The sequence below is a fragment of the Homarus americanus genome, unplaced genomic scaffold (genome assembly GCF_018991925.1).
Source record: "Homarus americanus isolate GMGI-L3 unplaced genomic scaffold, GMGI_Hamer_2.0 scaffold30535, whole genome shotgun sequence".
Lineage (NCBI taxonomy): Eukaryota > Metazoa > Arthropoda > Malacostraca > Decapoda > Nephropidae > Homarus > Homarus americanus.
The window spans coordinates 13,075,612-13,147,700 of NW_024732440.1; the positions used below are offsets into that span (position 1 = coordinate 13,075,612).

General features: G+C 41.3%; 4 protein-coding genes across 8 annotated transcripts; 3 read left to right on the forward strand and 1 right to left on the reverse strand.

Moving 5' to 3' along the window:
- The first annotated feature begins 3,677 nt into the window (after nucleotides 1-3,677).
- On the forward strand, nucleotides 3,678-19,265 carry LOC121868696 (angiopoietin-1-like). The gene is made up of 12 exons (XM_042369533.1): nucleotides 3,678-3,911; nucleotides 5,230-5,551; nucleotides 7,235-7,511; nucleotides 8,241-8,334; nucleotides 8,949-9,107; nucleotides 9,462-9,611; nucleotides 9,777-9,944; nucleotides 11,561-11,695; nucleotides 12,085-12,272; nucleotides 12,510-12,653; nucleotides 14,986-15,110; nucleotides 15,503-19,265. Exons 1-12 carry the CDS (start codon nucleotides 3,714-3,716, stop codon nucleotides 15,595-15,597), a joined length of 2,055 nt encoding a protein of 684 aa, XP_042225467.1. The 5' UTR covers nucleotides 3,678-3,713; the 3' UTR covers nucleotides 15,598-19,265.
- Nucleotides 19,266-19,930: 665 nt separating this feature from the next.
- LOC121868833 (2-oxoglutarate-Fe(II) type oxidoreductase ppzD-like) lies at nucleotides 19,931-27,966 on the reverse strand. 4 transcript variants are annotated; one of them, XM_042369805.1, is made up of 8 exons: nucleotides 27,764-27,966; nucleotides 25,698-25,775; nucleotides 25,096-25,211; nucleotides 24,439-24,554; nucleotides 24,148-24,314; nucleotides 23,222-23,409; nucleotides 22,743-22,853; nucleotides 19,931-21,885 (listed from the first exon to the last, which is right to left on the reverse strand). In XM_042369805.1, exons 2-8 carry the CDS (start codon nucleotides 25,765-25,767, stop codon nucleotides 21,706-21,708), a joined length of 948 nt encoding a protein of 315 aa, XP_042225739.1. In that variant the 5' UTR covers nucleotides 25,768-25,775; nucleotides 27,764-27,966; the 3' UTR covers nucleotides 19,931-21,705. The 4 variants fall into 4 exon arrangements, with proteins under 4 accessions (XP_042225739.1, XP_042225738.1, XP_042225737.1 ...); XM_042369804.1 differs by lacking the exon at nucleotides 27,764-27,966 and adding an exon at nucleotides 26,447-26,823; XM_042369803.1 differs by lacking the exon at nucleotides 27,764-27,966 and adding an exon at nucleotides 26,186-26,282.
- Nucleotides 26,478-35,013, forward strand: LOC121868832 (putative vacuolar protein sorting-associated protein TDA6). Its single transcript, XM_042369801.1, has 9 exons — nucleotides 26,478-27,041; nucleotides 27,509-27,606; nucleotides 28,437-28,542; nucleotides 30,084-30,245; nucleotides 30,749-30,837; nucleotides 31,762-31,855; nucleotides 32,294-32,419; nucleotides 33,607-33,718; nucleotides 34,295-35,013. The coding sequence occupies exons 1-9, from the start codon at nucleotides 26,948-26,950 to the stop codon at nucleotides 34,458-34,460; spliced, it is 1,047 nt and encodes a 348-aa protein (XP_042225735.1). The 5' UTR covers nucleotides 26,478-26,947; the 3' UTR covers nucleotides 34,461-35,013.
- A 3,037-nt stretch (nucleotides 35,014-38,050) lies between these two features.
- LOC121868834 lies at nucleotides 38,051-44,182 on the forward strand. 2 transcript variants are annotated; one of them, XM_042369806.1, is made up of 5 exons: nucleotides 38,051-38,425; nucleotides 39,324-39,547; nucleotides 41,418-41,547; nucleotides 41,800-41,934; nucleotides 42,259-44,182. In XM_042369806.1, exons 1-5 carry the CDS (start codon nucleotides 38,359-38,361, stop codon nucleotides 42,450-42,452), a joined length of 750 nt encoding a protein of 249 aa, XP_042225740.1. In that variant the 5' UTR covers nucleotides 38,051-38,358; the 3' UTR covers nucleotides 42,453-44,182. The 2 variants fall into 2 exon arrangements, with proteins under 2 accessions (XP_042225740.1, XP_042225741.1); XM_042369807.1 differs by having other exon boundaries at nucleotides 38,057-38,174.
- Nucleotides 44,183-72,089: the final 27,907 nt, after the last annotated feature.

Here is a 72,089-nt window from a genome sequence, read left to right on the forward strand (position 1 = left end):
AATGTTGTTTGTTGCCACACACCTGTCTGTCCTGCCTCTTACCTAATTAGAATCTCTTTCTGTTTCATACCTGCATCACTGTCCTGCACTTCTGTTTCACGTCAATTACGCTGTTAATAACAAAACACACAAAAAAGGTAAAGGTTTTGCTACATAGGGATAATATTATAATTTGATTTTTTATAACTTAATGGAAATTAATTCGTATACAGTAAAATTTGCTCTGTTTCATGTCGCTTATTATCATAAGATAGCAAGATTATATCTAAAGTAAGTTGAGTAAAGTTAAGTTATGGTAAGTTAGGTTAGGTGACGTTACATTGGGTTAAGTTTTCTGTGAAACTATTCGCTTATATGTATCATGGTGATCTACATGATCGTCTATGGCCAGTAAAAAGGTTACAAAATAAAGGAAACATAGAAAGTACCGCTATTAGGCTATCATCCCAATTTAAATGTGTGTGTGTGCGAGTTTCCATGTCTGTTTTACTGCATGCATGTATGTCTAATAGGATGCACACACACACACACACACTCAGGTCAGCCGGGTGTAATCTTACTCCTTTGATCTTGATGTATAACAGTAAACCGTGACTCAAACCTCCACCTTACTACACGACTCTTGCTTGTTCCAGGAAATATTTTACAAAACACCTCTCTCTCTCTCTCTCTCTCTCTCTCTCTCTCTCTCTCTCTCTCTCTCTCTCTCTCTCTCTCTTTCTAAAATCATCATATTAACAGAATTAATCCAATAGTTTTACAGTTCTTTCCTTAATGCCATGTTATTACCTTTGCAGATATAACCAAAATATCGATAAAAGTGACAATTTTGTGGTTTGGAGGGTCTTTCACTCAATGATACATATACTATACATATACCATATACATATACCATATATATATTATTGAGCTTTATACTTAGTAGGGTGACAGATAGTTCAATGTAGAAAATAAATGTTTCTCTTTTTAGTAAAGTGATTTATAGTTTATTGGTGTGAGTCCTTCCAACACTTCCTTCTGAGTAGTCTTGTGGGGGGAGGGGGTGGCTGTCTACCTCCCTTCTCACCAGGCCCTCACCCCCTCCCTCCCCTCACCAGGCACCACCACCCCCCCCCCCACCACCACCTCACTGCCCCCTCACCAGGCACCCACCACCCCTCATATTAATCTTATTACGTTAATTTTGTTGAGCTCTTAACTGGTGAAGTGAGAATTTATATAAAACTGACTCATACATGTTATGGCTAGCTAAATGTCTTATGAGTCAGGTCATTCTTAAAGGGACTTTGTGAGTCAGGACAGTCTTGAATTGTCTCGGTGTTGGTGAGTTGGAGATTGATGAGTCAGACCATATTAATGATTTCTGAGGTAGTTTTGAGCCATCTGGTGAGTCAACGACTGTGAACTGACTAAACCTACTGGTCAGATCTGTGTCTGTCTGGCGATATTCTGTGAATTTTATAGATAAGAATCACGAGAAGGTGAGTGTAGTGGCCGCCGGAGACACGAAGGTCCTTATTTATGGAGCTAAAACATAACCCGGACGGAGATCCCCTGAAGACACGAGATCTTTGTAGGTTGACATGGATTTGCTTTCTGCTCTTGTGGATTATCACTCACAAGGAGTTACTTCATTCTCACCATCACCTTCATTCTCACCATCATCATTCTCACTATCACCATCATCACCATCATCACTCTTTTTATCACCATCACCTCACTGCCATCTTTACCCACCCTTCTTCACCACTATCACCGTCATCATGGGGAAATTTTGTTTAGATCTTCCTGTAGTTTTGCGGAGTCTTCGTCATATTTAATAACACGCCTTATTTCAGTGTCGTCAGTAAATTTACTTATGTTGCTGCCTACGCCTATATCTGTGTCGTATATGTATATAATCAATAGTTATGGTCCAAGTACCGAGCCTTGGGGTGCTCCACTAGTGACGTTATCCCAATCGGATTTAGTGTCATTAATGCTGACTCTCTGTTTCCTGTCCTGTAACCACGCCCTAATCCAGTTTAAAATATCGCCAATTCCATGAGCCTCCACTTTACGTATTAGTTTTTCGTGGGGGACCCTGTCGTAGGTATTGCTAAGGTGGAGGTAAACCACATAGAATGATAATAGATTAGTTAGACATGAACGCCCGCTTGTGAAGCCATGTTGGGAATCATTGATCAATTTGTGCTTCTCCAGGTGATTTCGAATAGAGTTTGAAATTATTGCTTCCAGTAATTTGCCTACAATTGGACTGTAGTTAGAGGATAGTGATCTATCTCCCTTCTTGAAAATCGGTATCACATTCGCTATCCTCCAGGATTCTGGTACTATACCGGTTTTTAATGACATGTTAAACAACTTTGCTAACTGCATACTAAGCTCTTCCTTACATTCCTTTAATACTCTGGCAAATATCTTGTAGAGACCTGGCAACTTATTTGGTTTAATTTATCTATTTGTTTACTTACTGTACATCATTAATAATCATTACTATCTTAATCTATGCCACCATCACTGCCACCATCACTGCCACCATCACCAAGGAGAGAGAGAGGTATAGATCCCGTTTACGGCAACATCGGGCTACCAGATGTAAGACGGGTGTTTTTGTGCGTGTGGTTTTTTTTAACATGTATGGGAGGCAGCGTCTAGCGGCAGTGGTCAGTAGTTGTTTCGTCTCCTGTTGATGTGTGCGTGTGGGGGGGGGGGATATCACATTGCAATATACCTGTAATACAAAAGTATACAGTAATGTGAGAGTGAAAAGTGTATTATAAGTGATGAAGTGAGAGCCAGAGATGTATTATAAGTGAATCATTAATAAGATCAATTAAATAATATATCTCGGGTGTAGACATGGTAGCGTCTCACTCTAGCAGCATAACACTGTGAGAAGATTAACACAAGTGGACAGACAGAAACACCTTGACAAGCGATGGCTCAGGGTGACCTATGGACAGGTCTGGGTGTCCATTTGGCTAACCCGGCTCACCTGCAGCCCACAAAGGTCATACAGGTAAGTGGGTGGTCAGGCCGCTGCCGTCACTCTCCGCCGGCCTCACCTCTCGTGTGCTCCTCTAGATAAGAACCAAATGAATTAACACTGAAGTCGAGTTTTTATTTATGATATAACTGTTCTGTGTGTGTGTGTGTGTGTGTGTGTGTGTGTGGTGAACTTACATGTGTGAATATGTATGAAGTATTTGTCTTTCACTTAAACAAGTATTTGCTATTCCGTTTTCAAGTGCTAAGGACAACACCGTCTATGGAATGTGACCTGTTATAGTTATTTATTTCAAGTCACTCTCCTGTCAACGTCTTGTAGAATGTCAACACTATTTTTTATTTGTATTTTTTGTAATATCAGAATCTTATCACTGTAGCTCACACTTATATATACCGAGGGATTGTGGGAAAAATACCTGAGTAATACCGCAGGTAACCAAATGTAGAAGAAATATGTGTTTCTCCACAACAGCTGATCTAGTGAGATACTTGTTACCGCCGTATTATTGACGCTGGCAACGCACATCTACTGATATTGCAATAATGCAGGCAAGGTTCAAGAGGAAACCTGTTATGGTTAATACATAAACAAACATTTAGTTACTGTTACTTTTATCAGTTTTTTTCTAAGTTTTATTTTTGCTTCACGACAGCAGTTTTACCTAAGTCTTATCGAACCATTAATCAACCTGTAAACATGTATGACAAGTCTGACCGTAGCCTCTCCTCCTCCCCCCTACAGAGACCCATACATCTTCAACCTGTTCGAGGTGCTGCTAACGACACTGGAGACGAAGCTACGTCGTGTTGAGAACATGGACCGGGCCCTTGAGAGACTGGTCCGCCGCCTCGACACTGTGGAGACCCGTCTGGCCATCAACCTCAACACTACTACGCAGGTAACGTGGCTTAAGGTGCTGTTGGTGCAGGAGCAAGGGGGGGGGGTGGTGGGGGTGGATTACACAGGGGCTCGTTGGTTCAGCAGCAGGGGGGGGGGGATCACAACACAGGAGGAGAGAGGAAATAAGAGAAAATTAATAAACACTACATGAAAGATAAAAGAAAAGTAAACAATACAGAAAGAGAAAGTAAACAGAACAAGTAAACAGCAAGAGAGAATAAAGAGGAGGATGAATATTAGCACCAAAGAGGAGGTCTGGCTACTGTAGGGAAGATAAGGCGAGAGTTTAGTTCTTAAGATTTCAAAAACTTAAGAAAATGTGAAAGTTCTTAATGTATCAATATTGAATAAATTTGAGAAAATATTCCACCTTCCTCCTGAAATTTTGTCGTGTTGCTCTGAGGAAACACCATCACGAAAATACTCTTTATAAATAATGATAATAATCCGCCTTTTTCTGATATTTTGGGGAATTATTGTTGTTTTTTTTTTACTCATATCACTGAGTGTGGAGGGAGGATAGAGGTAATCTTCCGTCCACTCAGCTACAACCATTGGCGGATTTATCAGCTTAAAAGATCATAATTGAACTTAAAATCAGATTTGTGATGTTTATCTAAATAAGATCAGATGCGTTTATGTTTGGAAACTTGTTGCTGTGACATAACTCGACCCTGCTGTCTGTCCTCCCGCGAGCTGATTGGTTGGCAAGATTTAATGACCCCTCAGCCTTAATGGTGATAATGCCAGGCACACGATCTTGCTTTTAGAGCAGACTTGAGTCATGTGTTGTTCACGTCATGTCGGGAGCTCTGACACAGATAGTGAACTTATCTGTTAGGAAAATGTCGCCAGTAGAGAAAGAAGCAGAGATAGAAACAGACAGATAAATAGAGACAGACAGACAGACAGTTAGACAGAAAGACAGACGCACGCACGCACACGTACAATAAAACCGGAATTAGTTGACCAGCTCTGGTTCTTGCATCAGTCTTAATGTAATGAGATGGAGATTGTCATTTCCTCTCCACAATCCCTTAACACGAAGCACCATAACATAACATAACATAACATAACATTAACAATAAGTGACTTACATTACACATACAACTCGGGTACTTCTCGCAGTAGAATATCTTTGACTTCAGTTCAGTTATTGATCTCTGTGTCAGTCTCGGTTATCTAGCTCACCAAGTTTGCTGAGGTACTAAGTGTTTTGCGGGTCGTTCCACATGATAACACACTGACATTTAGGAAGTAAAAATGTTCAAAGTATAGTTGAATGAAAGGTGATTCAACCCTGCCTGTGTTTACAGATGGTCCACCTGCTGGAGACAAGACTTATCGACCCCAACACCTACAGAGATAGCAGCAGTAGTAGCAGCAACAGTAGAAGTAGTAGTGGCAGCAGTAGCAGAAGACGAACCGAAGAGTCACGCAGCAGTAGCGACGGAAGAGGCTCAACGGAGGAGATCAAGACCATGAACAGTCTAATGGAACAGCGACTGTACCTTCTGACGGAGCATGTGGCCAGAATCGACAGTAAGTTGTCGAGTGTACAGAAGGCACTCGACACTAACAGTATTGTCATGCCGCAAGACGAACTGGTGGCCGCCGCCTCCGAGAGCTACCGCAGTAGTAGGTGGCTGTAGGCCTGGGTGAAAGGGAGTCTCTGCTACTCTGGATCTAACCACTCTACGGAACTCTGTCTACTGTATCTACCTGCCTAACCCTACCTGCCTCTCACTCTACCTACTGACCTGACTGTATCTACCTGAAACTCACTTGACTGCATCTTCACCTGCCTTCATTCACTCTAACTGCATCTACCCGCCCTCAATTCTCCTTAACTGCATCTACCTGCCCCACTCCCACCTAAACCTGTCCCCTCTACTGACTCACCCCCGCCTCCCCACTCTACCTCTAACTGTTTCTACCTGCCCCCTCACTCTACTCTAACTGCATCTACCTGCCTCACCTACCCCTCACTGCATCTACCTGCTCTGACTGTACTCCACCTGCCTCCACTCACCTCAACCTCTCTACCCTGCCCTCACTCTACTCTCTAACTGTATCTACCTGCCTCCTCTCTCTAACCATCTACCCGCCTCTCACTCTACTCTAACCTGTATCTACCTGCCTCCCTCACTCTACTCTAACCGTATCTACCTGCCTCCTCACTCTCTAACTGCATCTACCCGCTCTCTCTACTCTCACCTACTCTAACCGCATCTACCTGCCTCACCCCACCTCTAACTCTATCTACCTGCCTCTCACTCTACACTCTAACTGCATCTACCTGCCTCTCACTTCACTCTAACTGCATCTACCTGCTACCTGCTCACCACCTCTAACTCTCATTCACCTGCCTCTCACTCTACCTCTAACTGCATCTACCTGCCTCTCACTCTACCTAACTGTATCTACCTGCCTCACTCTACTCTAACCTGCCTCTAACTCACTCACTCTCTAACTGTATCTACCTGCCTCCTCACTCTCCTCAACTGCATCTACCTGCCTCTCACCCACTCTCTGTTTCCACCTGCCTCTCACTCTTACTCTCACTGCTGCCTCACTCATATCTACCTGCCTCTCACCTCTACTCTCTAACTGCCCACCTGCCTCCTCACCTACTCTAACTGCATCTACCTGCCTCTCACACTCTCTAACTGTATCTACCTGCCTCCTCTCTACTCTCTGACTGTTCTACCTGCCTCTCACTCACTCTAACTGTATCTACCTGCCTCACTCTACCTCTAACTGCATCTACCTGCCTCACTCTACTCTACTGTTCTACCTGCCTCCTCACTCTACGCTGACTCTACTCACTCTACTCCTGTCTCCACCTGCCTCACTCACTCTACCTCTGACCTGCCTCTCAATCTACTCTCTGCTATCACTCTACTCTCTACTCTCTCTGACTGCATCTACCTGTCTCTCCACTCTACTCTAACTGCATCACCTGCCTCTCACTATTCTCTAAATACTCCTGCCTCTCCTCCACTCTCTCTGACTGTATCTACCTGCCTCTCACTCGACTCTCTAACTGCTTTACCTGCCTCTCACTCTACGCTGACTGTATCTACCTGCCTCTCACTCTACTCTCTAACTGTATCTACCTGCCTCTCACTCTACTCTCTGACTGTATCTACCTGCCTCTCACTCTACTCTCTGACTGTATCTACCTGCCTCTCACTCTACTCTCTAACTGTGTCTACCTGCCTCTCACTTTACTCTGACTGTATCTACCTGTCTCTCACTCTACTCTCTGACTGTATCTACCTGCCTCTCACTCTACTCTCTAACTGTATCTACCTGCCTCTCACTCTACTCTCTCACTCTATCTGCCTGCCTTTAAAACTTGCCTCCACCCTCAACTCCCTCTCAACCTCCACCCACAGACGCCGGCCATGAATCAACTTCAAGAGTCTATAGAATCCGTGAGAGAGTCGGTGACGTCTATGGACCATCGTCTACAGTTTCATATGGCCTATGTGTCCGGGGACCTGGAGCAGCTGGCGGGCTCTGTGAGGAACATACACACAGCCATACTGGAAGATCAGACCTTTTCCATCGACACCACCACCCAGCCCACTAGGTAAGGGTCAGGGAGGGCCAGGAGAGGGTCAGGTAAGGACAGGGAAGGGTCGGGGAGGGATAGGGGAAGTCAGCCTGTGAGTTGAAGGCCAGGGGAATGTCGTGGGAGGGTCAGGTGAAGGTCAAGGGAAGGACAGAAAAAGAGTCAGGGAGGGTCGGGAAGGTCTAGAAGGATCAGCCGATGAGTTTAGTAACAGGGGAAGGACAGGGGAGAGTCAGGGCGGGTCAGGGAGGTCAAGGAGGATCAGCCTGTGAGGTGAGGGACAGGGTAAGGACAGGGGAGGGTCAGAGACGGCCAGGAAGAGACATGGGAGGTCAGATAATAAAAAAAAATACACATAAATCTGAAGTAGAGAACCAGCCGTTGAGTTTAGGGATGAAACACACGTAAACAGTTGTTGTGAAGGTAGTTGTTGGCTCAATTTTATACTTAAGAGGGAGAAACTGTGTAGGGTTGCTCGAAAAATTCCTGTGCACCTGTAATAATTAAAGAAGGTAGTTATTAACCTTTTTTTTGTACTTATAGTAAGTATTGGAAGTTGTATCCACTTTCAACATTTACTGTGACCATTTCTCATATTTACCGTAAGTAGAAAAAGGTTAATAAGTATATTGTTAATTACTGTAGGTGCACAGGGACTTTTCGAGCAACCTTACACAGTTTCAGCCTCTCATGTTTTCCTCTCGTGAGTTATTGAAGGCTGGTAGTAAGGTGTTGTCTCCCACTCAGCAGGAACATGACGAGGACGGCACCACGCACCAAGATCGACTCCTTGGTAGAAAAGATGTCACCCATGGAGACAGTCTGGGAGAAGATGGAAGAAGTGAGTATTAATGTCACTGGCTTTCTTCACTTGTTTAGGTGAATTTGCAAATGAGAAAAAAAATACGGTTCTTTAATGTCAAGCTATGTAGATGGCCTGCCATTTATTGACGGTAAAAAAAATGAGCGTTGTCATGCGCATGTGGTAATGTCAACAAGGGATTAGACAACATTTACAGCTTTTATTAACAATCTTGACACACGTATTAGTCAAGGTCTTCAATATTTGGGTTACGTCAGCCAAGTGGATACAGCGCTCGCCTCTTGCCTTAAGGTTCGCTTATTGGCACTAAGGGCACCCCCAGTTAACCCATCTGTAAATGGGTACCTGGCTTTACAATTAGGGAAGTTAAGGCAGTTAAGGCAGCACATTGCTTGATACACTTTCTTTTTTAACCAAAGACATATGATTCAGTGTACTGTATCCACACTGCCCTTATCGGACTGTCAGGTTTATGGAACTCACTTTCATCTGAAGTATAATTATAAGTAGTTGAACTATTTGAATTCCACTGAGTGATTACATCTCTCATAACACTCTTGCGTATAAGGAAGACTGACACTAAAACAGGTGGGTGTGAGGTAGGAGTGACACTAACCATGGTTCCCTGGCAGGTATGGGACGTGGTGGTGGGGACCAAGAGCTCAGTGGACGTGCTGGTGCCGAAGAGCGAGGCGCTGCTCAACACCAGCCAGAGACAAGAGCGAGCCATCTCTACCATACAGTCTGACCTCACCGAGAAGGCCAACCGGATTATTCAGAACCTCGACCAGGTGAGTCAAGGGTCACCATATTATGTTACTACTGTACTGGTGATATTTAATAATAATAATAATAATAATAATAATAATAATAATAATAATAATAATAATAATAATAATAATAATAATAAATATGATTTTGAAAAGCATAATACTTTATTCAATCATAGACTCATCAAAATAAAAATAAATTCATCTAAACGAACATAAGAAATCTAATGAAAACTAGGAGATGGACAGATGAAGTGGACACATTACATACTGTACCATATACTAAAATACATATATGATTAAGAATGTTATAATATATTGTAGTTTGTAATGTATCAGAAACGTCCATAGTTAATGATGTTTTTGTTCGTACAGGTAGAGCAGACGTTGAAGACCATGCCCCGAGAAGGGAACCTGCAGCGGGACCACATCAACCCTGTGTCCCTGTTGCACCGCTCTACTGCCCCCCATCAGGTTGAGGACGACACCCCCGCTGATGACCCCCCAGGCGACCTCGTTGACCAGGTACACACACACACACACACACACACGCACGTGTATATATTGTATGTGTGTTTATTGTGAATACGTGTCCATCATGTTCCTCGCTATAACTTCTTGACTGAGGAAGGTTAGGTCAGGTTAGGTTAGATTTGACAGCCGTTGTCCTCACGCTGTGTCTGCCAACAGAGCTTCTTGACGGAACACAACACCACCGACATCCTGACCACCACAGAGAGGCCTATATCCAGGAGCCCCGTCGGTCCCTCGGGCGTGGTGTTCCCCTCAGTACAAAGGAAACCGGTCACCGTCAACACCACCTTCATAGTCAACGAAATGAGTAACCAGAACATTAAGGTTAGTGACGATAGTTTATGGTACTTTTAGCGACGCATAACACATCGTATACACTAATAAGTCTACCATCATACTTAAGTTACAGGGACAAATGTCTTAGTGTTTCATTTTGCTTCAGAAGACGTTAATGGCCTCTGTATTCTGCCATGGAAAGCAATTACCCCAAAAATACAACATAAAGTATCAAAGAGATGAATCAAATATTCTTATAATACCCGATGTTTATGTTAGGTCATCTTCACCTCCCTGTTTATGTTAGGTCATCTTCACCACCATGTTTATGTTAGGTCATCTTCACCACCCTGTTTATGTTAGGTCATCTTCACCACCCTGTTTATGTTAGGTCATCTTCACCACCCTGTTTATGTTAGGTCATCTTCACTACCCTGTTTATGTTAGGTCATCTTCACCACCCTGTTTATGTTAGGTCATCTTCACCACCCTGTTTATGTTAGGTCATCTTCACTACCCTGTTTATGTTAGGTCATCTTCACCACCCTATTTATGTTAGGTCATCTTCACCACCCTGTTTATGTTAGGTCATCTTCACCACCCTGTTTATGGTAGGTCATCTTCACCACCCTGTTTATGTTAGGTCATCTTTACCACCCTGTTTATGTTAGGTCATCTTCACCACCCTGTTTATGGTAGGTCATCTTTACCACCCTGTTTATGTTAGGTCATCTTCACCACCCTGTTTATGTTAGGTCATCTTCACCACCCTGTTTATGTTAGGTCATCTTACCATCCCTGTTTATGGTAGGTCATCCCGTCTAGGTCATCTTCACCACCCTGTTTATGTTAGGTCATCTTCACCACCATGTTTATGTTAGGTCATCTTCACCACCATGTTTATGTTAGGTCATCTTCACCACCCTGTTTATGGTAGGTCATCTTCACCACCCTGTTTATGTTAGGTCATCTTCACCACCATGTTTATGTTAGGTCATCTTCACCACCCTGTTTATGTTAGGTCATCTTCACCACCCTGTTTATGTTAGGTCATCTTCACCACCCTGTTTATGTTAGGTCATCTTCACCCTGTTTATGTTAGGTCATCTTCACCACCCTGTTTATGTTAGGTCATCTTCACCACCCTGTTTATGTTGTCATTTATGTTAGGTCATCTTCACCACCCTGTTTATGTTAGGTCATCTTCACCACCCTGTTTATGTTAGGTCATCTTCACCACCCTGTTTATGGTAGGTCATCTTCACCACCCTGTTTATGTTAGGTCATCTTCACCACCCTGTTTATGTTAGGTCATCTTCACCACCCTGTTTATGGTAGGTCATCTTTACCACCCTGTTTATGTTAGGTCATCTTCACCACCCTGTTTATGTTAGGTCATCTTCACCACCCTGTTTATGGTAGGTCATCTTTACCACCCTGTTTATGGTAGGTCATCTTTACCACCCTGTTTATGTTAGGTCATCTTCACCACCCTGTTTATGGTAGGTCATCTTCACCACCCTGTTTATGTTAGGTCATCTTCACCACCCTGTTTATGTTAGGTCATCTTCACTACCCTGTTTATATTAGGTCATCTTCACCTCCCTTTTAATGTGTCACAATTCACTCCCAGTAAATGTACAAACTTGTTGTGACCCCAACAGCAAGGCTTCTCGTGCGGTGATATGAGCGAGAAGGGAATGAGAGACAGTGGCACTTACTACCTCAAGATCAGAGGCACAACTTACTGGTTCCTCAAGGTCTTCTGCGACATGGGTACTTCTGGAGGTGGCTGGACGGTAAGACCTCCTGCAGTCCCCTTAACCCTTTCTTAAGCCTCCTTCAGGTTTCCTTAAGTCCCCTCACCCTTGCTTATAATGCTATTCACTTTCATCATACAATGTACAATCAATATAATTCACTGTGTAATTGAATAAGACTTTGTAGAGAGATCAAGAAAAGGGTCGGAGAGAGATCAGGACAAGCGACACAGCATCGTGGTTGTGTTTATTATACCAGTATAATCTTCAAACTCCCCTCTAAACTTTAAACCTTTTCTGGCGTTTTATTTACTGTATATTTCGTTGCTGGTCTACTTCTCGTCCGGAACGCTCCCTCTCTTAGGAATTATTGCCTCAGAATCACTATTAATAGCAAAAGTTTTACCAAAGTTTATGGTCTCATTTAGGTAATCCAGCGACGTGATGATTATGGGGAGCCTCGCGAGACCTTCAACCGAGAATGGGATGATTACAAGCACGGATTTGGTAACCCCGAGGCGGAGTTCTGGTTGGGTAATGAAAACATCTATATGCTGACCAACACTGACGACTACATGCTGAGAGTCGAGCTGGAGGACTTTGACGGCAACAGAAGGTGAGACAAACAACAACACTCGTGAGATCTGTTTTAGTTTCGGCTTATAAGTGACTAACAGAGCAAATACGCCAAGGTTTAGATCAATAAGCTTATGAAGTGTAAAGACCTCAAGGTGTCTCAGAATAGCGTTGCTTTGTGCGGGAGAGACTTGCTGTTTATTTAGCCTCAAGATGTTTTAAACTGGAGTGAGTGAGTGGATGACTACGTGCTAACTACTTCACATCTGTCTCTCAGATACGCTGAGTACTCGACCTTCAAACTACACAGCGAGAAGGACGACTACAAGCTAGAGATCGGTGGATACTCGGGTAACGCTGGCGATTCTCTCAACGACCCTTGGTACGGCTCCAACCTCAGCCCCTTCTCCACCGTGAACAGGTAATACCCGGGAATGTTTTTTATTACCTGGCAATTTGCCAGTGGACCTAAAATATAGCCTTAGGTATCCCACATCTCTTTGGATATAGGGAGGCTTCTTGTTCCTCTTGAGGCTTGACTCACTAACTCTGGTGTACAAGTCCTTAATAGGTTGGGGACAGTAGTGTCTGGCCGCCTGTGACCAACAGCACTAACAGTTTTTGAATGATTGTCAAAAATAACTTTCATTATAACATGATGTCTATAATTTTTTTCAACTGTAAAAGACATAGACAGCTTCCCAAATCATACACGAATACCAGATCATATAACCTGCCATTGTTACCAAGACAGACACCTTCCCTCTACTCCTCTACGTGTCATTTAAAACATTCACTATTAACAGAGAAAACAAATGGCTTTTCAGTTCCCAGCCATGTACTACCACTATTTCGGCTTGGAGTTGTATGTTTCAGAGACGCGGACGATCTACTGACGAAGTGACGAAGGCACAACAGGACTTACTGAGGCTTACTGAAGGTGGTTAGCGAGACGAGACACCGACACAGCCTCATCTGCCACCAGGCGGGGACGTCACCCCTCACGATGATGACCTTATTATTGTTATTTATAGAAGAGAAACACTTAAACTTGTCCTCCTGTCCACCATGTTAGGTATTTGTTCTCACACTCTCTTGTCTACCTCAGTGAGGTGTACTGTGACAGGGAATACAACACAGTCGCCCTCTCGATGCTGTTAGTGAAGGGGAGGGAGACCTGTCGTGGTGCAGCAAAACACACACACACACACAACATATTTTCAGGCTAATACTACTGATGTACTTGACTATTTTAATTAAGTTATTGATACAATACCTCACACGTAGTTATTACTAGACGTTAACACTTACAGCTATAATTGTGACGACTGACACAATAGAAGAATAAACAAATAAGTAATTAGACAACGAAAATTGATTAAAACGGGGAACAAATATCCCTTTCGGTACTTTACTTCCATTACTTTTCAGTTTGTTTTGAAAAGAGTTCAAAACTCGAAACAACAAAGTATCATTCCAATCAGTTTTCATAAAAAGGAATATCATTGAAACAATACTGGAGACGCTTCATAACAGTTAGACAAAGTGTGTCTGTACAGACATTTTTTAAAAATATATGAGTCAATAGTGCATATATTAATAACAGTGATAATATTACAATATATACACGGTAACGTTATTGAAAACGGAATGCCGTACTGCTGGAAGACCGTTTGAGAGCTTTGTGGGTTCGAAAACCGCAAGACACCCACATTCATACCTACGGTTGACTATATATTTTGGTCATCTGTCGGTGTAATATCGGCAAGTCTGTCGATGTAATGTGATGGAATGTCGATTTATAATGAGATGGTGTCAAAGATTATGACGTAGTGGTATAATGCAAAATACTGTCTATTTTATGAATTTCCGTGTGAGTAAAGTCCAAAAAGGGGTAGTTGGTACTTTTTAACCTTACGAAAGAAAGAGTCGTGGACTGTTCCGCTGGATTCCGTTTCATCTCAATACGATAATTTTTTGGGAGGGGTCTTATTTCTCAGTCTGCCCAATGTCTGTCTATTCGTCTCTCAAAGCCTGGCGGAAAAAAATGATCGTAGGAAGGCGTCTCTTAGTTCTTGTTCCAGCCATAGGTTTGTTGTGAACGTTCTTTCTGTCTGTGTCACTGAATCATAACCCATCACTACCGACGTCAACCATCATCCGCCCTCCCACCCTCACCACCATCCAGACACCGTGTGAATTACTCCCTTACTCCACCACACACTTACTACTCAGACACGGCTTCACTATACAACTTCTATAATGTATGACTATGTTTCAACTCTTCCTTTTGACAGAAATAGACAGTTAGGAGTGTATTTTATCTCTATCTTCTTGGGCGACTTGTTGTGGAAATTTCCCTCATCTGGAAGGTCGTAACTTCGAATACTACTTCTCCCAAACTTATAACGTAACTTCAGGTGTTAGAGACTTGTGAGGGAAACATTGGAGAAATTTATTAAATACATTGATAATTTGACTTCGTTCTATGATAATTTTGTGTGAGTGTTTTATCTATGTGCGACGATGTGTTGTGTGAGCTGTGTCTGTGTTATGTGAGCTGTGTCTGTGTTGTGTGAGCTGTGTCTGTGTTGTGTGAGCTGTGTCTGTGTTGTGTGAGCTGTGTCTGTGTTATGTGAGCTGTGTCTGTGTTGTGTGAGCTGTGTCTGTGTTATGTGAGCTGTGTCTGTGTTATGTGAGCTGTGTCTGTGTTGTGTGAGCTGTACTAACGTGTGGTGGTTACCCCCCAACAGAGATAATGATCGCTCCAGCCTCAACTGCGCCTCTATGCTGAAGGGTGGGTGGTGGTGGCGCTCCTGTGGGCGAGGACTTAATGGCATCTACTTAACAGACCCCAACGATCTTACCGCCAGACAAGGTGAGGGATTCCTACCTCTAGTAAGCAACAGTCTCTCAGCCACAACCGAGAGACTTCTAGTTGTGTTTAGTTAATTTATTTAGCGTTGATAGTTACAACATTGCTCTAGATACTGAAGTTGTTATAGTTTTGTGTTATTAATACTTACAACCTAATTGTATGCATAGATTCATTCTTACTACATCGAGATAGAATTTAAAATCTAATTGTATACGCATTCATTCTTACCTAAAACCCAACTATGCACATTCATTCTCACTTAAGTGAGGTGTAGAGTCTTGGTAACTGTGTACTAAAAGTGGTGTGTGAGTTAGGTGTAGCGTATACTAGAGTATTTTATGCATGAGTCCTGTTATCATGTGTGTATTAAGTGAGGTATTTTGTCCCGGCAGGTATCGTGTGGTTCAGATGGAGGGGGTGGGACTATACCCTCAAGAAATCTGTACTTATGATCAGGCCGAAGAATAAGAACAGGAAATCTTCATAATAAGGAAAGTGCTGAAGAAAGGAGAAGGAGAGAACAATGAAAACAACACCGAAGGGAAGAAAAGGAAAAATCATAACGAAAGAAACGCCTTGAACGTGAATGAAGGAAGACGGTGAAGGATAATCTATGTATTGAAACTGAAAACTAAAAAAAAATATAACTTTGGGTTTTTACTCCATGACTTGGGTAGTATAGGCAGAGATTTTGAGTATAATTCGTAAGAACAATGTCGTCTGCTCTACTGGGAAAAAATTATACGATGTAAACATTATGAAGGTGATGGTGGGTGCTGGGAACGTTCATAGGCTGGCTCACTGAGAGGAGTGACACATTCGTTAGTTAAAACCAAAATATTACACCGAAATGTCGAAGGAAATTAACTGCTCTCTCCATTCGCTTTTGTTAAGCATTATATAATAAAAAAAAAGAATCCTTACGAGTACTTTAGGAAGAAAGCTATGTATATATTTTTTGATGATAGTTAAGTGCAATACTAAGATTCTTTTCTAAATATACTGTATTATTTTACGATAGTTAGAGAATAGTTATATAGCTTTACCTCCTACTTTATCAAGATGAATACTGGTTTTGGATTAAGTGCTTTAAAGAACACGACTTGAGTCATCTCACTTTAACTTGTACAGACTCGTGTAGTTTAGCTTGTGTGCTGTGAGGCCCTCAGCCTTGTGGGTCCTGCCGCGTCGCTAGCTTACTATAAGACTTGAACCAATACCATACAGACGAAACAGCGCCAGCACAAGCATACAGTAAGGATTGGCATTCCCCTCCAACTCGCAAACGCTCGAATGCTACGCCAGACAGTTGTTAGCTCGCTCTCTGGTTTATTATCACCACTGGAGCGAAGTCTTAGTTTGATGAGTTAAGAGTGAGCAGACTGTACCGTGTTGTATCAAGTATTACGGGACCTGCTCTGTTATGTGTCTATATGTGGTCTTCTGCATATACCTTCCACTAGGTTTAGATAGTATAGATTTATTTATTTTTTTGGGAATCTCTTTTACGAAAAAAATCAATCCCCTTACGAGTTCTTGTTCAGCTCCACACACACACACACACACACACGATTCGTCAAGACACCTTCACCCACCACCCCAGAGCTCAGGTGTGAACGTGCAGGTGAGACGTGATTGCCAGGTGTAAGAGTTAAATATTCTGTATGGTCATTCCTCACACTAAGAAGACCATGTATAGTGTATGATGGAACATTCCCCCTAGTGTATAAGGTGGTATGGTACAATCATACACCTGTTTGAATCAGGTGCCGCCCAGCCAAAGGTGTACAAGTCATCCCTGTGTTTATCGTCCATAACGCAGGTAGATAAAACTGTCGTCGCACGATACACATGTTATTCACACACACACACTGGTACTTGGGGTAGCGTAGACCGTCCTGTGAAGGTGACCTGTGTATATAACAGACCATGATTTAAGCTGTCTATTTCGAGGAACTGATATAGGAGGTGTGAAATGATCCTCTCAGCCTTCCAGCCAAACCAGTTGAGGTGAATTACTATTGCTAGATTAAACCTAACCAAATTGTCTTGGTGGTTGTGAAGAACGTGTGTGTTGTTATTGACTTTTTTTTTAATTTACATGCTGACTTGACGAATCCTTTATGTATGTTTATGTACAGCATTATATTTGCCTGGAGAATTTTGAGCATTCGTTGTATGCCCGGTGTATACAAGACCTAAAGCGTTGTATGTCTGAGTGAGTGTTTGTGTATTTAGAGTGGTGGCAGCTGGTCACAGAGGGAGATATGTTGCTCCCGACTTATATATTTTTATATATGTATCTTACCTGTATATTTTTTTGCTTGTGTAGTGCAGCAGTGTAATCCTTGTACATGAAGCTTCATATGACCCACTTCTTTTGTAAGTACGGTTTTCCTCCTCTTATTTTATACCACCACCTTCAGTCTCTATACCACTGACGCTAATGAAATTAGTATATTTTTTAGGCACATGTTTTCTTGTTAATTTTTGTTGAGACAAGATAAAGGAAAGAGTTTATTGAGGCCAACTTATATATACAGTACATGGTGAGGCTCTGCTTCGCTCACTCAAAGAGGCTATATCATAATTGTTTCGGGTTTAGAGCGATGTTTACAGGAGTTGTTCACTAAGCCATAGTTTACTGTCAGGTGACGAGAGAGACAGGTAGTGTTTACCTTCACTGTCTACCAAGGAGTTCCACATCACCATGAAGACCCAGAAAAAGGAACAAGTTCACAACCAACATTTTATCAAACAATTACAATAATATTATCAAAATCTCTTTTACAGTCGTGATCAAATAACATTGAAATAACCACAGAGGAGAAATTTATGTCATTTATGGTGATGGAATTTTCTATTACATGAGGTGACCAGAATAATTTACGACTCCCAGATAGGCCAGACGAGTGAATGACCAGAAACAAAAAATTAATAAGTTTTGGGAGAGAAGAGCATTAGTTCAAAACGGCTGTCATGTTACAACTGGATGGTAGAGACAGCACCGGGATGGTTCTTTTCTGTCCAGGAGTTAGATAAGCTCGTCTGTTTTCTCTCATATTCTGTTTAACTGGAATTACAGTACACAGAACGATCTTTGTAAAAACACTGTAGTCAGAACCTCTACTAGATAGAAGGTAGTAAGTATCCGGTGTTCGACTATGGTCACTTATCTGGTTAATTATAATGGTTGTCTGCTGTGTTCACAATAATGGTTCTGGATCATACTTTTTGTTCTAGTTCTTTATAATGGTATTCTGGTTTATTATAATGGATTCTGGTTCATTATAATAAACTACGGTTCATCATAATGGTTCTGGTTCATTATAATGGTGTTCTAGCTCATTACAATTGGTTCTGGTTCATTATAATGGTGTTGTAGCTCATTATAATGGTGTGAGACTCAGAGGCCGCTTCTCAGGTCATTCTCACTAAACTAGGTAACTCTCTATCCTGTCTGTTGATGTGGTATTAATACTTGAAGATGACATAAACTACAAAATTATCTAATACAAAAGTACTACGTGTTATTGATGTGTTATTGATACTTAAAGACGACATAAACTACAAAATTATCTAATACAAAAGTACTACGTGTTATTGATGTGTTATTGGTACTTAAAGACGACATAAACTACAAAATTATCTTATATTAAACTTCTTACTATGTGTTTGGTGGACGTTAACTCAGTCTTGCCTGAAGAAATATAATTATTATTACGATTGAATTTCTATTTAGTGACAAAATAAAAGGTTGTTCGCCTGTAAATGTAGTTTAAACAAGGTGATTCAACTGTTAGTCCTTATCAACAACATACAAACGGATCATCTGTTCCTGTATAAAATAAATCAAGTAATTATGGATGTAGGATGGGTAAATATCATGTGTGACGTCACGGCTCATAAGGCAAGCACCATCATGGATAGAAGTTGTACAGAGCCGGAAATGTGTGCTCACGGTCTATAGAGATCGTGTATGAAATAACAACAAAACATTCCTACATATATGTTGCCGAAGACTGGAGTGATTCACGGTATTTCTTTGTTTTATAACTACTGTAGACGACACTGTAGTTATCACCAAAGTCTGGACGAGACGCTGTCTCTCATGGCAGTTTTCAACCTTGTAATAATAAAAACAGTTATGAAGGATACAGTTGTTTGCTTACCCCCAAACGTGCTCTGTGAGGATTAGTGATGTTCACTGGTGATCAGTGATGATCAGTAATGGTCAGTGATGATCAGTGATGGTCAGTGATGTCCAATACACCATCACCCACCAGCTAGTTTGTGATTGATCAGACTGTAGGTCACCTCTTACGTATTTTGTAGAAGGTGACCATTTTAATATACTGTATGTTTAAGGAATATTCTGTGTTCTCACGCCTTCTGCACTTTATGTAGAAAATATATGTTGGCGAACATGATAACAACGTTACCCTTTAATATATTTTCGTTTTCTTTAATCGGTCAACAAAGAACATTGATAGGAGTAACTTTTGTAATATTTAACAAAACACAACATTTGTACTTCCTTTACTTATATCCTCTTCCACTACCCACCTGTACCACGCTCCCCTACATATGCTGTCAAAGCGATAACCAAACAGCCGACACGCCAGAAAGCTCGCCAGTGACTGCAAAGCTCCCCATTATTTAACAATATTATAAATTAATTTTATTGGAATTAGTTAATTTTACCGTCACACCACCCCGTTAAGTACTATACTGCGGTGTCCCTCAGGACTCAATTAGTTTAAAACTCGGGTTGAAACACGTCGACCCTCTTCAAGGGAAGATGTTTAATAATACAGGCGTTAGTTTCTTCTAGATATATTCGCTAAGCAAAGGGTCCTACGGGCATCACCTGAAAGGTATTTAGCCTTTCTATAGGAAATTTTGATTTTAGTATTACTTTTATCAATTATATTATCACGATTAATTCACAAGAGTCAAGAGTTAGTCCAAGGTATTTTACTGAGGTTACAGTTGAGATGGTTCATTCGTTTACCCTTTTCAGTTTTTCTTTTTATTCAGATAATATTGCTTCGGTCTTTGCAAAATGTCGGGGTAATTTGCTGTCTATGATCCAAATGATATAGTTAACGAGTTAACTATATCATTTGGATCTTTACCTCACATTTAAAGAGCACTGTCATGGGCATACAGCAAAAGTTTGCAATTAACACTAATGGACATGTTTACATAACACCGGTAGAGCAATAGACCTAAAATACTCACTTGTGGGACTCCACAGGCTATTGACATGAATGTTGACTCATTGTTATCAGCAACAACAATTTGTTTCAAGTTGCTTAAGATATGATATAAACCAGCCGACAGACCCAAAGCCAAGAGCCTGCAGTTTTTCACATAGTATAATGATCGACTGTGTCGAAGGCTTTATGCAATTTGTCACATGCAACCAATCAATCAACTTGTTCTTAAACTAAGGTTCACATAACATCAAACTTAAGGGTAACAAGGATACAGTATACTGAAGACTAAACCCTCGGAACACTTGGGGACAGCGTGACAGGCGCTGGTCTTTATCGCCTTTATTTCCCAGCTGTAAAGATACTGTATAGGTTTTTCTGCAGCTAAACCGTCACGGGATGCTTCCTTACATAGTAACTTGCTGCGGGACTCAAACTAGCTATCGATAGAACGGGAAGAGAATCCAAATATTCACCAGAGTACATGGACGGGAATCGCTAACAAAAATAAGTTTTTACAATATGATTGATGGTGATTTAAAAAGGTATAACCTTATTTTTGGGCGGAAATTAATAGTTATGGAGATTTGCGTTGCACAAAATGGGCAGGGCTTTAAATTCGAGGGAATTGTGGTGTAAAAACACTCAGAAAGTTGACTCAGCCAAACCTAAGGAAACTTGACTTTACCTTACCTTTGTTTTGACGATTTTGCATCTTCATCAAAACCAAACGTGTTTATATTTACGATAATGACAGCCTGGACCACACTTTGGGCACCTTAAGGAAGTAAACAATACACGATTGTCTTTGAAAATGTCAATAGCAACAGCGTTTTTGTACAGACCACGTTGGAATGTTTCCCATTCCGACGTAAAACAGCCGTGACACAAGAAAGACATAATGCGACTGAAGATTTCCCTTTGAAATACTTGGGGGTATGCGCAGATCACTCACATGACAGAGTGTCGTCCCCTGGTTGGTCGAGGCTGGTCATGTGAAGCAGTAAACACTAAATCCCGCGAAATTTACTTCAGCGAACTGAAAACCCACCAAAGATATAAGATTTTTTGTGACTTTACTGTATAATCAAAATGACTCCAATCTTTAAATTTCTACAAAACGCAATAAATAGTATTCGTATATTTTATGCTCTATCATCCTATATACAGTACAATTTAGTGTAGGTTGCCGTTCATGTACTCTACTGAATCTTAACCGAATAATACATCCACCTGTCAGCAACACTACTAATTCATTTATCTTTTCATAATACATATACATGTAAAATCTTGGACTGAAGTAAACCTCTAAAGGGCTAAACTGTAGCAGAAACATGCAATATTATGTATGTAGGTCTTAAGACAGTTAGCCATTTTCACTTTTGGGCATTCTTGATTGATGAGGTGATATACTCTTGGACAGTCATAGGTGTATCGGTGGAGGGGTTGCCCGGAGGCCTCATCGGGATGTGGTTATCAGGAGCAACAAAGTACAATATGGATACTCGGGCCGTCCCCCGTGCCTCCTCTCCAGCGGGGATCAAAACTTTGTGAGTCTGTGAACAAAAATAGTTTTAAAATGATAGTGCCGGTAATAATCACCGACATTTCTCGTCAAATTATAAATTTTATGAATTCAAATGACAAACCTGAACCAAATTTATCGTAATATTAAAATTTAAGTTCAACGCCTACAAGTTCCCGATAAGATTAAATCATTATAGAAGTAATCAATAGTAATTCATCATTATAGGACAATGTCACATCTGATATATCATCACGTTAAACATTCAGTAAGTAGAGTTGTGGAGCCTCCCTTCCTAAGGCTGTTATTCACACTCTCTCTGTGAGATCGATTTTCACTCGTCTTATGCAGCAAAACAGGTTAATAGTCTCTAAATATTCATGCAGTTATGGGCCAGGTGTGTTGCTCTTACCAATGATGTGTGTCAGCCAGGGTTTCTAAGTTTATGTGTTTGTCTAAACTCTAAAGAATTTTTTTTAAACAAAATAGACTTGGATGCTGGTGATGTAAAACAATAGACCAAACATGGACAGCATGGTGTTTTGTATAAAATGACAGAGCTTTGAGTGAGAGAGGATAAGATGAGATTGAATGGAAAATTAAAAGTTACTTTGAAGAAGAAAAATACATGCAGGGGTGAAGGATATCAGGAGAGGTGCTTCTCATAACGAGAAGAGGTTATGGCGGATGCTGCTGACGGAGAGATGATTTTAAAGTTAAGATGATGACGGATAAGACAGGACGATACATGAAACATTAAGAGAAACAGATGTACAGTAGAGAAGACCTAACTACAAGAGGAGTATGGTACTCAATAATGCACTTAAGAAATACTAGGTCAAGAAGCAAACTCTCGAAATGTGTAAATAAGCCAAGAATACAACTCACCGGAGCCAGGAACTTTTCTCCGGAGTGGAACTGGAGGAATTCTCCGGCTAAGAGAAAGATGGTGCCGGGGACGGGGGTGACATCAAACCAGGACCCCTCACTGTCTTGAACCTGAAGTGACGAAAGGTAAGTCAGAGAGACATAAAGAAGAAAATGGTACAGTAACTCAGTAAGTAAATAGAATTATTGCCACGATTTGAGAGGCGATGGTAACAGGTCACTCAACAATTAGGTCATGGCGTAAGAGGGAAGCCAGCTTTATTATTCAGGATACCACATTAACTAACATTAAGAATATAGCTGTAACTATAAAATATAATCATTATATTAATTCAATTATCTTAAGGATGAAGTTGTAATAAAAGTATATCCAACAAAATTACATTGTTCCGCTTAACTTTCCATGGGGGAGAAGATTACCCAAAGGAGAGTTGATCTAGGTGACAAGTTATTTACCCAGGGACAACACCCACACACACCTGTAGGCCACCACAGTCGTCCTGAAAGATGAATGTTATGGTACCGAAATCCCTATGGGCACCAAATCGAAAAGTGCCTTCAGGAATAGTGGAGGGGACGGGAGGGTAGTGGTTGAACCGTAAAGTTGTGATGTTCTTGTCGGTACCCCTCTCCTTGTGTATTGAGAGAAGATGTTCTGGGTCCTTACCTGACAACACAGAGAGAGTGTCAGATGAAGGAGGGACTAATGAACTAACAGAAAACACAAGTCAACTGAAGAAGAGCTCAACATGTATTAATGAGATGAACAACTTGAGTGTATAATTTTGTGTTTTCAGTTATGTGTGCGTGTACTTTTGCGTGTACGTGTGCGTGTGCAATAATAATAATAATAATAATAATAATAATAATAATAATAATAATAATAATAATAATAAACAGTTTATTGAAAGAAATTGGCAGCCAAGAGGCGGTAATTTGCCTGTACTGTAAGCTTTGATGTAAGGACTCTGCATGTGGCTGGTAGTGGGAGCTGGAGACCAGAACGCTGATAGGTGTGTACTACAGTACACCCGCTAGGAGGCATTGGTTGAGGTGGATGGTACTGGTCCGCTAAGCCAGTTAAGATAAGGTCAAGGGTATTTTGACCGTGTGTAGGGAATTTCACAGCTTGTGATAGTAACAGCGGTTCCTCGATGTCAGTGGTGTCAATTTCGTTAAAATCCCCACAGTGCGTGCGTGCGTGCTTGACTATACTGACCAGGGGTTATACCTGTATCTTTGTGTGAGTAATGTACGTGTTTGTACTGCTAGGGAGTACGTATGTGAGAGCGTTGGGAGCGTAGGTGAGTCTGCCTACTTTCCTCCATTTAACGATTATGAGATACACGTATCTGCCTAACCTCGAAATGGATGTCGGGCTCAGCTGCTATAAAGTCCTAGATACCCAGACTGAGGGATAAAGCTGCCATGATCCTTTCAGACAGCTCCTTGCAGGACTTGAGGAAGGACTCCGCGGCAGGTTTAAGGGATGGAATCTCCGGTTCATCAGGCAGCTGTTCTGTCCTTCTTGCGAGGAGGCCTTCACACAACTCACGGGTCGAACCGCTATAACTGAAAGTAAATAATATGTTCTTTTTTAATCAATTATAATAATTTTTTAAATATCGAAAATGATTTCCTTCATTTACATTCTTTTGGTATTTTAAAAACATGCGCAATATGTGATGGTACTCACCTCTCCGAACCCATTCCTATGTACCCACTAAGTTTGTCAGCATCAAACGCATATCGGTCCTTCTTCCCTTGTTCCAGGTTAAAGAAGGCGATCGTTGAGTCATAGAGGAGACGCCACTAAGAACAAGGAAAGTGAAATGAAATGTGTTTTGTTGATCAATATCAACTGACACAGTTATATGTAAACAAACGCATCTGTATGTAAACAAACACAGCTGTATGTAAAAAGTTGCTGTGCATAAACAGACGTCGCTGTATGGTCACTCACCTGGTCGTTAGGAACACCATGGTCACTCACCTGGTCATCAACAACACCCTGGTCACTCACCTGGTCGTCAGCAACACCCTGGCCACTCAACTGGTCATCAGGAACACCATGGTCACTCACCTGGTCGTCAGCAACACCATGGTCACTAACCTGGTCGTCTTTAACAACATGGTCACTCACCTGGTTGTCAGCAACACCATGGTTACTCAACTGGTCGTCAGAAACACCATGGTCACTCACCTGGTCGTCAGTGACACCATGGTCACTCACCTGGTCATCAGCAACACCATGGTCACTCACCTGGTCGTCAGCAACACCCTGGTCACTCACCAGGTCGTCAGTGACATCATGGTCACTCACCTGGTCGTCAGTAATACCATGGTCACTCACCTGGTCGTCAGGGACACCATGGTTAGCAAGGTAAGAGCAGCCAAATTCGGTTAAGGCGTTATACAACTCCCGCGTCACCCTCTGCCACTCCTCTTGGCCAGGTTCCTGCCCCAAACCTGTTGGTGAGGAAGGCCCTTAAGTGGCTCAGGTATCTGATTTTAGGCGTCCCTCACCTCCGCAAGGACTCTTCACCACACCCGTTTATCCTTCATTTCTTAACCTAGTACGTGATGTTAGTTCTTTTAACTGAAAACTCTTATTTAATCGATGGTCGATTTGTTTTAATCCTAGTACGTGGTCAGTGTTCTCGTCCTGAGTCAGTTTGTGGTTATTCCTAACTCGGTGTACCAGTGTCTGAATCAGGGACTCGTTTACCAGCTCTCCATGCACACACGCACGTACACTACCCTACCAACATGTCAAATATCCTATCATAACTTAATGTACCAGCCGACCAGCTTACTTTGTGTGCCCTAATACTTACGTACTACTGTGGACACTTAACAACTGTTATATTTGTACAGTCAACATTACTCCCAGTGGCTCGTGTGATAAATTTACCACTAAGTGACAACAGGATAAGGTTTTTGTGTGTGACTCACCTAGATGACCCAAGTCGATCACTGGCACCTTCTTGGTTGATGACAATTTTGAGGACATTCTGCTTTTCATTCAGTTTCCTGAGAATGAAAGACTGATGTGAGTGTGTGTGTGTGTGTGTGTGTGTGTGTCCTTCAAGGTCCAGCAATAGACTGGACAGACTGGACAAATATTTCACTTAGTTCATGATCACATTAATAAGACAAATAGAGATTGCAATCTTTAAGTGGAAACACACAGTGAAAACAATAATTAATGTTCCACTCAATTCTTTCAGTTCACATGAGTATTAACATTAAAAACTACATTGCCCAAAACATATAACTTATTTGGCATTATCAAGACGTGAGAACAGATTTAAATGTAAAATACAATTACAGTATAAAATTGATAAAGTATAAAAGCAAACATTAGACAAATGATACCTTGACTAAAAATCCTACGTAACCCTTTAACAGAGACCACACAGTATTTGAACGAAAATATTAACTTTGTAATGAAGAAGTTATGGTGCGTCTCTGACTCGATCTAGCTGAACACTGAAGATACAGTACAGAGAAACTTGTTACTCGGCAAGAAAGGTATGAAACGTCAGTCCTTTGTTATCTCAACATTCATTGGCCACTTTGACGCTACTATCTCTCTTGTAACGTCCTTGGTTATTGGTCCCGTGTATAATTATGAGAGTAAATATTCAAGCTGGTCAGAAAAAACGCCCACCTCTTAAACAACATTTATTTCATCAACAAACCGGTGTCACATGTAATCTGCACTCCCCTGGATTTCCACTCCCCAGTCATAAGGCGCCTATACGCCTTCCCTCTGAGGCCCACTGCTACTCCGAGATCCCCTGCTGGTCTAGTCTGGGCCCACGAAGCACCCAGTTACCGTATGTTGCCACGAGGAGGCACAGCAGGAGTCTTGATGATGAAGAGGTAATACAAAGAGGCAAGAACATTTTACTTGGGGGCAAGATGGTGGGCAATGGCGTGAGATAGATATAAGGGAAGTATAGTACTGTGTGTGAGCCAACAGCTGGTGAGATAGTGAGGAAGGCCACAGTCACAGTCTGACATACACAAGGCTTCATCATAACCAAAGGCTGAAACGTCTTCAAGTACCAGTCTCCAGTCCAACCAGAATTAATCAAGAATAACAGTGTTTTCATCAGCAGGTCACACACATACAGAAATTCACAAAGGCATTTCAGCTCGAGATACACACCAAAGAGGACCCACTGTGACCCGAGAAGATGGTATTAAGCCGTTTATTGAAGCTGCTGCTGGTGGTGGTGGTTTCAGGAGCGACAGCAGAAGCCAGCAAACCGGACCCAAAGCTTAAGAACTGTAAGTACTGTATAGTGAAGCTGTAATCCATCCTTAAACAGGTTATTCTGGAAGTAGATAGTTTGGTATTGTTTCACTGTAGCATCTTAGAATAAATCAGACAGTAAATGTTCTCACACAAAGACTTACAGCCTGATGTGAGAAGTACGAGTACTATTGTACAGTATTTGATGGTAGTGTAAGTTCTCACCTTTAAATCACGCCAGCGTTTGATATTTAGTTGCAAATATACTTTCAAGCATTAAACCCGCGAATACATCAGAGTTGCAGAATTTCAATGATGGAGATAGTCAATGTCGAGAGCCTTAATATGAGGTACCAATACGACTAATTGCGTATATCATATGTTATGTAAGTTCCTGTCAGCCATCTTGAAAGCTAACCACAAAAATTGACATCTGTAATGTGGAATAAACCAGTTCCTTGTTTACTGAAGCAGGATGTTAATATTATGTTGTGTGGACCAGTGCAGGACATCATAGAGGCGTGGGCTCCTCTGGTTTGGCTCCATCCTGAAGAAGTATTTTTCCCTTCATCTGTCGATTTCCACTTCCAACATACTGAGGTAAGTCACATGCTGAAGTAAATCACGTGCTGAGGCAAGTCACGTGCTGATGTAAGTCACGTGCTGATGTAAGTCACATGCTGAGGTAGGTCACATGCTGAGGTAAGTCACGTACTGAGGGAAGTCACGTACAGAAGTCACGTATTGAGGTACTCACCGAAAGTGGCCTCAGGACCACTTCGGGCTGAGTGAACTGGGTGGCGCTGGATGGTCAAAGTGGTACATTTATTAGTTTTCGTATATAAAAGTGGTCGGTGGTGAAGAGTGTACAGTTTGGCAGTGTTTGTGTGTATTGTATATAGTGGTAGTGAATAGTAAGTGTACGGCTGACTAGTAAGTGTACGGCTGACTAGTAAGTGTACGGCTGACTAGTAAGTGCATGGCTGATAAAGTTTATAAGTAAGGTTTTCGTGATTACTGATAAGTGTATGAGATAACTGTGGCCATTGGACAGATACAGTGGGATGAAGCTAGTTGTGATGGTGTTACAGTAAGGAGTAACAGTGACTGGTGACAAGATATCCAACAGCACCTGGACTGTTCTCATCACAATCTGGGAAGTTACCATTTGTTTTTGTTTTCTTTTCATTCTAGTCAATGCAACTGTGCGTCTGTGATAAAGTCATGATCTACAATCCTAGAGAGACTTGTCTAATTTGTGACAGTCTATTCCCAATAAACTGGTAATATATTTGTGACGTAAATTAATCTTTACAGGCAAATAAAAAGGTAAAATATAATCTTTACTCATTTCAAAAGCCATGAAATATATAGAGTAATACGCGATACAGATTCTCAAGTATTTCTTTCCTCTGTTTCGGGATCAACAGGTGAAGACAAGTAACGAGACCGTAGTTCAGACTTCACCAGACCGATACACCGTGCTGACCGGACCAGATACAAGTGACATGCATCTCAACTCTGTCCCAGACCTCGGTGAGTTGTTCATTCCTTATCAATATATAGCAACAAGTAGTGAGTATAATAACAATATTTTCATATCCACTCAGCGATGATTTATTAAAACAGTCATACTCAGTGTTGCTAATTCTTCTGGTGGTGGATTTTTTGTTTACAGATTTAGTAATCCAGTGTATGATATCTATGATGCCAGGGACAAGAAAGTTAATAAGTGGCTACAAGACAACACAACAGACTCCTCTAAAACACTACTAAGAGTAACTAAAACTCCTAATTATTTACAGTAGTTGTAACACTAGAAGTGCTTGACTTTTACTTCCTGTGAACGCAAAAATCATAAAAGAAACGTACAGATTTGCTAGGAATGAGCACAGTAATTTGTGTATATATTCTAACAAGGTCATTGAAAATGTCCAGGGATACAGTTATCCAGTTTCTGACTAATACGAACGCATACACAAGTTACACTAATTATGCATACTATTTTTTTATAGCACACAAGAGATAAAATATGTAGCATGTTTTCATATATTTGAACAAAGCTTTTTTCATTATTTACTTAAACAAAGGTGGTTTTTCATTATATATTTAATCAATGATACATATTTGGGTTATCAAAATGAGTTACAATATTATTAAGGGTTAACTAAATGTTAAACGGAGATAACATTTGTGTAGTCAAGTCTGCCTTACCTGAATATATGAATGGCCTATTTTGCAACTTCCTGTCCCTCATATATTAAAACTGCCATCCTTTTCCCAGTCACATACAACATGAAGCTCAGACGAAACGTATCGTTTCCGGCTGACCGGCTTGTGCCAATTTCTGTGATGAAATCAAGATCCATACTCGACAATGAGGATATTTATGTAAAATATCGAACCACATATAATAACTAAATTTAACTTTAAAAGTATCCAGTGTCGCATTTTCAATAAATTTCTTAAGTGTAATTTTTGTTATTGATGTTAATATTCATAAATACATCTGATTTGTTTGTTTACATTGAGTCATGTGTTCAACTTCTTCACGGCCTCTCTATCTATTCCTGTGTGGACATGCCTGTCCGGAAAACACATGATAGAGATAGACAATATTATATCTCATCGTTGCCTGTGGGACCCAAGGGACGATAGATACAGTAACAAAAATGAAGAGGGAGGCATACAACGCCATCTTCTTTGTTTACAACTGACGAACATGGGAAGAGTGGCGCTGTCCTCTAAACGTGTGACAGGGCGCGCTCAGAAAATTTCTTCATTTTCTTTTTTTTTAAATTGTCGCAACAAAATGACGGAAAAAGTGCTAGTGTGACGCCGCCTTAAGTGAACATATTCTCATTCCGGTTCAGCTATCTTCCTTAACTCTTTGACAGTGATGCTGGATTACCTCTCTCCCCCAACTCTTCCACTGTGCAGATAATTACTTCAATAACAATTTTGGTTCATGTTTCTATACACACTCCTTAAATTTGTGAAAACACCCACCTATCCACCTATAATGTTTCATATTATTTACTACAATATAAGTAAGCACTCGCTCTTCTTTATGGCAGACTGCCCAGACTGCCTCCTGGACTGGTTCGCTGGAGAGAACGCGACCCCAGTGAAAGTGTCTACCTATGTCTTCATCCGCGATTATAATGACTCGTGCGGCACCGTCGACGTCGTGTACAGGTCCTTCTACCCATATAACTACGGGAAGGACGTCTGTGTAGGTAGGACATATACAGTACTATAACAGGTAACCAACCCAGTCTTGTGTCATCAATTCATAACTCTCTTACTGATATTTAAAGTAACACACATCTATATATTAGCTGTTGTGCAAAAATGCTATTGATGAGTTTACACGCACGCAATTATCAGCCAAATTGTTGTGTCTTTCTTTCTTTCCTCGAACACTTTATTAAGATTTCTCTTCTCACATTTCTTATATCCTCTCTCTGCCTTTTCTCTTCCTCTTCGTTATCCGTTACAATAATACCTTCGTTCCTTCAACTTTTTCCATCTCCACTAACTGAACTATATATATTCGTCTTCGTAATTCCCCTCCCTCAATTTAATCTATCTCCCTTCTTGTTGTCGTCGATCATACTACTTTCCTCTATTTCAATAATCGTTCTTCCTTTGCTCTATAAGGTTAGGTTAGGTTAGGGTTACGTTACGTTACGTTTAGGTTAGGATAGTTCAGATGAGAAGATGAGTTTTTTCCCCGTAGGTATTCCTTTGGGGGAGAAATGTGAGGGTTTCATGCAGTCGTTTGGTGACCACGTGGGAGACTGGGAACATTACTCCATCAGGATTAGGGTAAGTACCTGGATCTGGTAATAATGTAAAGGTATGGGGGCGGGGGGGGGGGAACGTGGAGTGGTAGGAGGAGGTATATCATGAGTTTGGAAGAGAGATTTTTACACCGTTACCAGATCTTTTGCCCGACTCTATATTTGTTGGGTCTCCGCGAATTTATTTGACCGACCGTACCACATCACGCTATAATACTTTGCTTTTATTCTGTTAATTGTCTTTTAAATCTTAACTAAAGTTTGGGTTCTATTATTACTGAAGTTTGGGCTCTATTATTACTGAAGTTAGGGCTCTATTATTACTGAAGTTTGGGCTCTATTATTACTGAAGTTAGGGCTCTATTATTACTGAAGTTAGGGCTCTATTATTACTGAAGTTTGGGCTCTATTATTACTGAAGTTTGGGCTCTATTATTACTGAAGTTTGGGCTCTATTATTACTGAAGTTTGGGCTCTATTATTACCGACGCATTTGATATTTGTTATTGTCCTCTATATCACAAGAAGGTGGCTTAACTTACAATGTCTCCACAGCACGAGAATTTAACTCATTTCACCATGTCCACCACAAGAAGGGATAATAATACCTTTTAACGAGACCCTACCCCCATAGCACGATAAATTCTCTAATATTATTCCTAGACAACAAGGGAAATACCCCTGTTTACCACGTCTCCCATATCACCTTAACCTTGTCCTGCACAGAATGAAAAGTACCAAAAATGACCCTACAGCCCATTCTTTCTCTCCCATAGAAAACAAGTTATGTATCCTACAGAAAACCTGGTTATTCGACTTAACATTTTTCTACAGAATGTTTAAAGGAACCAACATCCTTCACCCTTACACAGGACATTAAAGTGATTGATCTTAATATATATCCCATGACAGTGAAAATGACCCATCTTCCTTATCCTCTTCCCAACAGAACAACAAGGTGACAAAATGTTATGTGTCAGTGCACAGTTTCGGCGCCTCGTACACCTGGAATGATACCACAAACAACTTTCAATTTCTGGAAGGTAAGAATACTCCCCAGCCTTACCTATCTATCTCGGCCTCCCTGTGTGATGGTGGTCTCTGGTGGTATGGAAGTAATGGAGACGTCTTCAATTTTGTTGTAATATACAGTTTAATGCCAATAACCTGCAGATTGTGTCCTACTATTAGTATTATGTCTTTAGTATAAGACACAGATGTGAGTTGATATCTCACAATGCTTTTAAGAAAATCCGCAAGTGGTTATAATGGGGAATGGACCACAAAAAGCTTAAATAAGAAATATAAGAGAATGGAAATGGCAAATATATCCAGTGGAGTAATCTACAAACACACACACACACACACACACACACACACACACACACACACACACACACACACACACACACACACACACACATATGCTCTTTCACTTCCTGCTTTTATCTGTTACGACGACCAAATTTCTCTCGTGTCAGGTGAGGAGAGTCGTGTCGCCATTGACGTGATCAACGTGACATATCCAAAGACGGTGGAGGTGGTGGAGGGATTCCACGCTGAACTCTTCAGTGCCAATGGATCCCACGGCCTATGGTCCCAGCTAGGTTGGTGTTCAGTGTGTGTGAGTTATCTGGGTGTCATGTCAGGCCAAGAGAGGTTTGTTGCTTTTGCTTTCATCACGATAAATCCCACATATTTGAGATATGAAGTTAAGAAGAGATCAGTATCAGATAAATAATTATGAGACAATAATAATGTGATAACAGGGACAACATAAGCGGCCAATTAGAACTCTAGTAACATTTAATACATCTTTGTACAGTACTTACCTGTATAACACAACCTTAGTTTATCAAAATGATGTACAGGTGAGAATATATAATTCCCTTGACACTTTTCGCTATATTATTTACATGAAAGACTGAGTACAGTACTAATATAACAGGGGTGTCAAACTCATGGCCCGCGGGCCAAATGTGGCCCTTGGGATGGTCAGGTGTGGACCGCGTGATGATGGTAAAATTTATCATCCCGTGAATTTTTTAAAGAAATAGATATAATCATGTTTCTTTAGTGAAATGAATTTTTCATACTTAAGATCAGACAAACCCAAATGAGGTATTCCTGGTAAGCCAGGTAAGGTAATGTGTGAAGCTGTAAACTTCAATCCTGCAAACATGTGATATAGCGCTTGTGTTGGCCCTGAAGAGGGTAACTAATATCAAGAATTGGCCCTCGAAAGGTTTTGAGTTTGACACCACTGTAATATACTATCTAATATTGGTCAGTAAGTCCTTGAATAATCATAGCATATTTATGGTCTGATACCTGTGAAGACCATTACTGTGACTGTTGTGGTCTGGTTACTAGTATGGTCTCCCATGTCTGTCTGGGCTTGGTGTGACACTTTATAGTCACAGGCGAGAGTCAGAAAGTGCTATGAGAATCTGTGCTGTGTTTATTTGGGTTCGCTAACGACAAAGCTATATGAACTCTATATGAACCATAATAACACGAAGAAGTGAAAGATACTGAAGAAGTTAAAATGAATGTGGCTTAAAGTGTCCCACAGGACTGTGGGAGAACTTTTGCTGGCAACTGTACATTACTCTCTTAGTGACTTGAGGGCCAAAACCAAGGTCTAGTGAACCAAATAACACTTCATTTATTTATTTGTTTAATTACTTGTATTTATCATTTAATTGTTGATTATTTATGTGTGTGTGTATTTATCTTTCAATTCAGTTGTAATTAATTTGTGTATTTATTTCTTTGTTTGGTTGTTCGTCAGGTACCCACGAGTATGTACACTTCCCCATACACCTGCGTGACCAGACTGAGCGAGGTTATCCCTGGAGGACGTGGGAGAACCTGGAGGTGGTGAACTACGATCCTGACACAGAGTATGACCAGTTTCTGTCTTTTATAGTCGTTTTATATCATTTTACTTTAATTGTGTTGTGGTTGTTTATTAGTAGAGATAGTTTATTATCCTCTTGTGTTATGGGGTCCCCTCTGAGCTGAATAAAAATGTCTGGTGTTAGTTAAATAATCGGGAAATTGAGTTTTATCATTACATCAACATTTCACAGTTAGGTGTCGGGTTGAATCACGTTATGACAACTAGCTACTGACGAGCCAACGTGAACTGCACAAAGCTCGACCATCAGTATCCACTCATCCTCTTCAGTAATAAGACTGTGGTCAAAGCTAAAGAGGAAATCATTAATAACCAGACAAATTAAAAAAGGGGTCTTCTATTCAGTGGCACCGATTTATTGATGTTTGTTGTGATTTCATAGTATCTGAAAAGCTTGAAGGGAATCTCTTTATTGGATGTACTCGTGGCCACCAATTTGGTCTGTGGGTCTCTGGTCTCGTGTATGTTAATATGACAGTATACATGAAACGTAAATCTTGATGGTAAATATAGGGACGACTTTGGATCATCCTACAGACTTGTGTATTATGTTCTACAGGTACGAGGGCGAATTGCACTACCTGGGGTACAGAGGTCGCTGGGGAAACCTCAAGCGTGGCTGTGAAGTGTTTGAAGTCGTGTCTGGTGAGTGTATCCTGGACAGTGGCCCTGGGTTCTGGCGTCCCTGGCCCTCTGATTTCCCAAATGATTGCCCTGACTTCTAAGTTGTCCTGCTAGTCGCCTCAACCTCTGTCCTGACGTCACCAAAAACCACCCTGGCCTCCATCCCTGCCTGATGACCTCAACAACAACAACTCCAGACCTCTAACACTGCCCGATAACCTTTTCAATTATTTGCCTGATCTCCTGTTACTTTTCTTGCGAGTCCATTTTTTTTTTGACTTTGGCCGGATTAAAAATCTTCCCAATCTTATATTGTATTTCCCCTCTACATAAGGTTTGTCATCCTGATGTTTGTAACGACATATTCCCTGTAGACTTGTCTACCCAAACAATACTTGGATTAAATTAAATGTCTGGAGAGACATGCAGACAGTAACTCTTGATGTTTTAATGCCAATTTATTGTCTCTATACAGTACCTCTCTCAGTATTACAACACACAAAATAAAACTTTCTTAAGTGTATCTTCAAAAGGACCGATATTATTATTCTCATGCATTATTTGCTTCAAATGAACTTTACCCCCAAAATACAATTGTTAATTATTATCACCATGTCGCTGTAGTTGGCAATATAAAGAACACAAGTAAACAGACTACCGTGTTTGTATCATTAAAACTTTTCCTTGCCAATGAGTCATTTCAAACATAGCCTAACAATTAATTTATTTATTGCCTTCAAGTAAGTTGTTAGTGGCTATCTCGTGACGCTGTGTTGCATAACTTAGTCAGATATTCCTTGCAAGACATCATCAACATTAAATGAGCATTATCCGATCTACAATGAAAAGAGTTAAGAACAAAATCAGGGTGAAATAAATTATTTTACCAAGTCATGCCAGAGCATAATTTGGGATATGATAAGTGCCAAACAGCAGTCTGCATAGCCGCAGACACTAGTAATTAGTTTCTAAAATGGAGGAGATTTTTTATATTCTGTAACAAAGAATCTTGTATTTTTAATTTGTTATGTTGTAAAATAAATAAATAAAAGATGGCAGGGGGTATGCTCCTCCACGAACTGAGTCACCCCATTGTGAGGCCGGCTAAACATGCTATATGCAGGCATCAGAACACATACAAAAATGTCGTCACAATAGTGACGACAAATTTTCAAAAAAATTGCAAAAATTTTCAAAAACTTTCCGAAATTTTTCAAAAACTCAAAATTAAAAATTTCCAAAAATCTTCAAAAAAACATTCAAAATCTTTCAAAATACTTCCAAAATTTTCAAAAAATTTCCAAAAAATTTAAAATTATTTCCAAAAAATTTCAAAATATTTCTAAAAATTTTCAAACTATTAAAAAACTTTATAAAAAATTTCAATTTTGTTTTTAATTTTCGAAAAGAGAGAGAGAGAGAGAGAGAGAGAGTTATATTTAATTTCTTCGTGTTAAGTGGTAGGCTCTGTTATCTGATCAACAAATTATGCCTTAATGTGAGACCTATACCCGATGAGTTCTAGATGACTTCTGTATATTATAAAGACTATCTGGTCACTTCCTGTTCTCACCTCCACTTTTACCGGTCTTATGCTTATTACTTTCTCGTATTGTAATACCATTTCAACTACGTATATTCACCTATTGTATATTTAATATCTTGAAGTAGTACAGTTAGAAACACGTACCCAAATTCGTGCATAAAACCTTTGTTGCTTTAGGTAAGTTAAAAAGCGATATTTATTAACAAACTAGATGAAAATTTTAAGGATAACCTACAGGAAATGTGTTCAGTAACATTAACGTAATAAATGCTACCAGTCTGGGGATCAATATAAAGTTATATGTTGATTTTACTGACTATCTATACAGTATACAGTATTTACCTATATTCACACAACACATCAGTCCTACCTTAGTCTCCTATATCAAAAGCTATATTATAGAAAACGGAGTATTTTTATTTTAGGGGTCTATATGAGAATTTTAATTGATATTCTTTAAAAGTCATTCTCTTTATAGGCAACTAATAATAGCCTTAATAGTAAGCTATTTGACACAGTTGAATTACAGCTCGGTGTCTGAACTATATTAATACAGCATGATTAGTGTGAGTAAGCGGTGAAAACCAAACTAGCCTCACCAAACTCTAGTCAGCCATAGAGCAAGAAAGAGATTAAGGCTTTTAATGGCGAAGCAGAGATACTCAGTTATGTGGTACCAACACAGGGATCTATGTAGCCAGGGTAGAAGTTACGGTTCAAAATAATATTAGAATATACTGTATATCTGCCCACAGTAGATGGTCTATAGTTGGAATAACTTATGTCTACATGTCGACCTGTCTTTTCGTGATTCCTACAGGCCAAGTGGTCACGTGTCACTACATACGTGAGTTTTACATAGACATTTAGAGAACAAAAGTGAATATTACGTGTTTGGAGGATGTCGTCAAGCAAAACAACAGTGCACTTTATTTTTCTTTAATTTAATTATGTTCATAATTGTTGCTATTCTATAACATCTAACCTAACTTTAACTAATCTAGCTTAACGTAACGTAACCTAACCAAGCTCAACCTAATCTGATCCAATCTAACCTAACCTATCTTGATCAAACCTAACCTAACCTGACCACAATCTAACCTAACAGAATCTAACCAAAACAAACGTAACGTAACGTAACTTAACCTGAACCTGTGTGTAGGGGGTAGGTGTCTTTCTATGGGGGAAGACGGTATACTAGGGGTCAGGACGTTTGAAAATACCGACGGGGTTTCTTCAGCAGAGTGTAATCGTCTAGCACTGGCTACATGAAAATATTAGTTACAATAGGATAAGAAAAAAGTTGAGCTGGATCCGAACAGAAAATGATATTTTACTTGAAAATACAGCTGTTGTAACCGCCTTTGACGATCGAAAGAATCTTACATAGTTTATCACGTGAAGGTGCACGGGGAGGCGTGCTTGTGGTGGTGAACTTTATCTTCTTTTTTTCGGAAGACAATCTTTCATGCGATAAGACATACTGCATCTCTTGACAAAGTCAGCGCAGGATACTAATACACAAATTGTCATAGCTGATAGTCTACGTGACACAGTACTCACACTGTACCATAACACACCTGATGCAGGTCATCCCGGACGTGACAAATGACTCGCCGAAATTAGAAAAACGTATTGCATTACATTGAGAAAAGACACCAAGCAACACATTGTTAAGTGTTTTTCGTGTGCGAAACACAAAGGAACGATGATGCCTCCAGTACCAATGCACCTAACGCCAGAACGTACATTTGAAACAGTAGCAATAGATTTATTGTAAATGCCTAAGAGCCACCAAGGTTCCTCCTACATACTTGTACAGTAAGTGTTCATCATTTCTCCAGATTTATGGTTCTAGTAGCATTGCAGGATAAGTCCACGGAGACGGCTTCAGTGACACAACTCATAATGTCTGTTCACTACACTGAAGAGAGAGAGAGAGAGAGGAGGTGAGAGAGAGAGAGAGAGAGAGAGAGAGTAACACCAAGAAAAAAAAATATGTGGAGCAGGGAGGGGGGAGGGAAGGGTGCATACATGTGGTGGAGGAGGAGGATACAGTGATACTCGTGGCGGCGGGGTCCCCTGCAGGAAATACGCACAGGGCGGATATTTCTGTAAGATAAGACGAGTCCTAGGACGCTTTAACAATGCCAGAAGCGGCAGTGAAGCAGAGTACTGGCAAGGCATTGGACGCTCAAGCTGGCGAAGTGGTGGCAATAACGATGGAGTGAACCTTAAGTGGACGTCGGGATAGTGAAGTGGACGTCGGGTTAGTGAAGTGGACGTCGGGTTAGTGAAGTGGACGTCGGGTTAGTGAAATGGACGTCGGGATAGTAAAGTGGACGTTGGAATAGTGAAGTGGACGTCGGGTTAGTGAAGTGGACGTCGGAATAGTAAAGTGGACGTTGGAATAGTGAAGTGGACGTCGGGATAGTGAAGGAAATATCTCAGAAATGTTTGTTTTGCTGCTGCTGATAGTGATGTCACATTCTCTGCTCGTGTCTACGAGATACAGAGGAGGTAACAGAGAGAGAGAGAGAGAGAGAGAGAGAGAGAGAGAGAGAGAGGAATGCAAACAGAAGAGAATTCGATTATGTACTGCGAACACACACACACACACACACACACACACAAGAAAAATCAGACTGTGTGTGAAAAAAAAGCCTAGGTTAGCTGTTGTAGTTCTTATAGTTCTGTGGTAACGATGTGGTCACGGGTTCGAGACCTGCATAGTGAAGTATTGTTGGTATATTAAGGTCCGAGTGTGTGTATGTATATATCGTGGCCGGATAGATGGCCGACGGACTTTTCACCGCGGACATTTGAAAGAACGGACATTGAGCCGACAGACAATTGGCCGAACGGACAATAGACCGAACGGACAATTAGCAGAACGGACATTTGGGCGAATGGACAAATGGCCTTTTCATTTTTTTTCTTTCTTCATTACAATGTATTTGCTTTATAAAACACAGGATAAAAAGATAACATAATTGCAATGTGATACATTTGCATGATAGAAAATTCTTTTTTGCACATTTACTAAAGGATAGGTTGGGTTAGGTTAGGTCCATTTGTCCATTCGGCCATTTGTCCATTCGGCTAAATGTCCGTCGGTGAAATGTCCGTCGGTGAAATGTCCGTCGGTGAAATGTCCGTCGGTGAAATGTCCGTCGGCCAAACGTCTGGCGGTCAAGTGACCGGGAGCCATATAAATAAATAAATAAATATATATATATATATATATATATATATATATATATATAATATATATATATATATATATATATATCATTACTCCTCTATCTATCTGTTTATCTATCTAATTTATATACACACTAATAGGAAATAAAATAAAAATATTCCAAAGTATAAAACCAACGCATACACTGAGTCCTTCTTATGTTATCTGCTACAGGTTGTAAGCCGCCCACGAGTGGCTCCGAGGTCACCTTTTATACGGAGGATGAACAAGAGACGTATTCTCTTCTTTGGCACAGGGTGACTAAGAGAGACACTCAGATCAACATGACGCTACATCTTTATTCACTGGGAAACACTACGTTAATACGTCAGAAAATAGATCCTTTCATTACATCAGACACCGAGTACTTCTCAAGGATTTATCTGAGTTATTCTAAGGTGAGATTCGTTTTATTTGAAAGGATTAACAGTAAGGTGAACATGAAATTTGTAAGTGAAGTTCACATTAACACAAACTGACATCCTCCTCACTGGACCCAGATGTACAGTTCCAGCCACATGAAAGAGAGACGCTGTCGTAACCCCCCCCTTTTTTGTGTAGAGCAAGAAGGGGGTGACGATTAGGGGTGGGGAAAGGAGTTAGAGTTCGGAAATTGAAGAAATTTTGGAGGTAGAAGGAGGCTGACTAAGCTAATAGTGTGTAATAGTCCAGAAGCATATGTAGAAAAATGATGCTCCGTGGCAGGTTTAGTGATGAAAAGGCGGGACTGGTTATGTTTCCTCAGAAACTATCTATAGATGAATCATTCTTATGGTGTGGGGTGTAGTATTGATGACGTCATCAAGATGGCCACCAACGAAATTCATAAAATCGTCAATATCTGTTATATATGGACTAATTTTATTTTTATGGTCTCATTTTAAAGATATTTTTCATACCCAAAAATCAATGGTCTCTCAGGTATTTCCATATTTATAGTACAGATATGCAATTACATCACTAGAGCATTTCCAGGCTAACTTGGCCCGTAAGCTACGCCCCTCGTCTATAGCTACAAATAAATGATTGGTTAATAGAAAATGTTCGTGTTCATTTATTCAAACTAAATGTGTTCACAATTGGTAAACAGACTTGTTATTCTCTAAAATAATGTTAAATATCTGAACTATCAATATGTAAATGATTTCAAGGCATTAGCACTTCAGAGAGGATGTTAGAAAATTTTAAGTATTTATCATAAAAGGTCGAAGTCAAAGATGAAATTCACTTTGGAATGAAGGCTTCTCATTATTTCTTTGTTTTGTACCAAACATAAAGCAAACAGAAAGAAATAATACCAAACATATAGTATAATACACACACACACACACACACACATTCTTACCATCAAAAATAAACGTTGACACATTTTATTCTCTAACCTGGAGCATATTAACAGAGACGAAACATGACTTGTCGCCAGCACCAGAGGATGGCAGCACTATCAACACCCCGGTTCAAGGTGGAAAACTAATAATTTGAGTTTAAATACATTTAGTTTTCAGTGTTTTATACAGCAGGAGTGCTCGTTATATGACCTTATTAACAACACGTTCTCGCAGTATACATGTAGACTATTTAAAGTAAGCTCGTTATTCGCACCCTTGTCTTGGCTAGGGATAACTGCCGAGATTATGACCGTGTTCGACAATTACCGAGTGGTTCAGTTGCTTCCAACACAGTATGAGAATAGAAAGACTTAAAGAACATAAATATAACATTTTAGATGGAGCTCCGCAATTTAAAATACGTCTGTTATATTAGAAACTTTTATTATTTATGATGTTTACTTGGATTCATACACCGCGACCATAGTGAGTTCATAAATTAGATCCAGAGGCAGATATTTGTTCCTTCGTTTGTCTTTCAGTGTCAGAACAGAGGTTTCTTCATGAACCTCCTCGTGAAAACTATAATGTCGCCAGCCAGACCCTAACTCGCCCTCAACTTCAGGGTTAGGCCTAAATGAACCAGTTAAAGTAAAGTTAATTATGACACCAAACCTGCCCCTATCCGCTAACTCTATCCTCACCTTAACCCCACAAGCCTCCCCCTACCCTGTATTGCAACCGTTCCCGCCTCCCCCAACTGTAACTCGTCGGTCAGAAGCGAGCCAGCACTTGTGTAAAGGGCCTCAAATAATTTTGTTTTTTATTAATTACTGTATTTGTGGAGAACATAATTGTCTTCCCAACAAAAGTTTAGTTTTTAACATGACTCTACAGAAATACATTATCTAATGACTTGTAAATTATTATAAAATTTCAGACGAATAAGAAAACGTTAGTTTCTTCAAAGTTCGTATCCAAGACCTTTAACGGAACCAAGTTGCAGCAAGTGACGGTGGTGAGCAACGCCTCGGTGGAGTGGGTCAAGTGTTTTGATCTTTATTCTTTCCGTGAGTCAACACCTGTACTGACACTTCTTACACCTGTCGTTACACCTTAAACTCATTTGCTTCACTCACCGTGTTCCTTGTGTCCAAATACTCCCAAATAACACACTTCATATATTCATATCAATCGTAAAAATTTAAATAACTTAATAATTTTTCTCCATGCTGAATGTATTTACAGTTGCTTAGTTGTATTGTCACTTACTGATACAGTGAAATACATCTTGTAAGTTAACTGAAGTCTTATGTTTCCAGCCAATCTGTCACGTTCCAGTCACGCTTCATTGTTGGTAGCCACTGTGGTGCTGGCAGTGTTGGTGCTGATGTTGCTGGTGGTGACGTTTGTTGGTGCTGCTAACATTTATTGCCTTAGGAAGTCCAAGACTGAAGGTAGGTGAGAGAGATAATGATAAAAAAACGGATAGCTAAAGCAACGGACAGACATACACCGAGATTTGCTGTAGATGTCCAGTTTGAACAAATTTATTTATTTTTAGCTTAACGAAAAGTCTAAAAGTTATTTCATCAATTAGTTAGTTTGTCAGTTAATGAAAAATGATACAGTAAATCAGTTAGAAAATCACTCAGTCAGGAAATTAATCAATCAGTCAGTCAGTCAGGTAATCAAACAGTTATTCTATCATTCAGGAAATCAATCAGTCAGTCAGTCAGCCAGTCAGTCAGTCAGATCCATTAATAGGTTGACTGTTACAGCGGCTCCCTTACCTCTTGGAGACTGTGGCGAGTCCTCGAAGGTCATACAAGACCAAGGTGAAGACCACGTGTATGAAGACTGGAACTACGGAGCCGTCACTTCCATCTACTACGACGCACGTAACAGCCTCTACGTCAGCGCTGACGAGAAGACAGCAACAGTATCAGCGACCAAGAAACAAGAACAATCATGACAAGGCGACCTGAGTGAAGGACACTGACTCAAGTGTACAATTAAAACAACTGACCTAACCTTTACGTGACCTAACCTAACCTAACCTGAACTAACCTCACCTAACGACCTAAACTAACCAGTCTTGTAGTTTAATAATAAGCATTCGTCTTTTATCTCTCTCTCTCTCTCTCTCTCTCTCTCTCTCTCTCTCTCTCTCTCTCTCTCTCTCTCTCTCTCTCTCTCTCTCTCTCAGAACACAATCTATATCTTCGTCACTCTTTGTCTATCTGTCTCTATCTCTGTCAACATCATTGTCTCTCTTTTTATCTATAGGTCACTATTTCTTTCTGTCTCTCTCACTCTACACGCTTGTCTCTCTCTTCGTCTGTGTATCTCTCTTCCTGTTTACACTAACGTCTGTCTGTCTGTCTGTCGCTTTCTCTGTTTACAATCTCGTCTCTCTTCTCTTCTGTGTATCTCTCTGTCTCTCCAGTAAATCTCTCTCTTAATGCTGTAGTTAATTTAATACCTTATGTCTGTACTGTGTGACTGTTGACATTGAATATTCGATCATTTTACGTCTAAATCTTATCATTATTTACCGGGTTAGTTCTAATATCTTATCAGGGTTTATAAATCCTTATATAAGTTATTAATGTTTTTTATAATGTCTTATATATTAAAAATAGTAATAATAATAATTCAGTAAAGTTGTCATAGAGCTTTACAACTGGATAAGCATGTTTATAAAATATGCATACATTTCAACACGAATATAGACAATATGTAGGTAGGCCGTGGAAGTACATGGTATACAGCAATGGTAAACAGTAAGTTAACTTGACCAGGAACAGCCGACAAAGCTGTGTCAGGTGTTTATTTCTTGGAAGGTTCTTTGTTTAGGCTTACGCTTGGCTCTAATTAGTAATAGTATGTCTACAGGAGTAATGGTGAAAGTGTTTGATAAAATTCAACAAGCATTACATTGTGGTTGGACTATCCGAGGCTGGCGGATCACTTCATCTGTCATGTATATTTTTTGTCTTGTCTTAACTTTGTTATAAGAGTAAAGAAGAAAGTGTTTTTCCGTTGAGCGCGGACACCGGGCACCATAACACTATGTTGACTCCCTCTAGTGCCCTGTCGGTTCATATCCCTATCCTTACAAGGTCTGTTGTTAGATACTCTGGGCAGTCCATTGAATATCCTGTGAGAGCAATTCAGCCTCAGTTGCCTCACTCTATCAGCCACACTTAACGTGTTCAGTGATTGAATTAACCTCACCACCTTTTTTTTTTATTTTATTTCTAATATAGTTCACAAGATAACTTCAACAAATAAATATTGCTCTGTGTTATTATTGTGATCATAATAACGCTGTACATTATACAGTACATGATCACGTTCTGTACTGGTGTAATATACATTACGATGAGTATCTATGTGCAGTACATCGCCCTCCATTTTCCAATTGCCTCACAACGTGCGTGCCCTGAGGATGAGTTCCAGGACATGGTTACTCCGTTGGTGGTCCTGGCGATATCTCTAGCACTTTTTCACCTGGGAACTAATGTATGGACAGAATACAGTAGTGACTAAGTGCTTTTGCAAAATCGATATTCTTTTTTTTAGTTTTCTACCCATATATTGTTGATGTTATAACATGGCGACATGAAGGGTGGTGTACGTTGAACGTAACACTACTTAAATTGTGTACTTATTTCTATTAATAGACTAAATTAAATATTTTATCACTTTGTTGTTATCCTTACATTCTAGTAGATGTATACATTAGTAAAGTAAATAATCACATGAGTTGTGTGGTTACACCGTACTCCTGGATCCACCTCGGACGGGACAGCACAACATACGGATATGCAACTTTCGGCCTCTAAATATTTACATAGTATATTGGTGTAGTCTTTTACATTAATAAGAAACTAGAACCTTCAACAGGTGGTGTGACTGTACAGATAACGAGGTATAAACTGAAGATATTATTATGGTGGTTTGTGTAACACCCGCGGAGTACCTGTCGTTATCTGATTTCCTGTCAACTGGCAACACAGTTGTTTCCTCTTGTGCTCCTCATGAGTTTGGTCAGCTGGATTAAGGCCAAATGGATCGCCAGTCTTCTACAGGACACCAACGACTCCTAGAGGAGGTACACGAATTCCCCAGAGAGAGTCACAAAAATAGACAACAGCTGTTCGAGTAGTTCTAGAAGTACAGGTCACTACAGAAGTGAACAGTAGTGGCCAGTGTGGACATGAGCTTATACAGGGACGGACCTTGAACTTTCAGAATTGGGGTCGTATATGAGTCATTTCCCCCCTTCCTGCAAGTTCTTCCCGAGAAGACTTTTCAGAAATAGAGCTTTGGAATGTTTTGTGTGCTCGAGAACTATAATGGATACGAAGATGATCCACTGCAAATTTAACATTAACCCCTTCACTAAGGGGACGCCACTTTTAATATTTTATCTAGCTAACGAAGATGGTTTTATTCAGCCCAGAGGGGACACCAACACAAGTGGTTAGAAGACTATCTTCCTAAAATAAACGAGACCAGACAACAAGTCGCTCACTGCCTCTGATTATTGTAATGTAAGGATTGGTTATCAAAGTGTGATCCAATAGTGTATCCCAACGGAAAAAAAAAGTGGTTCTTAATAACAATCACCAGTGTAGTACTAACCCTTGAGTACTTTGTCGGCAGCCACAGTACCGCCATTGAGTTAAAGGTCACAGCGGATAAACAGTACAGTACGTCCACAACAACAGATATCAACAGATGTTCACCAGTGAAGTACTCCCGGCGCACCTTGTACAGTTTAAAGCAGGGAAACGATATCCTGACAGCAGTGTTATTGTGCTACTAAAATCATTGAACATATTGCATGCTTTTGGTCATAAACAGAAGCCCATCAGGACCATCACCTCCAGTAGAAAACAAGAGAGACCTACACCTGACAGACCGTACCAACACACTGAAGTTCCCCGAATATGGTATGGCCTCCCTTCCTTACTGCTATCCAATGTCACTTCCCTCGCCAACAAATTTGACGAGCTCGCCATCACAGTCCAGTCAGTTACTGCTAATGTCGTTGTCATCTGTGAGGCGTGGCAAATTGTTCCTGATACTTGTCACATTGAGAAATATCAACTCTTTCATCATCATCATCATCATCATCATCATCGTACCTCTTCTGCCAGGATGAACTACGTCCGTCCCGTCTGGATGTTTTAATCCCAGCTGATGTGAGCGCATTATGGGTACGTGTTGTGCCACGTGCTCATCCTCGCCACACTGTCTTTATCATAAACCGCCTCGCTCACCCACCAGGGACGTTCTTATCACTCACCTCATTACTACCTCAGACCACTTCAGCATTAGGTACCCATGTGCCAAACTAGTACTACAGTATGTGGGGATTATAACGAAACTGACACCACTGATACCGAGGACCAGCTTCTACTATCACAAGATGTGAACTTCCCTATGAACTTTTGACCTTATCTTAACTGACATAGCGGACCAGTACCAACCACCTCAACCAATGCCTCCTATCGGGTGTAGTACACATCAGTATTTTGGTCTCCAGCTCCCACTACCACTACATCAAGACCTACAGACCGATTACTGACGCTGCAATGCTTCTTTTCGGGCAGTGGATAGTTCACCATCCCTGGACTGAAGTACTAAATGTGGATGACGTAGACACCAAATGGACAAATTACATCAACATCACCACAGGAACTCACCACCACTTCTTACCTGAGAAGTCGGTCAGATTACACCCAGCTGACTTGCCCTGGATCACACCTCGGATCAAAAGACTTATGCAACAGAGAAACAGCGCCTTTCATCTCACTGACCACAACCGCTACAGGTCCCTTCGCAACCATATTATCCATGAAATACACACTGCAAAGAAGTCTTACTACCCAACCAAGCTGCAACACCTGAAGCAGACCAACATCAGTCAGTGGTATGTTTAGCTTAAAGAACTTTGTGGACCAAACAATAAGACACACCCCCTCCCCTTCCTTAGCCATCTCACTAATGGTGACGCAGCTGAGCAATCAAACAACCATTTCACAACTACTAGTATATGCTACCCGCTCCACCAGCTTGACACAACTAGTCTCCCTGCTTACCTACCAGCTCCCTTTCCCATTGACTTAGTGTAAGAATTTTAAGTAGCAAAACGTCTGCACAAACTGAAGTTAAGGCGCTCCACCACCCACATTGACTTACCAATGAAACTCTACAAGGAGTTCACCCCGGAAATAGCTAAACCCCTCAGCCAAGCAAGGTGCTCAGCTGACTGGAAGACCTCATATGTGTCACCAGTACCCAAGTCAACCAGCCCACAATCCTTAAATGAGTTACGACCCATTGCCATCACCTCAATACCCAGCTTAATCTGCGAAAGCTTCGTGTTTGACTGGGCTTATGCTGATCTGGTAGGCGCCATAGATCCTCAGTAATTTGGCAATATGAAAACTTCCTCCACCAGTCACTGTCTTGTCAGATTTCTCGACTACATATACCGCCATCTGGAAAAACGAAAGACGTCTGTAGCTATCGCCTTCATTGACTTCACCAAAGCAATCGACCTAGTTGACCACAATGTAATCAACAAAGCTATCGACGACCTCGGGTTTCGAAGAAATCTTATACCATGGCTTATAGACTTCCTTAGTGACCGACGCCAAGCCGTACACTTCCGAGGGGCTGTCTCCACCTTTTAGTCACTCACCTGTGGCGTCCCCCAAGGCACCAAGAAGGGACAGCTCTGCTTCCTCATGTTTATCAATGACTTCACCATTGGGATCAGTGTGAACAACTCGGCTCCTGACTACAGCGCCCTCCTGAATATATTGAACAGTCTCCAAAATTGGACCACCAACAATCATGTCATTATCAACCATACCTAGCCCAAGGTTATGGACATCAACCTCACCTCTAACCTTGTCCCACCTCCCTGCATTGCTTTAGGGCCCCAACACACTCCAGGTTGTGGACTCCACCAAGCTCATTGGTGTCACTATAGATAAGAAAGTAAATTGGAAACACACATCAGTGCAAATGTCAAATCCTCCAGTTTTCGTCATATACGTCTTCCATCGACTCAAGTCCCTCGGAGTTCTCTCGCCCGAGCTCCTCAGTACTTACTCAACATTCATACTTCCCAAGCTCACCTATGCTTCCCCTGCCCGGTAATAACCACACAACAAAAACACCTGCACAATTATTGTGATTCATACAGTATCACGTGCATATATCGTAATTGTTTGTGCTAAAGTGTACATATTTTAAATGAAGAAAATCAAATATGGTAAATTTATCACTAGGTGTTAAAGGTATCACTAGGTGTTAAAGGTATCACTAAGTGTTAAAGGTATCACTAGGTGTTAAAGGTATCACTTGGTGTTAAAGGTATCACTAGGTGTTAAAGGTATCACGAGGTGTTAACCATCAATAACTAACAGAAGTTTACTCACACACACAATCAAGAAATAATATTTCAGAATGTAATTAATCAAACAAATTGTTTTCGAAATTCTGGAAGTAATTCGAGGTTTAAAAAATAACAATAATCTTTTTTGTTTTCGTAAGTTCTCTCGTATATTGTGTTAAAACTTATATTCATCAGAATTCCATCGTTGAGTCTCATTCTTCCTTAATGGATGTGACTATAACAATTCTATACGGGTTTTACAATGGAGTCTCTCTCAGGCCAGCACCACCAGAGTGAATTACGGCGACTGTAATCCTATTTTCGCCCTGAAAGTGGATTTGCATTTCATTATTATCGCGCAATAGTTCACTTCTTCCCTGACTTGCGTCTGATATGTCTTGATCCGTCCCAGGGGGAATACCTTGATCCACCCCAGGGGGAGTACTTAGACCCACCTCCAGGGGGAGTACCTAGATTCAAACCGGGGTGAGTACCTTGATCCGCCCCAGGGAGGAGTACCTTGATCCGCCCCCATGGGGGAGTACCTAGATCCACCCCAGGGAGAATAGCTAGATCCACCACAGGGGGAGTACCTTGATCCGCCCCAGGGGAGTACCTAGATCCATCACAGGGGGAGTACCTAGATACACCCCAGGGGGAGTACCTTGATCAGCCCCAGGAGGAGTATCTAGATCCGCCCAAGGGGAGTACCCAGATCCACCTCCAGGGGGAGTACCTAGATCCACCCCGGGGGGGGGGTGTACCTAGATCCATCCCAGGAAGGGAGTACCTTGATCAGCCCCAGGGGGAGTACCTAGATCTGCCCCAAGGGACCACCACCTCTCTCTCCGTCTCACACCAGGTTCTTCAGTAGTGGTGACGATACACTCACAGTACAGTATACATTTATTATCCTACAGTATGTTTATTACTGTTGCTCTTACGATGACTTACGAATATTATAAGAACACGACATATAATCATTGTCCTAGTGTTGTTCTAATGAGGTAGCAATTAACTTTTTTATATTGATATAGAGACAGCTTATTTAGCCAAAAAAATTACAGACCCAGAGTGGACAATAATAACAATATTGACATGGTTGAACCAGCTGAGAACCTGAACTCTCTTAGTGGCACCTGATATATACTTAAAATTAATGAGGACACGACTCATGTTCACTTTCCTTCATTATTACCGGACGCAGCAGTTCCCAAACACTGTTTACTTAAGTAGCAGCAAGACTGATTGAGTCGGTCACAAGATAAACAAACTGACTGAAGTGAAGCAAGAGGCATGGACGAGTTTGTAAAGTTGGCATCAAGGAAAAGATTCTCCACGAATTCGGTTCTTTCCTTCAGTTTCCATGAATATTGTGTAGGAATTTGTGCTTTGAATTGATATTATGTATATATCTACTGATGATGCCGTTGAACAAAGATAATGATGAAATATTAATACAAAAATAGAAAAAGCTTTTGTTTACATTAGGATAAATACAGACGAGCCTAAAATAAAATACGTATCCTCACGTTACACGATTTCACTGTCATTAAAGTTGTGAATGCTGAGGGACTTTTAATGCAATCTGCTGAAAGAGTTCGTATGAGAAGTAGAAAATAGTATATGACAGAGAATGTAAATTTTGCCTGTTTCTCTCCTCTTCCCGATGACCAATATCCCCCAGGTGTGAAATCCTCAAGAAGAAAAGTTGTAAAACGCCCACAAGTGTGTAAATAGTATCACCGGTGTTTTAATGAGGCAATTTAACAACAGGTGCACAGGTGTGTAAATGTTGTCAAAGGTGATTGATGTGACAGATTTAACTACAGGTGTGTGTGTAAGCAGCGTTACTTAGAATATAACAGCAAACATTAAATACGGTAATTTAAGCTTAGAATACAGCAACTCAAGCTTTAAAATACAGCAACTCAAGCTTTAAAATACAGCAACTCAAAATTAAAATACGGACACTTAACCTTAGAATATAGTAACAGCCACAAGTATATACAGACTGGCTACCAAGATCTATTACTCACATTAGGTATGTTAATTAAGCCCAGGTAAATGACAGTACCTTAATCTGCATCAAGGAACACAGGTGGAATATCCCCCAGGTGTGAGAGAGACGAGAAATAGAGATAAAGATACGATGAGAGATAATCATACGATGAGAGATACTTAAACAGGTAAATACAAGGTCAGTAAGAGATACCAGGTACTTATAACAGGTCAGTATAAAATAACAGATACTTATAACAGGTCAGTATAAGATAACAGGTATTTATTTGATGTTGAACCTTGAGTCACAGAGACAAAACCCCAAGCTGTCATAAGAGAGAAAGACAGACGTTACAGGGTTATCTCCAAGGCGTTGTCTAAAATCTCAAGGTATAGCTTCAACATTCACTAAACCTTGAACAAAATCAGCAGAACACATCTTGCATTACACATCTTATTGCATATAATTTTCTTCCTTATCTCTTGTTATTTCTATCCAGTGCTCACAAGGAGGCAATTTTACTTTCCAGCTGCTGCTTCTCTAAATTGTATTCGGAAAACTTGTATCGCGTCAGATTCTTCGGTCAGGAGTTAGAGTAGGAGGTGCCTGTGTGGCGCAAGGCAGGCCAGAGGTCGTAATATTATTCGGAGAAGGAGGGCGAGAGGTTGTATAGAGGTTAAGAGAAGGAGGGCGAGAGGTTGTATAGAGGTTAAGAGAAGGAGGGCGAGAGGTTGTATAGAGGTTAAGAGAAGGAGGGCGAGAGGTTGTATAGAGGTTAAGAGAAGGAAGGCGAGAGGTTGTATAGAGGTTAAGAGAAGGAGGGCGAGAGGTTGTAAAGTGAAGAAGGAAGGCGAGAGGTTGTATAGAGGTTAAGAGAAGGAACACAGAATCTTGGGCGAAGGAAGAGCTGTCATATATCAGTTGTGAATTTACGGTGACACAGAGACAGAATGATAAAGATTTAATACCATCCTTTTCTCGTGTTGATGCTACGATTTGATACAGACGAAAACTTTTAGGTGAAGTTTGAGGTTCTGTCTTTTTAATTAATATGGTCCATCTAACATATTCGTAAAACAACACTATAATACACAGACAGAACATGAGTAAAGTGCACAAACAACTCTATCGCCCCAGCAGGATTCGAACCCACATGATAATGGTAGGTGGAAAAGAAACAATGGTAATGTACCCTGAAGATGACGTCAAACCTTGTCATTCATAACAAGGTTAACGGAGCAAGACACACCAGGTTTCCTTACTCCTCCGTGCGCCTCAGATTATTATTTTTTTTTTAGTTGTCTTTTTCTTTCACACTTGATAATTCTAGACCATTTAGAGGAAGATTTATAATCACACTTAACAGTTTTGCTGCAGGAGTGAGGACTGGGCGCCAAGCTGCCACCTGAGTGAAGGCGGATAAAACACGGAGATGGGGGTAATGACTTTCATATACACACATACACCCTCATTCTCCGCCAGCTTGTAACACTGCCAGCCATGTCTCCTACCCCTTTTACTCCCTCTTGCCCTTCATCTTATCTCCCTTATCGTTCTCCCTAACCTCCCGTCTCTTTTTCTCCTCCCAAATCTTCTTCCTTCTCCTGTGCCCCCAATTGCTTCCTTCTCTCCCCCCATATCCTTCTCCAACTTTCACTGGTCCACTTCTCAACCCTCCCCCACTAATCCCCCTCATCCACTTACAACCTTCTCCCTCCACTCCACCCCCCCCCACACCCTCTTACCATTAACAGTTCCAGATCGTCGTTGCTGTTGTTGTTACTGCTAGCGTCTTACTGCATATCTAAAGCCACATGAAGGTGAAAACATCATATTTACGGACAGTTGCTCTAACAGTATCGTAACTCCTTGGCCACCGTCGGATTACGAGGACATCAGAGAGGTTCCATATCTCCACACAACTGTTTGATACCAAAATACATTTATATCCCTGACTTCTTGTAGGACTCACTGCCAAACACTACTTTATCTTTATCATACGACTTTCATTAGACAGAACATTTTGCTTTAAGTATTCAGAGCCATTGGGAAGACGACACAGTGTTGAATAGACTTCGTAGGTACACTCGTTTAATTTCTGACCAGAGTTTTCCTCAGATAAATCTTGTTTCCTACTCTCAGCTGCTAACTTACACTCTCAACTAGTTAATGACGTGGAGGCTGGCGGCTCCACGTCCAGGTAGTGACAGTCTTATGAAGCTCAATGTGCTTCATTAAAACTAGCGGAGAGGAAGATTGAGACCATCTTAATTACTCCTGCACAGAGTGACGACAAGACACGGTGAAAGAAACGTCACTCAAGCTGCGTCAAGAAGTCAGACCACGCGGCTCATCTTAACCTCCCTGCCTGACTCTCAGTCCTTTAATGTGGCCTCTTAATTAGGTACAGCGTGAAGGCGCCGAGCTTCTCTAATGATACGGAAATAAACTACAAGTTTTGCATCTCCAGAGTAAAGTGTTCCTCTGAGCAATAAACGACTTGGAGTGTCGCAGCTGCTCACACACCTCGAGTAATTCTCAATATTTTTTGGCGGTATTTGAGGAACATGTGAGCTGAGATACAGCTGTATAAAGTTAAGATGAAGGATGTAACATATTGAACATTATAAAACATTAATTTTATCAAAAAGAACTATTTCAAATTAAACTTCTGTGTACATTGAAATAAATTAAATCCAGTATCAGACACAACGGTTTTATCCTAAAGAATGTTCGACAGAAATTATATGGAAGTTAAAATCATACTTACATGCTATAGTAATTGACTGTGGAGGCCCTTGGGGTGTTACATAAGACCCAACGGCTACCACATAAGACCCTAGGGTTACCACATAAGACCCTACGGCTACCACATAAGACCCTAGTGTTACCACATAAGACCCTACGGCTACCACATAAGACCCTAGGGGTATCACATAAGACCCTACGGCTACCACATAAGACCCTCGGGGTATCACATAAGACCCTACGGCTACCACATAAAACCCTAGGGGTATCACATAAGACCCTTGTGGTGCCACATAAGACCCTTGAGGTGCCACATAAGACCCATAAGACCCTTGAGGTGCCACATAAGACCCTAGGGCTACCATATAAGACCCTTGGGGTGTCACATAAGACCATTGGGGTGTCACATAAGACCCTTGCGGAGCCACTTAAGACCCTTGGGGAGCCACATAAGACCTTTGAGGTGCCACATATGACCATATGGGTGCCACATAAGACCCTAGGGGTACCACATAAGACCCAAGGGGTATCACATAAGACCCTTCGGGTGCCACATAAAAAATTACCTTGATATATCAAAGGTGATGAACTCAATGACCAAAAATGGTAAACTATCTTATTTCTTCATATATCGGAAACTGTTCATCATATCTGGGAAACTGTTCATCATATCTGGAAAACAGTTCATCATATCTGGGAAACTGTTCATCATATCTGGGAAACTGTTCATCATATCTGGGAACTATTCATCATATCTCTGAAACTGTTCATCATATGTCGGAAACTGTTCATCATATCTCGGAAAACTGTTCATCACATTCGTGAATCCATCTACATCATATCTCTGAAACTGTTCATCATATGTCGGAAACTGTTCATCATATCTCGGAAACTGATGCATAAAGCTATTCAAATTTGGAATGTAGATTTTGTAGAACCTTCGTCAGTTCGTAAGATAAACGTGCGAGCGAGCAGTGCCATGACGTCATCAGCGTGGGGTTTCCCGTTCGAGTGGCACTAGTGGGCTGGCACGCGGTACGTCCCTCTGACCTTGTTAAAAGAGCCATACACCTGTCCTCTAAAGCGTCGCCAGAGCTGTTCAAAGCAGCCTAATAAACAGAGGTGTTACGTGTACTGAAAACACATAAACCTCAGCCCACATATGGCAAGCATCTCCGAAACACCAGCCGAAGACTAGAGCAAGTAACACATGTAAAGTAAATGACACAGGTAAAGTAAGAAACACATTTAAGTAACACATGTAAAGTAAGTAACACAGGTAAACTAACTAACGCAGGTAAAGTAAGTAACACGGTTAAAGAATCATAAATTCTACCAGAAAATATGACAACATATGTTTTAGGTATTAAAGAAGTCCACGAGAATCAACACAATAACGCCACAGGTCCCACAGAACACAATAGTCCCCCCTGAGTCACGCCCCAACAATTCCTTCATTAGAAAGCTGGTTCGTCTGCAACCAAATACGCAAATGTAAATGATGTGCGTTTTTGTGTGGCTTAATTTGTGCATCGTCACGCATATGTTCACATGTAATTGTCTGTAAACAAAGTGTGTGTGTGTGTGTGTGTGTGTGTGTGTGTGTGTTTTATCTCAAGTTCTCATTTAAGGGAACATAATACCTGAAGTCAAAACGCAATTAGACACACCTATAAAGTTAAGTTCATATCTGGTAATTCATTTGAGACTCTCTTGACACACATATATATATATATACGAGTGTGTGTCCAGGTATTAATGAACACTGGAGGATAAATCTCAGTTAGTCTGAACTCGCAGAAAGTTCTCGAATAATGAACATTAATGAGAAAACTTTGTGTAATTCGTCTTTTTCAGTGTTGACCTCTATCCTGATCGGCCACAAGCTTAACCTGCTGTCACCACTCAGAAGGTTGACTACTTCACTTCTCATCAATATTCATGTTTTATCTGATTTCTATAATACCTGAAGATGGTGAGAATAACAAGAGACCCTGATGGGGGAGGAGGTGTTGTATCTACGGGTCAAAGGTCTCACTCCTCCAGCCTTCACCTGTATACCTGTGTGAGTGAAGCATACCTTTAAAGTACTGCGAGTTATCACTTTCAGCACGATGATTAATCTATGGGTACATTATCTTGTTGAGGAAATAAGTCATCGTATTCAAAGGGTTAAGTCATCGTATGTGAAGTACTGTAAGTGTGAAAAGATAACGACAGAGGACAAGGCTCATGAGGGTAAAATTCGAAACTAGACTCGGATTCTCAAAGATCTTTAAGTTAAAAATTACCAAATATCTGGATATTACATGACGAGTCTGGATGTGGTAGCTTCTTAGTGCAAATTTTCGATGATGGTTTCAACTATTATCGCATTTTCGTAGCTCGAGCAGATTGTCTTACGATAGTCTTAGAACCTTAATTAAAGTAGAAGGCTCCTCCCCTCCTCCTCCCTCCCTCCCTCACTTACCCTCCCTCCCCTCCCTCTCTCCCTCACTTACCCTCCCCTCCCCTCCTCGGAAAAACCTTAAGAGTTTTTATTCATTAAGGCGGTGGACTGGTGTTATCTCTACCCGCTAACTCATAGGGAGAGAATCATTCATCATCACTCGTATAGAAAATAACAGGTGGGGAAAAAATTTATAGACGAGTGTAAGAGTTTCCAAACTTTCTCCCACTCTCTTCCTGCTGTCTCTCCTACCTCCTTTGTCTCTTTCTCCTCCTATTCCTTCTTCTTCCACTTCTCATTTTCCTCCTCCTCTCTTCTCCTCCCTCATCCTACCGTCCTCTATCCTCGTCATTCCGTCCCCCTCATCCTAGCTTCTTCCATCCTCCTCCTCCTCCCCTTCTCCTTACGTCCCCTCCTACGCCTATATTTTCTCCTTCCATGCTCCCTTCCTTTTTCTTCTTCTTCCCCTTTCCCCCACTCTTCATTTCATCCCTTTCCTCCTTCCCCACCTATTCTTCTCCCTTCTCCCCCTCCCACTCCTCTTCCTCCATCCCTCACCCTTACCATCCCCCTTCTCCTTTGTTTCCTATTTCCCCCTCCTCCCCCCCCCCCCACCTTCCTCTCTTTCATGGTACATTTCTTTCAAGATAAATCACTTGAAAACTCTCTCCAGGAAAAAGTTAGCTATTTCCCGTGGCCGATGAAGACTGTCCAATTACGTCTCCCATGAACGAGTTACTTGGGTCGAAAACCTTGTATCAATTTAACCTTTACAGGAGGCTAGGGAACTGCCCGAGACCAAAATAGAGCCTGGATGAGAGTCCTGGTAATCCACACGAGGCTGATGATTGCTGAGGTAAATTGGTTACAGTGAGAAGATTGAGCAATTTTGGTTTATCATATTTATTCTCGGGCACTAAATTTCCTCTCATCCATCCATCCATCTATCCATCCATCCATCCATCTATCCATCCATCCATCCATCATCCATCCATCCATCCATCCATCCATCATCTATATCATCCATCCATCCATCCATCCATCCATCCATCCATCCATCCATCCATCTAGTGACCTTTGTCTCTCTTTTTCTCATACAGTGATGAAAAGGTCACTGCAAAGACACACACACACACACACACACACACACACACACACACACACACACACACACACACACATCTTTACTTTAGACCGTAGACACAAACAATATATTAATCCAAACATCAGAAACATTTCCATTACAGAAAATCCAATTAAACAAGAAACAAAAAAACAGAATCCCACGTCTGATAAAGTGATAATTAATTTGAGAAAATCCCAAGAGCTTAAGTTGCCTCCCAGGTCGTAATAAGTGAGGTAAAAGTGGTTGAGATTTTGTCATACAGTCTTGAGCTATAACTCACTAAGACCTGATCATGTTCCCGTGTGTGTGTGTGTGTGTGTGTGTGTGTGTGTGTGTGTGTGTGTGTGTGTGTGTGTGTGTGTGTGTGTGTGTACGGACGAGTGGAGTATTGGCCATGCTGTTTCCTTATGTACAAAACGTTGATAATATAATGGGGCTGTATTAACACTGTCCATAACTTGGATAAAAAACTCATAAACTGTTTCTTTATTCCTATCAATTGCATCACCTGAAGATTACACCCCCTAGCTTATATCACCTAAATAATAAACCACCTTAATGCTACAACTGAAGGGTTAGGTTAGGTTTGATTAGGCTGGGTTAGGTTATGTAGCTAAGTGCAGTTAGGTTAAGTTCGGTTACCATAAAGGTGATTAACATTATGGTAAAATAAACTAGGGGGGGGGTCTTATCTTCAGGTGATCTAATTAATCCTACCATAGATTCAAACATTCAACCTCATTCACAGGCACGCCGTTTACCTACCACACAACCAATATCATTCCTTTATAATAAATTTACCTGTACGATACATCCTCTCTACCTGTAATTACGCGAGTGGCAGAGAATCATAATTTTTCCAAAGGTATTATTGGAGTCACCGCTCGATAGGATATATAAAAAAAAAAAAACTTAGATTCCGTCAGTTGGGTTAATTTCAAGCCGGATACAGAGCCGATACGCCGAGTTGGGGTGGGGGGGTTGGGGGTAGGCACAGGTAATATGTTCAACCAATAATGATGTCGCATATGTGGCTTAACAATGCTAATCATGATGATGTTTGTGTTTGGGACGCCACGGATACGGGAACTCAAAGCCCAATAATTGATCTGTGCTTCTTTCTCTCTCTTTAATTTCTTTTTATGTTGTGTTGATGTGTGACGCTGGGTGATGATGTAGTGTTGTGTTGATGTGTGACGCTGGGTGATGATGTAGTGTTGTGTTGATGTGTGACGCTGGGTGATGATGTAGTGTTGTGTTGATGTGTGACGCTGGGTGATGATCTAGTGTTGTGTTGATGTGTGACGCTGGTTGATGATGTAGTGTTGTGTTGATGTGTGACGCTGGTTGATGATGTAGTGTTGTTGTGTGACGCTGGGTGATGATGTAGTGTTGTGTTGATGTGTGACGCTGGGTGATGATGTGGTGTTGTGTTGATGTGTGACGCTGGTTGGTGATGTAGTGTTGTGTTGATGTGTGACGCTGGTTGATGATGTAGTGTTGTGTTGTTGTTATGTGACGCTGGTGGGAAAATAACGTTGCGGAATTATGTGACGCCATCGTGCATATGAGAAAACTACCACAGGAATTGAAGAAAAAATCCCCAATAATTTACAAAAACGACAGTGAGAATAAAAGATACGAGTCAACATTACAAAAATGACGACACAAACCCAAACAAAATCCAACAGAGTGAGTCACAACACGAAACGAGAAAATATCCAAACACGACACACTTAGAATCATAAAAGCGACCAAAAGATATATTATAACATCTCCGATTTTTATATAAATTAAATGAACATATATAAAAGACAGATACAAGTAATAAAAGGACACCACAGACGATAGAGCGTGTCGAGATGATATTAAAAACGACACCAGGGACGATAGAGCGTGTTGAGATGATATAATAACGACACCAGGGACGATAGAGCGTGTTGAGATGATATAATAACGACACCAGGGACGATAGAGCGTGTTGAGATGATATAATAACGACACCAGGGACGATAGAGCGTGTTGAGATGATATAATAACGACACCAGGACGATAGAGCGTGTTCGAGATGATATAATAACGACACCAGGGACGATAGAGCGTGTTGAGATGATATAATAACGACACCAGGGACGATAGAACGTGTTGAGATGATATAATAACGACACCAGGGACGATAGAGCGGTCGAGATGATATAATAACGACACCAGGACGATAGAGCGTGTTGAGATGATATAATAACGACACCAGGGACGATAGAACGTGTTGAGATGATATAATAACGACACCAGGGACGATAGAGCGTGTCGAGATGATATAATAACGACACCAGGGACGATAGAGCGTGTCGAGATGATATAATAACGACACCAGGGACGATAGAGCGTGTTGAGATGATATAATAACGACACCAGGGACGATAGAACGTGTTGAGATGATATAATAACGACACCAGGACGATAGAGCGTGTTGAGATGATATAAAAACGACACCAGGACGATAGAGCGTGTCGAGATGATATAATAACGACACCAGGGACGATAGAGCATGTCGAGATGATATAATAACGACACCAGGGACGATAGAACATGTCGAGATGATATAATAACGACACCAGGGACGATAGAACATGTCGAGATGATATAATAACGACACCAGGGACGATAGAGCGTGTTGAGATTCCATAAAAACGACACCAGGGACGATAGAACACGTCGAGATGATATAAAAACGACACCAGGGACGATAGAGCGTGTTGAGATTCCATAAAAACGACACCAGGGACGATAGAACACGTCGAGATGATATAAAAACGACACCAGGGACGATAGAGAGTGTTGAGATGATATAAAAACGACACCACAGACGATAGAGCGTGTTGAGATTCCATAAAAACGACCATTTCACCGGAATTTTCCCATAAAAGGTCTAGCGTGAGGAAAACAAGACGGTACCATGTAGGTAGGAGGATTATGACCAACCTTACGATGCATATTACAGCCCAGGGATCTTATTTCCATACAGATGTGATTTTCCTCTCCCTCCTCTATACATTCCAATCTCTCATTCACTCTCGATGTTTTGACCTTGCGTGTGTGTGTGTGTTTAATATAAATAATAATAATAATAATTAACGGTTTATTGAAAGAGCTTGGCAGCCAGAAGGTTGAAAATATACAGTTACATATTTGGGGAATGGGTTTCGAATTACAAATAATATACAAGTAACATAAGTGATACAAATATGATATATAATAATTAGATGGGGAAAAGCTCAAACTACAGGGCATTTCAACATAGTGACAGTGCAAGGAGTAGTATTTACTGGGAGTGAATACACTGGTTTATTACCAGTTATTGATAATTTTTACAATGGTTGGGACTGGGCTGTTCTTATAGTGTGTGTGTGTGTGTGTGTGTTAGTCCACTGTCGGGTTGTTGCACCGACGGGAAGCTCACCTTAGACTGTACCCATTAGGGGGAGAGAGAGAGAGAGAGAGAGAGAGAGAGAGAGAGAGAGAGAGAGAGAGAGAGAGAGAGAGAGAGAGAGAGAGAGAGAGAGAGAGAGAGAGAGAGAGAGAGAGAGAGCACAAACACCAAACTCTCCCTAAATCTTCAGAAAGTGTTGACGTAAAATGGCCTAAACTCCTCTATACCAATGGTTAAATAAAAACCCGACACGGAAAGTTTAAAAAAAAAAAAGTCACACACGTCTCTCGCCAAAGTGTGAGGAGATATGAGACTTATCTCTTTTTTATGTTATTTTCTCAACCGTGAGATGTGTTAAGGAAAAGAAAGAGTAGGAGGGGTGGTGAGGAGGAAGGAGGAGGAGGGGGTGAGGAGGGGGGAGGAGGAGGAGGGGGAGGAGGAGGGGAGGGGAGGAGGAAGAGGAGGAGAAAGAAGAGGGAGAAAGATAAAGAGGGGTAGAGGAGAAAGAGAAGGAAGAGGAATAGAAGGAGCTTGGAGGAGGAGTAGGGAAGAGGGGGAGGAGGAGCAGCAGGGTGAGGAGGAGCAGCAGGGTGGAAGAGGAGCAGCAGGGTGAAGAGGAGCAGCAGGGAGAAGAAGAGCAGCAGGGTAAGGATGAGAAGTTGGAGGAGGAAAAGGAGGAGGAGGAGGGGGAAGAGGGTGAAGAGAAGGAGGAGGAGACACGTGAAGAAGAAGAGGAGGAGGAGGAGAAACTGGAGGAGAAGGTGGTCTTGTGTAGTGGAGCGTGATATTGCGGCACCTTCTTATGGCACACACTTGCCTGCTTCTTATGACGCACAATTAAGGCGTCAGATGAAAGTCACTGAGGGGGGAGGGGAGGTCCTAACCCCCCGGGACGATCAAGAGAATGCCCACATAAAGTGAAGGAGATGAAGGAAAATGATGATGAAAAGGGTAAAGAATTATTAATAAAGATAACAGTAAAAATGATGGATAATAATAATAATAATAATAATAATAATAATAATAATAATAATAATAATAATAATAATAATAATAATAATAATAATAACCAAGCAAATTAAGACACTCAACAAGAGAAACTTTTAAAACACGAAATTTACTACAGGTGTATATGCAATAAATTAATCATCCTATACCTGCTCTCTCTCTCTCTCTCTCTCTCTCTCTCTCTCTCTCTCTCTCTCTCTCCCAGCTGACTTTCAACATAAAGTTACGTAATAACGTCGCTGAATGTCCATATTGCTCATAATGCTGACAGTCAAACACAAGACAGGTAGACAGGTCTGAGCGTCCTGTCTATGGTGCTGACAGTCTTTTTGACTTAATATAATGGCGAACAGGTAATCACAATACGAGTCTTTCTACAGTCTGTCCATATTGTATCTCTGTCTACAGTATGGTGCCTATATTCTTTATTAATTATTTAGTATGAACTGAATCCAATGTATGTAAAGTTTCTCTGAAATCAGTTAAAATTTACAGATAGTTCAATGAGCACTAACTTGCATGCCGGCGAAGAGTGTTCTTCCACGGGCGGCGTGGTTGTGTTGGGGTGCCTTCCCTGATTTAAAGTGTTATTGGTGGGGATATACTCAGTTTGTGGGAGCGAGAATTTCACAGTGTGTCGATGAAAGTTTGGATGTCACCTTGAGCATCAGCGCCGACGGCTCGTCTCATTCCTTACGACATTAAACGCAAATATTGCTCGTGTTCACCGGCGATCTCCAAGTAAGCCTGTGAGTGTTTGAATGGTGGGTGGCTGGAGTTGCCAAGTGTCAGTGCCAGTGAGTCGATAGGCCTACCCTAGCAAGGGTGGCACCGCGACTCTCGCCCCTATGGGGCCAAGTGCCTCAAGTAACGGCCACTCCATGTAATGTCGGCTGACCCAGTGAGTATATATAACTAATGTTACATCAGCGAGTCCATAGAAATGGTGGCTATCTCTACCAAAGTGACATAATCAAGTGTTAGGTGTGACAATTCTTGCTCCCAGTGGATTATTCTCATGTGTGGATTATCGCCCACATGGGGGGTGCCCGACACAACCACACGCGCGCATATGCCCTTACTACCCGGACATCGAAGGCCAGGCTGTCACCCCTGTGCCTCATACGCATAAGATCTAGTTCCTTCGTCCGTATGGGCCCAATAGCAGAGGTCGGAGGCGGAAATATCTGTCGCCCGAGTTGCTGGTCACTATGCCTGGCAACAGTCTTTGCTGCGTCTGTGCTAGCCCGAACCAAAACTGCACAAATTGTTTTTGTGCGAGAAACAATCGATCATGTGTCGATTGCAGGAAGCTAGACCAGTGTCGGAACCCACGTGGCAGGGAGCCGACACAGGCGGCCACAGTGGATATCGCCGGGACCCAACCACCCGATGATATCCCAAATGATAGCAGTGAGTCTACTCAACCCGAAAATGTAGTACTAATAAATGCTGCTCCCTCAGTAGTAGGTGTCCAGGAGGAGAATGAGAGACTGCCGCCTCAGTGGAAAGGCATGTCGATGGAAAATGCAGGCGTATGGGTCAAAGAAACCTACTCAGAAATTGTCAAGTGGTCGCCCGCTAACTTATTTGAACCACCCAAGTGTGCGGCCACCAAAGAAATGATTCGGGAGATGACTTTCTTCATGACTGATTACACTCAGGACCGCTTCCTCGCCCCCCTAGCTCTTCAAATACTGGCAATAATACCACATCTATTTTGTCAGAGGACACACACAAAGGCTAAGCACAAAGAAAATGTGGCAGCAATGAAGAGAAGGTCGACAATGTGGCGGACTGGGGCCCTAGATGATCTCCTATGTGAAGCAAGAACACTGCAGGAGAGACTAAAATCTACGGGTGACGGAAAGCAAAACACCGATGACGTGGCAAGAAAATTTGGAAACAAAATGCGTGTGGGAAAAGTGTCTCTCGCGGTAAGATCTCTAACACATGAATCCTCCGGTGGAGTGATGCCAATAAACAGGGCGACATTAAAACTATTGAAAGAGAAACATCCCCCTGCAAGTGAAGATGAAGGCATCAGGTTCCAGGGTGACTATATCCCACCAAATGTTGTCCTGTTCGAGAAAATAACAGGAGAGATGGTGTGGAAAAAGGCACTGAAGACTCGAGGAGGAGCCGGCCCTTCAGGTCTGGATGCAAACGGTTGGAGAGTCATCCTCAGCACTAACAAGTTTGGCCCTGTAGCAAGCGAACTCTGCATGCCATTGCCACCCTTGCAAGAAAGCTTGCATCCTCTTGCTGCCATCACCTCCAGGCTCTGACGGCCTGCCGCCTTATTCCTCTGGAAAAGAATCCAGGATGTAGACCTATAGGGGTGGGGGAAGTGCTGAGGCGGATCATCGGAAAGTGTATAATGGAGGTGGTAAAGGATGATGTCAGGGCAGCAGCAGGGAACCTACAAGTGTGTGCTGGCCACCAGGCTGGTGGGGAGGCGGCCATTCACGCCATGAGATTGATATTTGAGCAGCGTGATTGTGAGGCCGTTCTTCTGGTGGATGCTTCAAACGCATTCAACATACTTAACCGCAAGGCTGCACTGCACAACATCAAGATCAAGTGTCCTAGCTTTGCGATGTATGTTGAAAATTCGTATAGGAATCCTTCAGACCTCTACATAGTAAACAACAAGGCTCTACGAGGTGATACCATCCTACAGTCGACCGAGGGAACAACACAGGGGGACCCCGTTGCAATGGCAATGTATGCAATAGGCCTATCAGTGCTCCAACAAGAAATAAAGTATGAAACAACTGGGGTCAAACAAGTGGCATATGCTGATGACCTCACAGGAGCAGGAAAAGTGGAGGACATCAAAAAGTGGTGGGACCTGGTAACATCGCGAGGTCCACATATAGGGTACCACCCTAACGCCAGCAAATCCTTCCTCATCGTGAAGCCAGATCATTATGATCGGGCTGTGGAGGTTTTCGGCGAAAGTGAGGTCAAAATAACTAAGGACGGCCAAAGACATCTAGGCGCAGTAATTGGCACTACGGACTTCAAGACCCAGTACGTAGGGGGAAAAGTGAATGAGTGGGTTAGCGAAATCCATGCTCTATCGGAGATTGCTAACACAGAGCCACATGCGGCCTTTGCAGCATTCACACATGGAGTCAAGCATCGTTGGAACTACCTGATGCGTACCATCCCTGAGATCCGACCTCTCCTCCACCCTTTGGAAGAAGCAATCAGGGTCAAGTTCATTCCCAAACTAGTGAAACACCACGACTTAACCCTAGCAGAAAGAACACTTCTTGCACTTCCACCAAGACTGGGAGGGATGGGACTAACTAATCCAGAGGAGATTGCTGACTCTGAACATCAAAATTCACTTAAGCTCACGGCAGCCCTCACTGACCACATAATAGCCCAGAACGCAACAGGGGAAGTGGACACCAGCGAAGTTAATAAGATCCGTAGGTCCATTACAACAGATCGGCAGCACTGCCAAAATGACATGTTGCAGCAACTATTGCTGCTGGTTCCAGAAAATTTGACAAAAAAAGTAGCTATAGCGCAGGAGGTGGGCGCCTCGAACTGGCTAACTACGTTACCGATAAGGGCAAATGGTTTCAGCCTTAACAAACAAGAATTTACAGATGCCATTGCTCTAAGGTACGGTTGGCCAGTAGATGGTTTGCCCTCCCAATGCGTGTGTGGCTATTCCTATGATGGCGATCACGCCATGGTTTGCAAGAAGGGGGGCTTCATATGCATGAGGCATGACGAGGTAAGGGATCTCACAGCAAATATGTTGAAGGAAATCTGCCGGGACGTCATGGTAGAACCGACCCTCCTTCCACTGGATGGCGAGATCTTCCAACACAGGACTTCAAACACATCTAACGAAGCCCGTGTGGACGTCAGTGCTCGAGGATTCTGGACGCGGGGACAGCGAGCTTTCTTCGACATCAGGATTTTTGATCCCATGGCCGTTTGTCACCGTAACCTAGCTCTCGATGCTGCGCATAGGAGGAACGAGAACGACAAGAGAAGGGCATATGGGGAGAGAATTCAAAATGTTGATCAAGGCAGCTTCACTCCTCTAGTGTTCACAACCTCTGGTGGGATGGGCCCAAGTGCAAGATGTTTCTACGCCAGACTCGCGGAGCTGATCTCCGAACAGAAGCAGCAGCCCAGAAGTTATGTCACAGCCTGGATGAGATGTCGACTGTCCTTCTCTCTCCTTCGGTCGGCTTTGCTCTGCCTCAGGGGAACGAGAGCCTCTGCCCCTACTCCGACAACTGCTGCAGATATCGACTATGAGGCTACAGTCACTGAATGCCGCATGGATCTGCGGCTCAACTAATTTAACACAGATAGGATAGTTTCTTATGTATTAGGATATTTAATATTAAGGTAAATAAATGGTGGCGAAGGTGTGGCTATTGGGGGAGGCTGGAGGCCACGTTACTCAAAGGCAGGTGTACCGTGGGCACTACCCAACCCATTGTTGTCTGGTAGGCCAGCGTCTGCTTCCGGTTTTCTTAACAACAACTTGAAGGATGAACTGAAGTGGTCTCTCGTCCCTGGTCAGCAGCTTGTTATAGGACGGCAGCCTCTCTCAGCATGGTCGCTGACTACCTTCATGAAGCACATCTCTTGCCCACTTGTATTCATCTCAGTCATCCCAGGTATCAGGATCCGTGGACAGAAACTGGTAACTCCAATTTTTCAAACAATGATCTGGAATGGTGACGCACAAAAGATTCCTATCCTTGACCTGTTAGTGACGGAAGATAATAAGACTGCGGTCGCTTGATGGGCTCCTCATCACCTCCTCGTTTAAAGTCTCTAACATCAAACGCTTAGTACCAATGCTGAGGTGTTTATCAAAAAAGATCAAGCCGACCATTTCTTCGGAAAGATCCTGTACCATAGATGATTATTCAGCTCATTGAAAGTAGCTCTGGAGATGCCAGGGTTGAATGAATTGTATTTCAAGAGGTCATTCATGAAGGTCAGGTCATTCATTGGCGCTGAAAGGGCACTGGGGGCTGTAAACCAGTCGTTTAGATATATACAGACAATATCTCGTAGTCCTGACTCTTCCTTTATTGTCAGCATGAACTGACTCCTGAACATCCATATTTTAACATCCATCAGGCATGGTGCATTGGACTAGGAGCAGGAAATTTATGCCTCATCGGGGTGTCCCTCTAAGTAAGATCGATAACAACTCAAGTAATTGTAACAGCACCTTTGCTTTATATAAATATTCACCCAAATTAATAAGACCAACTTATTTACCAAGTTATTCAACAATGACTCAACCTGTTGACGATAATACACGGCTGAGCTTGTAACTATCTCAGAGGTCGAGCGCAGGTCATCTGAATAATCAAACAACCGGCTGACATTCTCATGGCTCTCACGCACAGAGGAGCAGAACCTCACCACTTGAACAATGAAGAACACGTCACTCAAGTGTTCTCTCAAAGTGTATTCACAACACTTCCCTGGAGAGAATTGATAATTTATTCTCTCAGATTATATCTGTGTATATACAGTAGCTGCTCTGACAATAAAGTAAAATCAGGAAGAAATGTTTACATCAAGCCCTGCCACTTAAAGAATTCCAGAACTTAACTCCCATTAATCATCCCTTGGTTGCATTAACTTAAGCTGTGACTTTGCAAAGGCAATAATGTCGTCTTTGACCGAGTTGAGGTACACTTTGAGGAAATTATCACTGAAGCCTCCTTGGAAGGCAGCATGGTCGATATTTTCCCATTGAACTTGAAAGCGTTTGAAAAGGAGCACATCTGGTCCAAAAGGATGACCCAAACACTGCATCAAAACCACTTTTCATGACCAGCTCCATGATAGGATGGCGGTAGGTAAGTTAGAGGAGGTCCCGACCAAGCTTCTGATCAAGGAGAATGCTACTGCCATCGTGCCACGATCGGGAAAGCGGGGTGTCATTTTCCCGCCTTTTTAATACAAACCTTAGGCAAGCAATTTTGTACAGAGACCAGCGTTCATCACAGTTTAAGGATACAGAATTCAAATTATTTGCTTCCGTTTAGAAACTAGTATCTAGCTGTAGTAACTCTTATATATAGTACCAAATAAATTTTTTTTGCTTGAGGTACCTCTGAATATTGAAGGATAAGTAAATTACTTTATGAGGTCATTATAAAGGAATATATTCAGGGGGTGAAACTATTAAAAGACACATTTTCCAAAGTAACGCTCACCCTAATGTTAATAACAAGACAAACACAACAAAACTGTGGAGCCTGTCAGTGGTGGTACGTGGACAGCCAGACGGACCTATATCATCATCGTGAGGCAGAGACACAACACACCTCTGACACGTTCATCCCTAAGGCGGTGACCATCGTGTGGGAGGGAGGGTAAGTAGTCCTAAACATCATCATCAACAAAACACACTTGTTGAGGTTGAGTGACAGGAGTGAGATGTGTTCCGTTAGTGCAGGTCATAAAAACAAGGAAAGAAATAAAACTTCAAGGAATATTCAACATGACGAAGCAGAAAGAAAAGTTAGTATAAATTTAAACTTCCCCCAAAACTGAAAACAGATGTTGTCAACGTTTCTATAACATACATTCAAGTATTTATGTTAATATATTGTAACTCAAATGGTATGAAAAGAATTTGGGTATCTTATGGACGGTATTAAAAATCTTTCAAGTGATATATGAATAAATATTACACAATTCTATATATTCGATTTCAATATTTCTCAAAACAATCTTAAAATTACGAAGAATTGGCAAGACAAAAATATATACAACTATAGACTATTTAAGAATCACATTTCGTTTATTACTAAAAATTTAAAATGAATTAATAGAAAAGGAGAGAAAATAACAATTCAATACATTAGGTGTTGGTTGTTGGCGGTGTACACAAGCGGCCATTAGTTCAGTGTGTGTGTGTGTGTGTGTGTGTGTGTGTGTGTGTGTGTGTGTGTGTGTGTGTTGCACCATCCGCCGCCCTCAAGAGACTCAGGTCGTGTTTCTCTTTGAGGCGACACAAAACTCACTCATCATAAACTCCTTCAATAAAACTCAACAATAAAAATGTGAGAAACTTTTTTTTTTTAATATGTCAAGAAGTGTGGTGGAGCCTTTGCATATACACCTGACCTTTCTTTACCTGATGAGAATGAAGAAAACCGTACTTAAGTATTTATTTGTATATTTTTTTTTTGAGGATCCGTCCCACAAAATCGCAGGTAAGGAGAATTAATTAAGACAGAGACTAGGACTGGGTGCTCAGGTGGTGCATAAGAGGAGACCGGAACGGGTTTTTCTCTGTTCCTCTGATTATTTCCTTAAAGTTTCTTATCCCAGGGGAAGGTGTAAGGTGACGCCTGCTTCAATACCTCAGGGGGGAGGAGGGGGAGGTAGTGGTATTGTGTCAGAGTAGCAAGAGAAAATAATATCTCTGTTGGAAATTCTCTTTTAGTTGCATTTACTCGGCGGCAATGAATACCTGTCTATTTCTGTCTATTTCCCACTCGATTTCTGTCTGTCTCTCATTCAATTTCTCTGTCTATCTGTCTCTGTCTCTTTGTTCTTCTTGCACTGTCTCTGTTTTTTTCTGTGTGTGTATTTCCCTTATTTATCTCTCTTTCACTTAGCATGTCTTTCTGTTTTGTGTCCCACTATGTGCTCTTGTCGTTGTATTTTTGTTAATTTCTTTGCCTTTCTGTTTCTGTACATTATATTGCTCCTCTATCTGATACTTTTATCTTTGCCTTATTATCTCTAATAATACCTCACACTCCTACACCTCTTCCTCCTCCTCCTACAATATCTCACGTTCCACCTTCTCTTCCTCCTATTCTTCTTCTTCCTTCTCCTGCTCCTCCCCCAAACATTACACCATCACTCATGTCTTGCTGTTTTACCCGTACTCAGTTTGACACCCTCGTATAGTAAGGGTCATGGGGCAACGCTATAAAGGCATCTTTAGTTTTTTTGTTTCTCATTATGCCTACGTAAGTTTATACCGTGTTCTTCTTGCAGCAAATAGTGAACTTGGTGTCTCCTTCAAACGTTAATTGTAATCTTTTTTTAATACTTATTATAACAAGAATAAGGTAAACAACTATATTATTAATTTTTACAGGTGCACAGGGATTTTTTGATCACCTTGTCCATACATCACAGTCAAGGATTACTAGTACAAAAGTGTATCAAGTAATGTGAATTAATTAGTTGAAGAATTGTGATATTATTCTCGATTTTTTTTTGTCATTTCGTGATTATTTGAGGAGTTTTTTTTTATAAACCTCAAGTCAAATCACTATTGAAACATTGCAAATTTAAGAAAAAATAGTTAAAATTTAGAGGAGAATTTGTAAAGGTAAAAATATCCTAATAAACGTATCTCAAGCTTTTATCCTGTTTCTGCCACGATTATCCTTTGAAATGAATAAACACTCCAAATAAATTAACCTAACCTTGGGGATAGACACCTAACCTAACTTAACCTTGGGGAGAGACACCTAACCTAACTTAACCTTGGGGATAGACACCTAACCTAACTTAACCTTGGGGATAGACACCTAACCTAACTTAACCTTGGGGATAGACACCTAACCTAACTTAACCTTGGGGATAGACACCTAACCTAACTTAACCCTAACTTAACCTTGGGGATAGACACCTAACCTAACTTAACCTTGGGGATAGACACCTAACCTAACTTAACCTTGGGGATAGACACCTAACCTAACTTAACCTTGGGGATAGACACCTAACCTAACTTAACCTTGGGGATAGACACCTAACCTAACTTAACCTTGGGGATAGACACCTAACCTAACTTAACCTTGGGGATAGACACCTAACCTAACTTAACCTTGGGGATAGACACCTAACCTAACTTAACCTTGGGATAGACACTAACCTAACTTAACCTTTGGGATAGACACACTCTAACCTAACTTAACCTTGGGGATAGACACCTAACCTAACTTAACCTTGGGGATAGACACCTAACCTATAACTTAATCTTGGGGATAGACACCTAACCTAACTTAACCTTGGGGATAGACACCTAACCTAACTTAACCTTGGGGATAGACACCTAACCTAACTTAACCTTGGGGATAGACACCTAACCTAACTTAACCTTGGGGATAGATACAGAGGGAAGAAAATGAATGTTGGTTAGGAAATACGACTGTTGGTATGATGTAAGGTCATTGGTGGGGGACAAGCGGCTCAAGGGGCGTGAGTGTCAGGTAATACTGAGTTGGTTTCTAATAGACGATATTTTTTTCTTCTACAGGACGACGACTCTCACTTGTACGACTTATGGCAACAGCAGTCCTTCACAGCGGGAGTTCTTTGACTGTGTGGTATATATGACTCGTAAATACTTAAGAAGAGAGGGATATATAGATAATTAGACAGAAGTAGAGAGAGAGAGATAACAGTTTGGTTATTGACACACACACACACACACACACACACACACACACACACACACACACACACACACACATACACCTTCACAACTCCATTTCCATCACATCCACTAATTAATTATCTCTTTTTACCCGAATATAAACTCAACCCTGTAATAAACAAAAAGTTTTAAATTAGGAGGAAAGCTACGGGAGTTACGTAGTCTGAACCTTTAGTAAGTGTAGACACGGGTTGCTTAAATCTCCCTCCCCCCCAGCTTCCTTCCCCGCTTCTTCTCCCCCACTTCACCCCCAAACCTGAGGGAGCAATAACACCAACCAAGATGCACTGGAGGATTTGTTAAGACTTCAAAGCTATTAGTTGGATCTCTTGAATTGCCTTCTTCTTATCTTCGAGACAAGGAGAAACGATGTGAGCTGCCAGAACGTGGTGAGATAAGGAGACAATGTAGGGTATTGGTTGTTTGAGAGAGAGAGAGAGAGAGAGAGAGAGAGAGAGAGAGAGAGAGAGAGAGAGAGAGAAATCAATATAGAGATGAGAGAAAGGACGTGATGGGGAAGAGAGGAGGAGGAGGAGGAGGAGGAGGAGTACAAGGAGGAGAAGGAAGACGAGGAGGAGACATCAGTAATTAAGGCAGTGTTGATGAGGAACGATTGAAGAATAAAAATTCCGACTAATTGTGTGTATAAGAAGAATCAAATAATTGTACACATACATACATACATGCATACACACACACACACACACACACACACACACACACACACACACACACACACACACACACACACATAGTAATTATATATTACTGTTATAGGCCTATAATATATACCGATTATGCTTTAAAACATGACTTATGTTTTTTGGTCAGATAGCAATTCATATTTTGGCTAATATTGCTAAAAAAATAATGATATAATTTGCAAAGTTTCCTTTCAGTGGTTGTTTACACACAGTGGGCGGGACACAACACTGTTGACGTGTACTGAAAAAAAAATCCTTTTTAAAGTTAGCTGATCCTGGTCTGTGATTCTTGGTGCCAACCGAAGTGGTGAGCGGATGGCACCAGTCCCCACTTACCAGGATCACCAACACAACAGTCCCACACGAGTGATCAGCCCGGGTGAGTCTTGGCCTAAGCCCCACAGAGCCCGACGGTGGCAACAGTCCGTCAGGCCACCACGAGGTGGTATACCAAACAGTTTTTGGAAGTTGTATTAATGTTTCCTGAACCTTTATACTGATTATTTACCTGTTATTGTATTATTATGGTGTATAATTAAGATTAAAGGTGACATATAGTGTAGTGTGAGTGAGGATATGACTCGCTGTATCAAGTATTGACAGTATCACATAATTTTCCCGATAATATTTGTTATAAACTATTAATGTCAACTGTGGCAGCTCTTGTGTAAAACTTGACAGTAAATGTTATTAATGACAGCATTAAAGCATCATTACTAGTACGCTATTTTCACCACATTATCATCCATAAAACAATTAAAATAAAGTTAAATATTGGTAATATAACACAAAATTTTCCAATATTTTCTGTTGTGATAACTAAAAATTATTTACATTTCCAACAATAGTTGTCAACATTGGTAAGATAAATTAGCCTTCAAATACACTTTTAATGCACTCTCCTAATATAAACAACTGAAATGATGTCGGGGGGATGTTAAGGGGAGGTGGTGTGACGTAAGGAGACGAGGGGAGGGGAGGGGAGGTGTCTGTGCTCGCTGGACAGAGGATAGGGGACAGTTGCACCTCCACAACACTTGACCCACATAAAGCCTGGCACTATACTAACGTCTCTTACACTTTGCTTGAGGATAAATAAAGTGGGATATTTATACTGTGTAACCAACTGTTTCAGCCACACATTGTCCACTGCAGGACAGGTATTATTCACTCCACGTTAAAAGTGTCCATATTACTGTACACCAATAATCTACAGTATGTCACCGTTACTGGGCACATGTAAT

Excerpts from the sequence above, each read along its gene's own strand:
- LOC121868696 (XM_042369533.1), top strand. The coding sequence starts at position 3,714 with ATGACAAGTCTGACCGTAGCCTCTCCTCCTCCCCCCTACAGAGACCCA. Across the intron at positions 3,912-5,229 it reads ACCTCAACACTACTACGCAG|ATGGTCCACCTGCTGGAGAC; the intron begins GTAACGTGGCTT and ends CTGTGTTTACAG. Across the intron at positions 12,654-14,985 it reads CCCTTCTCCACCGTGAACAG|AGATAATGATCGCTCCAGCC; the intron begins GTAATACCCGGG and ends ACCCCCCAACAG.
- LOC121868832 (XM_042369801.1), top strand. The coding sequence starts at position 26,948 with ATGGTATTAAGCCGTTTATTGAAGCTGCTGCTGGTGGTGGTGGTTTCA. Across the intron at positions 27,607-28,436 it reads TCCACTTCCAACATACTGAG|GTGAAGACAAGTAACGAGAC; the intron begins GTAAGTCACATG and ends CGGGATCAACAG. Across the intron at positions 30,246-30,748 it reads CGGGAAGGACGTCTGTGTAG|GTATTCCTTTGGGGGAGAAA; the intron begins GTAGGACATATA and ends TTTTCCCCGTAG.
- LOC121868834 (XM_042369806.1), top strand. The coding sequence starts at position 38,359 with ATGTTTGTTTTGCTGCTGCTGATAGTGATGTCACATTCTCTGCTCGTG. Across the intron at positions 39,548-41,417 it reads TTTATCTGAGTTATTCTAAG|ACGAATAAGAAAACGTTAGT; the intron begins GTGAGATTCGTT and ends ATAAAATTTCAG. Across the intron at positions 41,548-41,799 it reads TTTTGATCTTTATTCTTTCC|CCAATCTGTCACGTTCCAGT; the intron begins GTGAGTCAACAC and ends TTATGTTTCCAG.
- LOC121868833 (XM_042369805.1), bottom strand. The coding sequence starts at position 25,767 with ATGAAAAGCAGAATGTCCTCAAAATTGTCATCAACCAAGAAGGTGCCA. Across the intron at positions 24,555-25,095 it reads ATGGTGTCCCTGACGACCAG|TGGCGTCTCCTCTATGACTC; the intron begins GTGAGTGACCAT and ends CCTTGTTCTTAG. Across the intron at positions 21,886-22,742 it reads GAGAAAAGTTCCTGGCTCCG|ACTCACAAAGTTTTGATCCC; the intron begins GTGAGTTGTATT and ends TTTTGTTCACAG.